The sequence below is a fragment of the Cornus florida genome, unplaced genomic scaffold (genome assembly GCF_030987335.1).
Source record: "Cornus florida cultivar Cherokee Brave unplaced genomic scaffold, ASM3098733v1 CherokeeBrave_3.0.0_Hap2_Chr11, whole genome shotgun sequence".
In the NCBI taxonomy this organism is placed as follows: domain Eukaryota; kingdom Viridiplantae; phylum Streptophyta; class Magnoliopsida; order Cornales; family Cornaceae; genus Cornus; species Cornus florida.
Genome location: NW_026775581.1, coordinates 8,496,200 through 8,568,288, shown reverse-complemented (window position 1 = coordinate 8,568,288; position 72,089 = coordinate 8,496,200). Strand labels below are relative to the sequence as shown.

At 36.4% G+C, this 72,089-nt stretch overlaps 2 protein-coding genes across 2 annotated transcripts; both read right to left on the bottom strand.

Annotated features, from left to right (window-relative positions):
- Positions 1-29,411: 29,411 nt before the first annotated feature.
- On the bottom strand, positions 29,412-30,671 carry LOC132280823 (uncharacterized). Its single transcript, XM_059782579.1, has 3 exons — positions 30,119-30,671; positions 29,939-30,013; positions 29,412-29,857 (listed from the first exon to the last, which is right to left on the bottom strand). Exons 1-3 carry the CDS (start codon positions 30,669-30,671, stop codon positions 29,412-29,414), a joined length of 1,074 nt encoding a protein of 357 aa, XP_059638562.1.
- A 527-nt stretch (positions 30,672-31,198) lies between these two features.
- LOC132280822 (uncharacterized) lies at positions 31,199-32,230 on the bottom strand. The gene is made up of 2 exons (XM_059782577.1): positions 31,853-32,230; positions 31,199-31,765 (listed from the first exon to the last, which is right to left on the bottom strand). Exons 1-2 carry the CDS (start codon positions 32,228-32,230, stop codon positions 31,199-31,201), a joined length of 945 nt encoding a protein of 314 aa, XP_059638560.1.
- Positions 32,231-72,089: the final 39,859 nt, after the last annotated feature.

The window sequence follows — 72,089 nt, the reverse complement described above, 5'->3', positions numbered from 1 at the left end:
GTTTTGGAAAGCTTGTGAGGACATAATTTATGTGATGGCTAGGGTTTGGCTCTAGTACGGAGACAAGAGTCTTCTAAGTCATAAGTGCGCACTAGGTGGTACCTTGTGAGTCGTAATTACCCGAAAATACCTGCTTGGTCTAGCGACCACATGTCTTAGTTTTTCCACTATTTGGTTTCACATTTAATTTCAAATTGTTAATCATGGATTACTTGTAACTTGAGAATTAATGCTTGCTTTGGATATTTGAATTCTATTTAGTATACTTGAACTTGTATACTTGCTTCATGATTTAAACTTCATTTAGTATACTTGTGCTATGTATACTTGTCATGTGCGAAATCCTATTATTTATTATACTTGTGTTTGTATACTTGATTTACGAAATTTTCATACAAAATGTATACTTGTGCACCTATGCTTAGACATTGCATGACTTGTCTTAATATGGTTTAGTATCCTTGGAAATGTATGCTTGTATGTTGTAGAATATGTTTTAACATTACTTAGTATGCTTGAGCATGTATACTTGTATGCCGTTGTTCACTTTAAATCATATGTGTAGCTTAGGATGATTCCTGAGTCTCACTTTAACATAGACATTTGGCATGAGCCCCTTTAACATGTTTCACCTTATGGTGATGTAACTGTAAAATGCTAGGTCGATGCATACTCATCTCCTACGAGTAGCTTTATGTTACTCACCCACGTAGTGGGGACATTTTTCAGGTATAGGGATCTTGATTTGGGATGCACACTATTTCATGGAAGCTTCGTAGACTTGAAGCATCATTTTCATGAAAATGTTGGCATAAAATCTTATTTGTAACTTTGTTGACAAAACTTGTAATTTTGTTCTAAATATGAATGTGTACATAAGTACACATTTTGTAATGTATTTGATATGCATGACATGAACTCAAGGGCCAAGCATGCTTATATTTGCACTTGTACTCATTTGGTGCCATATTTTGTTTAAAAATGTATTTTTATCAACTTTGGAGGTTTGGCATGTCAAATTTTGTAAATGAGATGTTATGAGGCCATAGGCCATTGTAGCATTTTTAAAATGTTATATTAAGTTCACTCGATTTGGAGTCCGGATGAGGGAGAACACTTGCGTGAATGTTCACATCATCACACATTAGCATATAATGTAAATTGATCATGCCATGGGGGATGATGCCACGGGGGATGCAAATGTGACTTAAGCATTCTTTTCATCCTGGTGCATAGCAGAGGTTTCTTTGCACCTTCTTAAGTCATTTCGGCTAACTGAAATGCTATTTCGGTCGACTGAAACCTTTTGGGGTTCATTTGCACAGTAAAACATGCATTCAAGTAGCCAAAATCAAGTTTCAGGTCCATTTCGGTCGACCTAAATGATTTTTCTTCATTTTCAGGAGTTTTGGAAATTTTTTGGTCATTTTGGTCGACCGAAATGGCTATTTCGGTTGACCTAAATAGCTTGCATTCAGCCGCCTTCCAGTTTTGTATCAGCACTATTGTTCCGACTTCAAACGGCCATATCTCCTTCATTTCTAACCCAAATAGGGTGATTCTTGAGCCTAAATTCATGGATTTTAAGTCAGCTTTCCAATGGTACCAATGCAATTCTCAGATTCCAATCATAATAGGAGTTATTCATATTTTAGTGAGAGCTCAAACCGGGAAAGGGCGTTTTGTGGAATTCTTGTCCAAAGTTCTTAGAATCTCTTGGAATGTTGTGAAATGATTAGCATAGGTTGTGTGGACCTTATTTGACTTGGTTGGAGTCAAATTTCCCTTCTTAGTTGCAAATGACCATTTTGCCCTTGATTAACGGGTTTTGCTTGTTTTTCTTCATCTTGTCATTTCTCCTTCGTTCGGACTCCGAATCATGCGATTCTTGAGTCCATCTTGATTAATTTTTCATTTTCTATCCAATGGTGTGCACGATGGCACCCATTTCTGGGTAAAATGATGATTTTACCCTTCGTCCATTTCTTGTAGGGTTTTGAAACCCTTGTTTCCCTCTTGCTTCCGTTGAGTCATGGGATTCTTCAAGAAGCCATTTTTGTGTCTTAGGGGTGATGTACATCTCTAGAGGAGTGGTAGAGTACTGGGTCATCACAGGATACACTGGGTTTGTAAAATCCAGGGTCGTTACATCTGTGTTCACCAGAAAGGCAAATATCCTCTCATAACGTTAATATTGTCTTGTTATTTGGGCTGGTTGTATGTGTATGGATTTGGCCTGGTTAGCTTATGCCAATTCCTTGTTTGGCTATAGCTCCCTTGTAATTACTCATCTTATTTAATACATTTTGCTTGACTTTCCGGGGAAAAAAAGAATAATCATAATAAATTGAGGCATATGATTGATAAAGCTAATTATGTTTCATGCTGATTAATGTTTTGGTGTTTCTAATCAATTCAATTTATAAAATGAAGGAAGGTAGAAGGAAAAAAAGAAAAAGAAAAGAATAAATAAATAGAGAAAAAATATGACATCATATTATGAACATTATATAAAATATATTAAGTAAAAGAATAAAAGAAAAGAAGAAATAAATAGAGAAAAAATATAACATCATATTATGAACATTATATAAAATATATTAAGTAATCGTCGATTTATATTGATAGCTTAATAGCTAAATTGTGTATCATTACTCAAAATGAATTTCATAATAATTTCATTGGATTGATTTATATATATATATATATATATATATATATGTAGTCATAATATTAATCAATTTCATAATAATTTCATTAGATTGATTTAAAAATATATATATATTCTGTAGAGACTGGTTCCTTTTTCATTTTTATGGATTTTTTTTTTTTCCGTTATTTTTCCGAGTTCGGGTTTTGCCAAACCAAGTCAAGTTGAGTGCTCGAGAATAGTTCCCGGCACTTCTTTCATTAGAGTTCTATGTTGTGCTTGTTCTTGTTTCATTTGATATCGTGTCATCTTTTTTCTTTTCCAAGGTTTATTGTCTTTTTCTTTATTTCCTTTTTCCTTATTGCCTTAAGGTTTTGTGAAACCAAGGTAGGGTTGGTGTCCGGGATTGGCTCCTGACACCTCGTGCATCCATATTAGTACATTTCATCCTCATGACATGATTTCCTTTATATAGCAATGCATGCTTGTTCAATTTCATTTTCATGGGGGTATATATGTTAACTTTCTTTGGGGACATTTTCATTTTTGGGATCCTTTCTGTGACTTGAGATATTTTTATTTGGGGCATTAATGCGATTAAATTTTTAGATATTTCTAGAGGGGACTTTTGTGTAATTTTGGGAAAGTTGTGCAAGGTGTCTTGGAATGATTGGGGTAAGTGTTGGCACTTGATTGGGGCATGTGGGGAATTTAGATGATGACAAATGGAGGGCTAAGATGAGAGTGTGTGTGTGAGAGGTAGTGTAAGACAACATAATAGAGATATATCTCATTGTCTTACAACTTTTTAATAGGAACTTCATCTTCTCCAATTCCTTTCTCTCTCTAAACCTCCATGGATACTTAACTTAGAGCTTAGATTTCACCATCTTCCTCTCACCTTTTGCTCATACCAAAGAAGGGAGAAATCTTGCTTGCATCTTGGACTACAAAGCTCTTGTCTTGGATTTCTCATTGCTTATCTTTTCCTTGGATTCTAGAGAGGATTTCTCTAGTGAGGTGGGGGTGTAGTATGATTGTAACTTAGGAATTTCATTGAGTTTTGGGGTTTATCATGAGCTATATGTATGTTATGTGAGTTGTAAAAAGATTCATTGAGATTTTCTTTATGACTTAGGTTATAATATTGATCAAATGCATAGTTATATGTTGTGAAAGCTTTTTATCTATCTAGAAAGATGATGGTTTAATGTTGGCTTCTTTGACATATAAATATTATTACCTTTTTGTTGTTCCTACCATTATAACTTGATAGAGATTGGGGTGATACCCCCGAATTTTTAAGTGCGGGTTGGCCAGGACCACGCTCGAAAATTCGGGGAAATCAGTGATAAGCACTGAAAAGTGCACATTTAAACCCTTGATCTTGAGTATATTAGGACATTATTCTATCTTATTTTCTTGCTTTAGTCTTATTCTACATTTTTCTCTTTTTCAGGTTCTTAATCCCAAAATGAGCTAAATCAGCTGAATTAGAGCATTGGAGAAAGCAATCCAAAGTCTAGTGGAAAGATGGAGCAAAGTGGAAGCAAAAAGATAGAAATTGTCTCTGTTCGATCGATCGAACCTTGCTATGATCATTCCAAACCTGCCATGATGGATCGAGCCTTTGTCCTTATCTTTAAGAAAATTTCCTCTTCAATCGATCCAATCTTTCTTCGATCGATCGAACCTTTTGATCTTATCCACATAACCACTTTTGTCCTTTTCCTTATAAATATCTCAGCCTTTGTCCTTATCCAAATAAATGCGCCGCCATGCTTCGATCGATCGAAGCAACGGCGTGATCGATCGAACTGCCTCAAAAATTGTGTAGAACAAAATTCAAGCCCAATTGAAGGTGTACTCGTGGTGCAATCATTTAGAAGTCCTAGTACACAAGGTATGACCATTTGGGGTGTTATTTGAGCTACTTATACAAGGGAATTAACCATTTTTGGAAAAAGAGGTTGGTTAATTGGACATTCTTAGCAAGATATTAGAAAAGATTAGACACTTTGGGAAAAACTCTCTCTCTCTCTAGGGTTTCTACCAAGAAGAATGAGATGAATTCAACCATGAAGATAGCCCTTGAGGGTTGCAAGACCACATCCATAAGTGGCTAGATTATCTTCTTGGGGCTAGGAGAAGCCCTAGGCTTGCACTCTAAACTCTAGTTCTTTGACCTATTTGGGGATTTTTGTTATAAATAATGAATCGACCTTATAATTAAATAAATCTTGTGATTTTCATGATTTAATTCTTTCAATTAATCTTCCAATTTTAATTACATGTCTATGTGTGATGAAATGGATGGTTATGTCTCTACATTAGATTCTACAAATTTGATGCATGTCTATGTGTGTTGGAATTTGAATCTAGTGATGGTCATTGATAAGCGTCAAATATTGCATATTTAAGCGTCCTTAATTGCATTAGTTAAGTCTATTATTTGATCTTTGTATATAGATTAACTACATTTTTATGTTTTTATAGGTCTTATTGCTAAAAAGGAATAAGAATAAGGTTTTAAGGGTTTTTGGAGCACAAGTCATACCGGGCCTACATATCAAGTGATTTTCAAGGAGAAATGACCCGAATAGATGACGGATGCAATCAGAGCTAAAGAGAGAAGACCAAGTCAAAGAAGCAGCCTCACGTTCGAACGCAAGAATGGAGTCCGGACGCCACCTCTCAGCACCTTACGTCCGGACGCCACACTACCAGGACCTTGCGTTCTGACGTAAGCCTACGGGCCTTCTTTTTAATTAAACCTGATTTTATTCTATCTTGAGGGGAAATTCAAATTTTGAACGTATTATTTTATTTGGAAACTCTTGTAAGGATAAAGGAGGGGAAAAGGCTTGTATCGGGTAGTTAGTTTTGGTTTTGGAAAAGAATATTGTGAGGGAGAAGATTTTTAGGGTTCTTAGAGGCTAAGCTTTGCAATAATAGTGAGAAGAGGGATTTCTTTCTCTTCTTCAATCCTAGAGGTTGCTGCCATATCCATGAGAGGCTAAATCCATTTCTAGGGAGTTGATGTAACCTAAACCAAGTAAACATGTGTTAAGTTGTATATCAATTTGGGGATTTTTTATTGTATATATTCAGTTTTATAAATTAGAAGTATTTACATTGAATTAATGTATCTTGCATTGAATTGATGTATGTGTTTATTAATAAGCGCTGAATATATGCATATTTGAGCCCCTAAATACGTATATGTTAAGGCCTAAAGTGATACTTCTATCCATAGTTAGACTAATTTATGTTTAATGTGTGTTTGTAGGTACTTTCCCAGATAAATGGTTAAAGTCAGGACTTTATGATGATAAGCTTATAGAGTCGTTGCTGGTCATTCAGAGCAAACCGAGAGCTAAAATGGTGAAGTTTGAAGCAATTCAAGCCCCAGAGCTCAAGCCCAAGTGTTAAGGCTCGAGCATCACAACAAAAAAGAGAAGAAAAGTCAACAAGGCCCAAAAGCTTGAACCTTGTACCTTGGTGCTCGAACTGTAACTTAAAATGCTCAAGCCTTACCTAAGGGTGCTCAAGCCTTGACCCTCAAGCTCGAGCATGAGGTGTCAGAAATTAAAGAGTTGATTTTAATTGAAAGGCAATACTCCCAGGTCTCGTGCCTCACCTCCAGGATCGAGCACCATTCACTGATGCTCGAGTCTTGAGCCTTAAATGCTCGAGCCTGGTACATAGTGCTCGAGCTCATGAAGTTTGGATTGAGCAATGCTAAAAGAGTTGAACTCCAAAAATATTCTAAGTGTTGAAGAAAAAGACACTTCAGAAAATAGTTGAAGAAATTTGGCTAAGTGACAAAGTGAAGATTGAGCACCAATTTTTGAAGCTCGAGCCTTCTTCCTAAAGCTCGAGCCTGAACCCTAAAGCTCGAGCCTCTGTTCCTAAAGTTTGAGCCTTCCATGACATGTCAGATTTAAAGTACGGGATTGCTCTCTTTATCAGCCATATCTTATTCCAGATAGGCCAAAAGACCTAAAAGCCCACCAGATCCTTATTTTCTTCTATAAAAGAAGGTGTAAGCCTTGATAGATTGGGTCCAAATTTTCAATTCCTTTTTACGGTGTTATTCAGAAGGCTGGTAGTGTGGTGGCTTTTAGGGTTCCTATAACCTTGAAAGTGAAGATCCTGAGAAGAGAAGTGACATCTGTGACGATGGAGACAACTCCAACACAGATGATATCCAATCTCATCATGAGTAGCTAATTCCTCTCTTAGGGCACTGATGTAACACAATTTGATATCATGGTTTGATTGTTTTAACTCTGGGATTTAATTTTAATATATGATGTTTTCTTGATTATATAACTATGAGCACTTGAGGTAACTCAAGTGGTTTTCATGTTTTAGTAGAATATAAACTATTATTCTCTTGTCTTAGATGTAATAGTTTATGTTCTATTCCCAACCTATCTTGTTGTGCGGTATCTGGCGGAGCCCTGTCGGACACAAGAATAGAGTTCATATAATGGTACTCTAATGTTTTTTGCAAAATAAGGTTTTCATAGTCTATGCTTAGGAAAGGTGGACTGTTTACAAAGTAGTTAGAGTAGTTAGAGTAGGTAGGTTGATAGTCCTCACTAACCACAGATAGATTATAGTTAACTAATTTTGTAAAACATCTTTCTTTCAACTCTTAATTGAACGAATGTTATTTAGTTCAATTCATTTGAAAACATAATTGGTTAAATTCCCAGAGTTAATTCAATTGACCATAGTATGATGATTGTGGTGAAGTCAAAGCCCTAAGATCTCTCTTTCTGATCATTTAATTTAGTTTAATTTGCTCTAGTTAAATATTTTGTTTTAATTTTAGTTTGTTAAATTGTGACAACCAACAAACTTTCCAACCAAGTTACCTATAAACCATTAGGACTAAAATCAAGACTAATGTAAATCTCATCTCCCTGTGGGTTCGACATCCTCTTTACGTAGAGCTATCGTACATGGAATCATTCTATTACGAGTGGTAAAATTAGAGACACAACAATTTTTGGCGCTATTGCCGGGGAGATTAGTTTTTATTTAGTTTTTAATTAGTTTATTTTGGTTTACCAGTCTTCGGACTTTTTGATATCTTACTTTAATTCTTTTTTCTTTTCAGGTACAAATTAGCAGTGGGGATAAAGACGCTTAAGGGATAAAAATCTTCAGTTTATTAAACTTTTTTGTGAGTTTTACTGTTTTTTCTATTACTTGGAATATTTTATTTTTGTTACTGTTAGGATTAGTAGAACCAGTGCAAGTTAACTCACCAAAATAGGTCAAAACCTTTAGTGCATGATCCTGAAATAAAGAGAACTTTGAGTCAGTTAAGAAAACTTAAAAAACATTTGAATAATATAGATAGTTCCTCTGATAATATGGCTGAGCAACGTAAAGCACCGGGTAATAATGGTAATGGTAATGGAGAACAGGATCCACCTGTTCCTCCACCACAACCACAATTGAGGGACCATTTCATTCCTACCACATATACTTCCCCTTCGTGCTTTGTTTTTCCAGATGCTGATGCAACCCATTTTGAGATCAAGCCTGCTATGATCCAAATGCTTCCTACCTTCCATAGGTATGCTACAGAGGATCCCTATAAGCACTTGGATGTGTTTTTGGAATTGTGTTCAACTACCAAGTTGACCACTCTTACCAATGATTAATTCAGAATGCGTCTTTTCCAATTCTCTTTTAAGGACAAAGCAAGAACTTGGTTGCAGTCCCTTCCAACAAATTCCATATCTACATGGGACATGTTGCAACAGGAGTTCTTAAAGAAATACTACACTGTGGCTAAAACCAAACAAATGAGAAGAGAAATCATGGTATTTTCCCAAATCCCGAGAGAATAGCTCCATGATGCATGGGAAAGATATAATAATCTTATAAGAAAGTGTCCATACCATGATATTGCTCAGTGACACTTAATATATATTTTCTATGATAGTCTTACAGATTCTTATAGAAATATAGTTGATGCTTCCAGTAATGGAGCTTTTCTTCGTAAGAATCCGGCTGACGCTTAGGAACTGTTTGAGGCCCTAAGTGAAAACTCAGTGCAACATGCTTCTTCCTTTAGGTCTAGGTCTTCACCTGGAATGCATAAAGTTGAAACACTTTATGAGGTAGAAAAATCTAGTGAGTTAGTCGCTCAAATAGAAGCCTTGAATCGTAGGTTTGATCAAATCTTATCATCTGGCTTCACTCCTATTGCTAATCCACAAACTGCCTTGCTAAAGGAGTTTTGTTCAATCTGTGTTAATCCCAACCATTTTATTGACACTTGCCCTATGTTGGGACAATCATCTGAGATCCCACAGAAGCAAGTGAATGCTGCATTCTCTAGACCAGCTTATAATCCATATTCTTCTACATATAATCTTGGCTGGAGAGATTATCCTAATCTATCATGGTGTAATCAAAATTAAGGAAACACTGCTCCCCAATCTCAGGGGCAGTACCAAAATTCATTTAATCCTATGTCACAAAATAATTCTTTCAACTAATCTGGAATTTACCGTACACCTCAGTTTAGGAATTAACCCACTCAAGCTCCTAATCTTCCACCACCTCCTAGAAATTCTGCTTTTGAGGAACAAGTACTCAATGCTCTTGTTGAAATTAAAGCCAATACCCAACTTCTGAATACTTATTCTCAGGCCATAGCAAAGCTAGAGGCACAAGTTAGGCAAATAGCTAGTACTCTATCTTAAATAGAGGATGGAAAGCTGCCTAGTCAATCAATAGCTAACCCGAAAGGGCAGACTTACATGATTAATGAAATCAATTCCTCATGTATTAATCATGAGCAAGTTCAGGCAATCACTATATTGAGGAGTGGTAGAGTAGTTGATAACCAAGTTGAAAAAGGACAGGAGGAAAAAAAAAAGCTTAGGATTCCCATTGTTCCTATCATTCAGAATCCACATCCCAAGAATGTTTCCTCAAAGCCTATTCCACAATCCATAAGAGGAGTTGAAGGTGGAGTCACTTCTTCATCTACTCCTAACCCTGAGACAGCTTATGAGCCAAAAGCGCCTTATCCTGAATGTCTCGAGGAACCCTCCCACTTTGGTAAACAAGGAGAAAAAATTCAAGATATGATGAAAGTCTTTAAATGGGTCAAAATCAATCTTCCTCTGCTTGATGCTATAAAGCAAATCCCAGCCTACTCCAAATTTCTAAAGGATTTGTGCACCCTTAAGAGAAAATCCAGAAGCTAAGTTCCTAAAAAAGTTTGTCTCACCGAACAGGTCAGTACTATTCTTGAGTATAACACTCCTCTCAAGGTTAAAGATCCTAGTGCTCCTACAATTTCTTGCATCATTGGAAACAATGTGATAGAGCGAACACTTCTTGACCTTAGAGCAAGTGTGAATCTTATTCCTTACTCGGCGTATTAGAAGTTAGGTTTGGGAGAGTTAAAACCTACATCGGTTGTTCTATAGCTTGCTGACCGTTCTGTCAGACAACCACAAGGTATTGTTGAAGATGTACTCATAAAAGTGGATAAGTTCTATTTTCCGGTCGACTTTCTAGTTCTCGATACAGAACCGGTCCACGATTCCAAAAAGTGTATTCCAGTCATTCTTGGGCGACCCCTTTTAGCCACAGCAAATGCTTGCATTAACTGTAGGACTGGAGCCATGGATTTATCTTTTGGAAATATGAAAGTCAAGTTAAACATTTTTAATGCTATTCATCATCCCTATGATGGTAGTGAATGCTTTTTCCTTGATGTTATTGATGAATTGGTTGAGGAATCACTCCCAACTATTTTATCCAATGATCCTTTAGAAGCTTGTCTGAATCACTTTAATTATGAAGATTTTGATATTGATTCTTTAATAGCTGAAGTGAATTTTTGCTCAATTCCACTCTTATCACATATTTTCCTCCATGGAAATCTAGGTTAGAGCCTCTTCCACCACTTTCTAGTACTCTGCCTATTTCTTCTGTAGAGTTTCCACCTAAGCTTGAGCTTAAGCCACTACCGGAAAAGCTCAAGTATGATTTCTTGGGTTTAAATGACACCCTCCCGGTGATCATTGCTTCCAATCTTACAAGTTCCCAAGAAATTAGTCTTTTAGAAGTTCTTGAGAAAAATAAAGAGGTTATTGGGTGGAGTGTGGCTGATTTGAAAGGAATTAGTCCCACCATTTGCATGCATCAGATTCATTTGGAGGAGGATTCCCGAACATCTCGGGAACTCCAACGAAGATTGAATCCTAATATGAAGGAGGTAGTTTTAAAGGAAGTTGTGAAGTTGCTAGATGCGGGAATAATCTACCCCATCTCAGATAACAAGTGGGTGAGTCTTACTCAGGTAGTACCTAAAAAGACAGGTATTGTAATGACCCAAATTTTATTCAACCCGGTGCATTAATGGTGATCCGAATGTAAATCAAATGATGAATTAGACTATGGATGCAAAAGGTAAATCAATGGTCTCTGGAGATACTACATGTCTACAAGACACAAATGTGACCCTCATTAAGGTCACGGAATCTAAAGAAAAACAATTGCGGAAGCGACGTTTTAAAAACGGACATAAATGAGCCTAGGGGTAAAATGGTATTTTCTAATATTGCAGTGGGTACTACCAACCACACCATTGGAAAGACAACAAAAAAATAAATGAAATGGACTCAAGAATCACCTGATTCGGAGTCCGGGCGGAAAATATATTAATTTAGAACGAAGTGCATCCTCCGTTTAAGAGACCTACCTTACTAAAACTGGTATAACTCTCACTACAATTGGAGTTTTTGAGTGTAATTGGTATAATTGGAAAGCTGACTTCAAGATCTTCAGTTTAGGTACAAGAATGACCTAATTTGGATTAGAAATGAGGAAGATACGACCCTCTAAAGTTGACCCAAGAATTCTGTCTGAGATGCTGAAAGTAAACAATGCTTCAGGGAGGATCAGCCAGCTGAACCCCCATCATCAGCCAACCAAAACTCAATGGTCAGCCGGCCGAACCCCAATCATCAGCAGGCTGAAACTCTAATTTTCACAAAAATGGCTACTGGAATGGTGCGAGACAATTATCAGCCGACTGATGATTGCCATCAGCCGACTGATGGGCTTAGCAGCAGCAGAAAAAGCTACTGTAACCTGCTGTGATCCATGGGAAAGATGCTTGGCATGATTCTAAGGCTATGCATGCTTCCCAAATGATCCAAACAAGTTTCAAAACTTCTCTAAACCTTAAATGAACAACTATAGCTTTGAATGATGCTCAATGCATGAATTTTTCATGAAAATTCATATAATCTTCCAAAAATAATTCAAAGTTTGAATTCCATATATTCTTTGAAATGTGATCATGCTTGCAAGTGTAATATGATGAATTAGACGCGCTAAAATGGTCTATGGCCTCATGGCATGTTATATGCAAAATATGACCCTTCAATGCATGAAATCCCATGTATTCCAATAACAAGCTATGAAAATAAAGTTGCATACATGGCATAAAAGTATCTTTGGCCCTTGGCCTCATTACAATACACATCTAAAGAGTAACAAAAGGTGCACTTAAATGCACATTACATAGCTTAGACAACAAATACAAGCTTTTATACAATACACCAAAAAGATCATGATATGCTAACAAGTGCATATTCAATGTCACCAAAAATACTTCAAGATTTCTAACAAGTCTAAGAATGTTGCGCATCCCACAATAAAGCTGCTTTACCTGCAAAACACCCAGTAACTTCGGGGTGAATAAACAAGTTTATTCGTAGGGAATGAGCATGCATATGATTAACTTATTACAAGTTTGCAATTTAATAGTGTTTAGTCCATGCTATTAAAATGACATTGAGACTCTTAACATAGCACATTGAAATGCAATATCATAATATTATCAAGTTTAAGGATTAAGGAGTGAAATCAAACTAAGGTGGATACTTGGATATCGCCCGGACTAAAACCGTACTTTTGAGATCACTTTAGGGCTATTAACCCATGGGTACCTTTCCCCTAGTGCGCACTATAGTTTAGGGAGCTCTTTATCTCCTGTACTAGAACCAAGTCCTAGCCATGTCAAGTTCTTGATGATATCCCAAGTTTCCAAAATCAACAAGTAGAGCAACAAGTCATAATATGTGATAAAACACAATAAGTTCCATGAATTACAAGACTAATCATAAGATCAACATGATAGAAATTGAGTAGATCAACTAGGTAATTTCTCTAGATTTCAAGAGTTGTCCAAATGATTCCAATTAAATATATAGCAAGGAATAAGTCATGGTCATGCTATATTTCAAGTCTAGAATGGAATTAAAACATGGCATAATTAAGTTGTATTTAAATCAATTTATACTAATTAATTCTCTAGATTTAAAAGCTTTTTTCAATCATGTCAAATTAATATACAATAAGGTTCAAGTCATAATTATGCCATATATAAGGTCTAGAGTGAATTATATGCAATCTACAATTAAATCATCAATTTCTCAAATTAGTATTAGACATGCATACAATTTATACATCACTATATGGACAATGATTTACTTGAATAATAAATTAGAACACCGCCTACCTCACAAGAGGATTGTCCTTCTTGAATCCAATGAAAGCAAAGAAATTTCAAGTTTTCCTTCTAGGGTTATGTAGAGGAGAGTGAGAGGAAGCTTTTGTATCCCAAGCTTTATGATCTAAGGTGGATGGAAGGGTACCAAAAATGATGTCAAAGCTACTAGTCAAGCTTTCCTCCAATGGTGGCTAGGTTAGGGTTCTTGAGAGGAAAGAGATGAATGTATAAAATGTAATGAAAACCCTAAGTTAAAGGTGGTGGGATTCTCCACTCACTAGGTGCTCTTGCACTACCTCTCACACACACACTTGTAAGACTTAATCTTGTGCTTACACTTGTCATGAATCTAAGGCTCCTTCCTACACTAAATCCCTAGCCTACACTTGTTGTGAATCTAAGGCAACAAGTGTTTCACTCCTAGGCCAACAAATGGGTGAATCTCCACCCTCCATGTGTCATCAAACCTAGCGTCCAAGTGGTTTCACAACCAAGCCAACAAGTGGCACCATGAGAGTGTGACACTTATCACATTTTCCAGAAATTGCAAAAAGGTCATTTTTGAAAATATCTTCCAAATTAAATTGTAAGATGGTCCCCAAGAAGAAAAATAATTACTTTATTTAATTACACAAAACCCCTCAAGTTTAGAATAATTACCAAAAGTTATGCATTCATGCCCTTTACAAGAAAAGTAAACATTTAACATGCTTGTTTACAAAAGTGAAAATGTAAATATCATGGAAATTAAATATTATAGATGTATGCAAAGCCGGAATCGAATCCGAGTGCAAGAAGCGAGGTTATGCAAGGAAAAATGAAAAACGACTAAAGGACGAAATAGGGAAAAAGACGTAAAAAGAAATTTCTAAAAAATGAAAAGAAGAAAAATAACTAGGTTATCACAACCTACCCTCCTTAAAAGAGATTTCATCCCTGAAATCGAATCGTACCTGAAAGAGAGAACAAATGGGGATACCGAGAGCGAACCTCCTGTTCGAGCTACCAGGTAGCCTTTTCAACGCCGTGGTGTCTCCACAAGACTTTAACCAATGGAATGGTCTTGGTCCGCAAGACCTGTTCCGGTGAATCAAGAATCTGGACCGGACCTTCCTCGTAGGTCACGTCCTCATTAACAACCACATCAGTCCATCGCAAAATATGTGATGGATCCGGCTCGTACTTCCTTAGCATAGAAATATGAAAGACGTCGTGAACCCTATCCAGGTCTGGTGGCAACGCCAAACGATAAACAACTTCACCGACGCGCTCCAATATCTCAAATGGTCCAATGAACCTAGGAGACAACTTGCCAGTCTGTCGAAATCTCAAAAGTCCCTTCCGTAGAGAAATCTTGAGAAAGACATGGTCTCTTACCTCAAAAGACAAGGACAGTCTCCTTCTGTCAGCGTAACTCTTCTGTCTGCTCTGTGCGGTAGCCAACCACTGCCGAATCAACTTGATTTTCTCTATAGTCTCGATGATAATGTCGAGATCCAAGGCAACGGTATCACCGACCTCAGTCCAACAAACTAGAGATTTGCATGGCTACCATATAACGCCTCAAAAGGAGCCATGCCAATACTGGTCTGGTAACTGTTGTTGTAGGCAAACTCAACCAAAGGCAAGTAGTCCTCCCAACTACCACCGAAATCTAAGATACAAGCCCGCAACATATCCTCTAATATCTGAATGGTGCGTTCCGACTGACCATCAGTCTGAGGATAAAATGCCGTGCTAAAATGAAGCCCCGTATCAAGAGCCTCCTAAAAACTCTGCCAAAAGTGAGATGTGAACAGCGGAACCCTATACAAAACAATGGATACAGAACCCCATGAAGCTTGACAATCTGTCTCACATACAGTCCACTCAGTCTCTCTGCACTATTTGTCACTGCTATGGGCAAGAAGTGAACCGTCTTAGTCAACCTATCAACTATGACCCAAACGACATCATTCTCCACCTGAGACCTGGGAAGTCCCATTACAAAGTCCATAGTGATATGCTCCTATTGCCACTCAGTTATTGGTAATGGTTGCAACAATCCTGCCGGTCGCTGATGCTCTGCCTTCACTTGCTGACAAGTAAGGCATCAAGCCACAAACTGTGAAACATCCCATTTCATACCTTGCCACCAAAACTATCACCGCAGATTGTGATACATCTTTATATCACCAGGATGAACTATGAGTCAAGAGTGATGAAAATCCCGAAGAATGTCTTCATGACAAGACAAAGGAACAAACATCATCCCCTTGTACCTGAGACCACCGTCTGAATGTAAGGTCTAACCTTCTACATTCTCACCACCTGAAATTCAAATATAGATGGCCTTCATCTCCCCATCCTCCTTTTATGCCTCAATAACTCTGCTAACAAGAGCCGGTTGGGCCACAAGGCTAAACAAGATAGTCGATGAAACATCCTCATACAACTGTAAACCAAGATCTGCAAGCTCTTCTAGCATCTTCCATCTATGGACGAAAATGCTGGCAAGAGTACCCCATGACTTCATACTCAATGCATCGGCCACCACATTGGCTTTTCCCGGATGGTACTACAACTCAAAGTTATAGTCCTCCATGTACTCAACCCATCTACATTGTCTCAAGTTCAAATCTTTCTAAAAGAAGAGATACTTGAGACTCTTGTGATCGGAGAAAACCTCAAACTTCTCCCCGTACAAATAATGTCTCCACCCTTTCAGGGAAAAGATAACTACTGCCGAATCCGAATCATGTGTCGGATAGTTCAACTCTTGAATCTTCAACTATTGAGACCCATAAGCAACCACCTGCTCTGTCTGCATCAAGACACAACCCAAACCTTCCCGTGAAGCATCATAGAAGATCACATAACCCAAATGACATTCAGGAATGATCAAGACTGGAGCTGATGTCAACCTGACCTTCAACTCCCAAAAAGTAAACTCACATGCCTCGTTCCATACGAACTTGACCCCCTTGCGGGTAAGTCGAGTCATAGGTGCCGCTAAACGAGAGAAATCCAGAACAAATCTCCGGTAATAGCCGGCTAGGCCAAGAAAACTCCAAATCTCAAACACTGTCTTCAGACGTTCCTAATCCATCAGCAATTCAATCTTTGACGAATCCACTGCAACACCGCCCCCTCACACAACATGTCTAAGGAACTTCACTTCTGATAGCCAAAATTCACATTTCTTGAACTTGGCGTACAACTGATTATCCCTAATGATCTGCAATACTGTCCTCAAATAATACTCATGTTCCTCTACCGAAGATGAGTATACAAGAATGTCGTCGACAAAAACCACTATAAACTGATCAAGATGGTCACTGAATACACGGTTTATCAAGTTCATAAAAGCTGCTAGAGCATTAGTTAAACCAAATGGCATCACCAGAAACTCATAATGGCCATACCGTGTATGGAAAGCGGTCTTGGACATATCCTTATCCTTAACCTCAACTGATAGTAACCTGACCTCAAATCAATCTTTGAAAAATAATTGGCTCTTTTCAACTGATCAAACAAGTCATCAATCCTAGGCAAAGGATACCTGTTTTTGATTATAGCATGATTTAACTTGCAATAATCGATGCAAAGTCTCAAGGACCCATCTTCTTCTTCGCAAAAAGAACCGGTGCTCCTCAGGGTGAAGCACTAGGATGAATAAAGCCCTTAGCTTTCAAATCATCCAATTGAGCTTTTAGCTCATCCAATTCTGCCGGTGCCATACGGTATGGTGCTATAGAGATTAGCACAGTACTAGGAATGACGTCAATGGCAAAGATAACTTCTCGAAGAGGAGGAAGCTCTGTCAACTCCTCTAGAAAAATATCTAGAAACTCCACAACAACTGCTGGATAAACATGGCCTGAACTGCTGTCCTCATCGGCTAACAGGCTAGCCAAGTAAGACCTGTGGTTACTCTAGTCACCGATACTGAAAATCATTGTCGAGCGGGAATCATTCCGATCTCCCACGGAGTGAAAATAATCTCCCATGGGAGTGCAAATAGACACTCGCCCGTGGAAGCAATCGATCGTGGCATGAAAGAAAGACAACCAATCCATCCTGAGAATGACGTCAAAGCTTGTCATGTTAAAAACGACAAAATCAAACTCTAAAGTCTTCCCAGCTATCTCAATAGCATAACCCTGACAAACACGGTCCAAGTACACTGGACCCCCAACTGGTGTGTCAACACAAAGGAAACTATCCCGCTGCGTGACCTCCATACCTAAAGAATATGCAAATGATGCAGCTATGAATGAATGTGATGCACCTGTGTCAACAAGAACTCTAGCCTAAGAACTGAAAACTAGAAAGATACCTCGAACTGTAGAAGTCCCAGCGGTGGTATCGGCTTGTGGCAATGCATAAGCTTATCCCTGAGCCCCTGGCTGCTGAGAACTGCCCTGTTGACCCGACTGATGTCCGGAAGCAGTAGGTGTAGAACCTCTACCCGGAGAAGAACCAACTGGCGGTGCCATTGACTGTGGTGCCTGAGGCACCCTAAAACCTGACTGCATAACTACCGACTATGCCGGTGTGGCCTGTGAACCTGTGCCACTCTGTGCCCTACTTTGTGGATGAGAACAATCCTTCCTCATATGACCGGGTTGCTTGTAGTAGTTGTAAGTCCCCTGAAACCCCTTCGCCAAAGCTGTAGGCTTATTAAGCCTGTGATTGACTGGTCTGTGGCTGAAGCTGTGGGCAACGAGGCTTGATATGTCCTGGCTGCTGACAATGGTGACAAATCACTCCTCGGGCTGACATCGAAGATACTGGAACTGCAGATGCAGACCGAGCCTGCTGTGACTGTCCTTGAGTGTGTGAACTGTCCCCGGCCTTAGCCTTTTTCCACTGACTCCCGAAAGACGACGGAGTGTCACCTCGAGGCTGCTTGTGTGAATCCTTGATCCGTAACTGATCCCGTTCCTCTGCCTCAGCTAGCATAGCCCTCTGGACTACCTCTCTGTAAGTCCTCAAGTCAAGAATTGAGACCCGTGGCCTGATGTCAAGATGTAGTCCATCCTGAAATTTCATTGCCCTGGCCTCATCTGTCGCCACCATGTCCTCGGTATAACAAGAGAAAGAAGTAAATTGTGTCTCATACTCAAGACACACATAGTGCCCTGATAAAGACTTGTGAACTGTATCCTTATCTCCCGCCTCATAGCCCTACGAAAGACGCGCTCGAAGAACAAAACTCTGAACTCATTCCAAGTCATCAACTCCACATTGTGGACATTGGTCATAGACCTCCACCAAATATCTGCATCTCCCATGAACATAGAGGCTGTCAAAGAAATCCTCAATCTATCTGTGGGTACAACCATACTATCTAACTTGCGAACCATAAGGTCCAACCAAGCTTCTGAGGCTAGCGGATCTGAACTCCCTACGAATGGATCAATCTTAACCCTCTGTAACTTCATGAAGTAATCCAATGCCTCATTAGCAACTGGTGCCGGTACTGGAATCTGCATCCCTGTAATATGCTGACGAAACATCTGCTGAATGGACTCTGACATTCCCAGAGCCACTCCCTGTGCAATCTGCTCCTCATAAGTCGGAGCTCGTGGTGGATTAGGATCCACGCCATGAACATGAACCCTGGGCCTCCCCGGACCCCTCGTAAACTCGGTGTCATCAACCTGCTCCTTAACGCCCTGACGTGAAGACTCTCCACGCGTGACAACCATGATGCTAAATGTACACAAAGAAAGAGGTCAACAATAACACAAGCTATTATGACCGAGTGTGACTCACACAATGAAAGCATGAAACACGAAGCAAGATAAGGTATGCAACATACTGTCATGCTAAAGTAGTCAAAGAACGCTACTTAAAGGGCTAAGTACTTAAGCAAATAAGCATACATGTTAAACAAGGATGCTTTTTAAACACATAAGCATATAAGCATTGGAGACATGTCATCATAACGAGCATGTTATCAAAAGGCACATAAATATGTTATCAAAAAGCATATGAATACATCAAGGTAGATCAAAAAAAGCATGATATGCATCTGAAACCCATTGTCCTAATGTTTTTGAGCCTAGGAGCTCTGATACCACCTATAACGACCTGAATTTTATTCAACCCGGTGCATTAATGGTGATCCGAATGTAAATCAAATGATGAATCAGACTATGGATGCAAATGTGACCTTCATTGAGGTCACGGAACCCAAAGAAAAACAATTGCGGAAGCGACGTTTTAAAAACGTACATTAATAAGCCTAGGGGTAAAATGGTCTTTTCCAATATAGAAGTGGGTACTACCAACCACAGTATTGGAAATAAAATAAAAAAATAAATGAAATGGACTCAAGAATCACCTGATTCGGAGTCTAGACAGAAAAGATATGAATTTAGAACGAAGTGCATCCTCCGTTTAAGAGACAACATGACCCTACCTTACTAAAACTAGTATAACTCTCACTACAGTTGGTGTTTTTGAGTGTAATTGGTATCATTGGAAATCTGACTTCAAGCTCTTGATTTTAGGCTTAAGAATGACCTAATTTGGATGAGAAATGAAGAAGATATGACCCTTTGAAGTTGACCCAAGAATTCTGTCCGAGATGCTAAAAGTAAACAATGCTTCAGGGAGGATCAGCCGGCTGAACCCCCATCATTAGCTGACCGAAACTCAATGGTTAGCCAGCCGAACCCCAATCATCAGTCAGCTGAAACTCTAATTTTCACAAAAATGGCTACTAGAATAGTGCGAGACAATCATCAGCCGACTGATGATTGCCATTAGCCGACTGATGGGCTTAGCAGCAGTAGAAAAATCTGTTGTAACCTGCTGTGATCCATGAGAAAGATGCTTGGCTTGATTCTAAGGCTATGCATGCTTCCCAAATGATCCAAACAAGTTTCATAACTTCTTTAAACCTTAAATGAACAACTATTACATGCTAAATCGAAGTGAAGTTTTGAATGATGCTCAATGCATGAATTTTTCATGAAAATTCATATAATCTTCCAAAAATATTTCAAAGCTTGAATTCCATGTATTCTTTGAAATGTGATCATGCTCGCAAGTGTAATATGATGAATTAGACGCGCTAGAATGGTCTATGGCCTCATGGCATGTGATATACAAAATATGACCTTTCAATGCATGAAATCCCATGTATTCCAATAACAAGCTATGAAAATTAAGTTGCATACGTGGCATAAAAGTATCTTTGGCCCTTGGCCTCATTACAATACACATCTAAAGAGTAACAAAAGGTGCACTTAAATGCACATTACTTAGCTTAGACAACAAGTACAAGTTTTTATACAATACACCAAAAAGATCATGATATGCTAACAAGTGCATATTCAATGTCACCAAAAATACTTCAAGATTTCTAGCAAGTCTAAGAATGTTGCGCATCCCACAATAAAGCTGCTTTACCTGCAAAACACCCAGTAACTTCGGGGTGAATAAACAAGTTTATTCGTAGGGAATGAGCATGCATATGATTAACTTATTACAAGTTTGCAATTTAATAGTGTTTAGTCCATGCTATTAAAATGACATTAAGACTCTTAACATAGCACATTGAAATGCAATATCATAAGATTATCAAGTTTAAGGATTAAGGAGTGAAATCAAACTAAGGTGGATACTTAGATATCGCCCGGACTAAAACCGTACTCTTGAGATCACTTTAGGGCTATTAACCCATGGGTAACTTTGCCCTAGTGCGCACTATAGTTTAGGGAGCTCTCTATCTCCTGTACTAGAACCAAGTCCTAGCCATGTCAAGTTCTTGATGATATCCCAAGTTTCCAAAATCAACAAGTAGAGCAACAAGTCATAATATGTGATAAAAGATAATAAGTTCCATGAATTACAAGACTAATCAAAGATCAACATGATAGAAATTGAGTAGATCAACTAGGTAATTTCTCTAGATTTCAAGAGTTGTCCAAATGATTCCAATTAAATATATAGCAAGGAATAAGTCATGGTCATGCTATATTTCAAGTCTAGGATGGAATTTAAACATGGCATAACTAAGTTGTATTTAAATCAATTTATACTAATTAATTCCCTAGATTTAAAAGCTTATTTAAATCATGCCAAATTAATATACAATAAGGTTCAAGTCATGATCATGCCATATATAGGGTCTAGAGTGAATTATATGCAAGCTACAATTAAATGATCAATTTCTCAAATTAGTATTAGAAACTTAAACATACAAATAGTTTAAAGTCTGTTACCATGCATCAAAATTCCGTTTTAAAGTTTAATTAACTTCCTGGAGACTATATAGAATGCACAGAACACAAGTTTATAGGAAGGAGATAGAATGAAACTTGCCTTCAGGTTTCGGTTTGAAACCTTACAATGTCGTCTCTAAATTCCGGCAACTGCCGACTGCCGGCCAACCTCCTACCGCTCTGTTTCAACCCAACAAGCCATCCTTTCATTCCTCCTTGGTTCGACCTTCAGTCTATAGCTGAAAGCCTAGTTGATTCTCCCAGTTTTCCCTCAGTGTTTTCCCTTCCAACCCTCTCTGTTTTTTCCTCTCAATACACTATCACGTGAATAGTGTTTTTCCCAACCCTAGCAGACTTATAAGAATATATATATAGCCATCCCAATCTTAAGTCTGCTTTTAACCTTATATCTACTAGTTTTAATTAAACCTAATATAAGTCGGCGACTTAATTATACAAAACAATAAAACCCTACGACACAAATAAATTCTGTAAGCTACCAAATATAAACTACCAAAGACACGTCAATTAAAACATCAATAATCAAATATTTAAACTAACAATATATAAATTAAAACAATTTCAATTAAACAATTAAATTAAAAATAAATTCACCATTAATCAATTAAGAAATCAAAACACATAAGTCACATAATTGACTAACCAAAACAACTAAGTCACATAATTAAATCAATTAATCAATAAAAACAAAATTAAATTCCCAATTTTATCCTTTTGAAAACTAGGGGTATTACATTCTCACCCCTTAACAAAAGGAATTCCATCATCGGAATTCACGAAACTCTGAATTAATGTCTTTTCAAAATTCTTTTTCGTTTTCATGTGGCACAGCCTTTTTATAAGAGCTCCACCAAATTCCAACACATCCAACAATATACCAAGTTTTTATATTTAAGAAATAGCAAAAATATACAACTCCTAGGTTGTATCTATCAACGGTCCAATCTTACCTAATATTTAACAAAGGGTCACGATCCCTATTCCTCTAAGTTCTATAGAACAGATGCATAAAATTCCTTTGCATCCAGCGCTAGCTAAATTGGTAACGCTAAGAAATAGACGACTGCCTAAATCAATAACCAAAATCCGTGAAAAGTCAGTACCATACGTAAAACTAACCTTCCTTCAAAACACAGTGCTTCTTATACGGAAGTCTTCCTACATAACCATTTCCTGATAGAAAACTCCTATGTACGAGTTCAACTATCTACAAAATCCGACCGCTGCCTCCAAACCGCGTGCAATCATTACCATAAGAGAGTTTTTATCTCCGATGTATCCTTAAACAAAGGTAAGGTCATATCATATAACCTCGCTTCCATGCTAGACCAACCAGCGAGATCTGCACAATATACTATCCAAAATTCCAAACATTGTCGCACTAACCTCCTTGTGCTAACAATAGCACCGATAATAACTGAAAAGATAAGTAACACTTTCAATTACCCATGCCAACCTAGGATATACATCCTAAGCATATTTTCCATGATCCGATATTACATTGCGATCAAATTTCCCATCCAGAGATGCGAAGCGTAGTTGTTGCTCCAACATCATCGAAAACTCCGTTGATATAGCAGTGTTTAGCTCCCATAAGAGATAACCACATACTATAATTTTGTGATCAGTGCAATGTAGAACTGGCATGACACGTCAAAACAAACCAGACTAACAATGATGTCCACAATCGAAATTACTTGATCCACGACTCTTAATCCATATGGAATCAAAATTCCAACCAATGTCAGTACTTTCTACTAACCATCCACCTCCTGATTAGTCCTACTTCCCTGTTGATATAGGAAGTGGCTAAAATCTCCAATGATATCCAAGCCTCAATTTTTCACCTTGTTGGCAGGTGATAAGTCCTAATCTAACTGCAATCCATACAGTGACTCGATACGCAGATACACCTTAGATACCCTCAACATATCTATTTAGTCCATAAGTATATATATATCCCCACTAAGGACATTCACTGGACTACAATAGGGGTTTCAACCTGAATAGAAGGTAACATGCGAAAACGCACCCAAAGGTGGGGATGAGTACCTAGACCTAACAGGGTATACCTACCTACTATATCCAGCTACGCATCCACTGTATATACGCACCCTAACCAATGACTCTGTAACTCAAGATCATATCGTGGTACCATAATCATATATCTAAAATCCGTCCGAAACCATAGTATATCATTCAATTATTCATTGAGGAGACATACAAAACACCGTCTAGATAAGCACTCAACTTATTCAGCTGATGTGACTTAACTATAACCAATTAATCCAGGAAGTCACTCAACTTAGTCAGTTGATTTAACTTAAACACATTGATGGATTCAATATTTTACAATCCATTATTTCCATCCGGTAGGTTAGGTTAGCGTTTTTAAGCTAAACCATCCCTAGTATGTCACCGTCCCATACCGGTGCATACAATCCTCCATATCCATGTAAATTACAGCATTTAATTCATAACTGAATAATTTACAGTCCAAACTAATATCCAAATAATTGCATAAAAGGTTTTGTTGTTCTAGCAATTTAAATCCAACATTAATCCATGTATTTGTAGAAAGAATTTACCATTTCAAAAATTAGCATCCCAAAGCATGTATAGAGCAAAATAAATATACAGATGGTAATTTATAGTTCAAACTAACATCCAAATAATTTCAGATATGCTCATTAATATTCTAGCAATTAAAATCCAATGGTAATCCAAGTAATTGCAGAAAAAGTTTAATAATTCGACACTTAACATCCCAATGCATGTATAGGTCAAAATAAATATACAGAGAACCCTACCATGCATTTAAAATAGGTTTTATAAAAATTCCACATCCCATTATATTGCTAAAAAGTTATTCAGCAATTAATCCCTCTTTCATCCGTTAACAGTATACATAATTTCATTAATTTTATACTGTTTGTTCCAAGTGATTAGAACTAAATTCTAATTAATTTTAAGTCTTAATGATACCCAAAACCATATTTCTAATCACTCTGTACAATTCCAGAGTGACCAGAACAGTCTCCATGCTCCAATAGTATCACAGAGTACGTAGAAAACTAAAAAAAAAATGTCAGAATGCAAAATTAAAGATGGAGCTTACTCCAAACTTTGGGAGCAGGCTCTTTCAGCCTAGAGCTGGCTCTAAGAAACCTTGGAGCCAGCTTTACAGGTGTGGGAGCCGTCTCCCACATCTATGGAGCCGGCTCTCACCCCTTTTGAGAGCCTTCGATCTCCTGCTGCTCCGTTTCAGCTCATCCCCTCCCTCTCCGGCCACTTGAACCTTACTATTCTTCCTCTATATTGAACTTACAGACCTTAAACTACCTCAAGTATTAATTTAGACCTTAGTTTGATGCAGTAAGATTTAAAACAAAATTAAAACAGTAGCCCGTTTTATGCCAAAACAGAGACGACACAAAACTATACATATCAGAATGTTTTCAAACTAATTTCACTGATTACAGACATTCAAATATAACATACCACAATCATGCATGGTTCAATTATTGTTCAATTAATTTTCCTAGAGACTATCTAGGTGCACAGAACACAGGAAAAGGGAAGGAGGAAGAAAATAACTTGCTTGTTCAGAATTTGCTTGTTCCGGTAACATAACCCACTGTCCAGCCTCCTCTGGTCCTCCCTATTCTTCCCTTGATAGACCTTATAATACTCTATCTTTACAAAACCCCTCTCTGTTTTCACTCTGTAACCTTGAGACGTGACAGAGCTTTTGTATTCTAAAAACCCTAAATCCACACACTGTTATATATATATATAGCGACGTAAAATAAACCCTATTCCCTGTGCGTGTAGAGACAGAGCCCTAATTATAATCCCTATTGGCCCATAACAAAATCTACGCTTTAAAACAGTGTCGTCTACTCACTCAAATTCCATTGAACAGCTAAAACTATAACCTAATTCAATATAAACATTTAACCTAGGCCAATTAAAATAAACCATGAAATTAAAACAACTAATCAAATAATAATTAACTAAAATAACCAACCAAATTAACACAAAACAAATAACAAATAATTAAACAAAACAAACAAAATACAATAATTAAAATCATTAAATAAAACAAACAAAACAAAACAATTAACAAATAATTCAAATTTTAAATAACATAATTAAGCAAATAATTAAATAAAATGCAGCCAAATAATAAAATATATTCCAGGAATATCCTTTAAAAATTAGGGGTATTACACCAACCATCCTAAAGACTCCTCAAATATCAACAAGCATTGCTTGGAAAAAATTTAAAACCGAACAAAACAGTTTATGCAAGGAACACAATTTCAGTTCACCTAAACATACGAACAATTTAAAGTCTGTTACCATGCATCAAAATTCCGTTTTAAAGTTTAATTAACTTCCTGGAGACTATATAGAATGCACAGAACACAAGTTTACAGGAAGGAGATAGAATGAAACTTGCCTTTAGGTTTCGGTTTGAAACCTTACAACGTCGTCTCTAAATTCTGGCAACTGCCGACTGCCGGCCAACCTCCTACCGCTCTGTTTCAACCCCACAAGCCATCCTTTCATTCCTCCTTGGTCCGACCTTCAGTCCATAGCTGAAAGCTTAGTTGATTCTCCCAGTTTTCCCTCAGTGTTTTCCCTTCCAACCCTCTCTATTTTTTCCTCTCAATACACTATCACGTGAATAGTGTTTTCCCCAACCCTAGCAGACTTATAAGAATATATATATAGTCGTCCCAATCTTAAGTCTGTTTACAATCTTATATCTACCAGTTTTAATTAAACCTAATATAAGTCGGCGACTTAATTATACAAAACAATAAAACCCTATGACACAAATAAATTCTGTAAGCTACCAAAACTAACAAAAACACGTCAATTAAAACATCAACAATCAAATATTTAAACTAACAATATATTAAATTAAAACAATTTCAATTAAATAATTAAATTAAAAATAAATTCACCATTAATCAATTAAGAAATCAAAACACGTAAGTCACATAATTAACTAACCAAAACAACTAAGTCACATAATTAAATCAATTAATCAATAAAAACAAAATTAAATTCCCAATTTTATCCTTTTGAAAACTAGGGGTATTACATTTAGAAAGCTTAATAAACCTGAACATTTCATAGTATTCTTTTTGAAAAATGTATACCCGAGAAAAAAAAAAAAAAAAGTCTTGGGTGTTGGAATTTGAAAAGTCTGCCTGTGAATTAAGGAATAACTAGGAATAAATGCAAGTATGGACAGTAAGCCACACGTTAAATTGTAGGATCACTTCAAAGTATCATTAGAGATTAAAATTGTTGAATGAATGATTAAATTGATATGTGGGGACTATGGTTGCTTAATTGAAATTGGAAGTTGAAAGTTTTTCTAATTCCATGATTGGTATACTTGTTGTATTTGTCTGATTAATGAACTGGGGGGATGATATGATTCGAAAACAAACTTAAATAAGCTTACCATGTAATTAAGGCACTGATTTAAGAAGTTTGTGAGTATCTTCACTGGAACCCTCACGAAACTACAAGTCATCCACTAAGGGTAACCTAGGGGTTTAAAGGCTTGTTACATAAGCTAAATGCAACCGTGATTCCCACGAAAGCGGCTTTTAGTTCTGTATTGCTAAGGGACTAGCAATATATAAGTTTAGGGGTGTGATAAATATATGCATATTCGAGCCCCTAAATACATATATGTTAAGGCCTAAAGTGATACTTCTATCCATAGTTAGATTAATTTATGTTTAATGTGTGTTTATAGGTACTTTCCTAGAGAAATGGTTAAAACCGGGACTTTATGATGATATCGAAGCTTACAGAGTCATTGCTGGTCATTCAGAGCAAGCCTAGAGCTTAAATGGTGAAGTTTAAAGCAATTCAAGCCCTAGAGCTCGAGCCCAAGTGTTGAGGCTTGAGCATCACAACAAATAAGAGAAGAACAGTCAACAAGGCCCAAAAGCTTAAGCCTTGTACTTGGTGCTCGAGCCCTAACTTAGGGTGCTCGAGCCTTACCTAAGAGTGCTCGAGCCTTGACCCTCAAGCTCGAGCATGAGGCGTCAAAAATTAAAGAGTTAATTTTAATTGAAAGGCAATGCTCCCAGGTCTCGTGCCTCACCTCCAGGATCAAGCACCATTCACTGATGCTCGAGCCTGGTACCTAGTGCTCGAGCCTATGAAGTTTGGATCAACCAATGTTAAAAGAGTTAAACTCCAAAAATATTCTAAGTATTGAAGAAAAAGACGCTTCAAAAAATAGTTGAAGAAATTTGGGTAAGTGTCAACGTGAAGATCAAGCACCAATTTTTGAAGCTTGAGCATCAATCCAAAGAAGCTCGAGCCTTGTTCCTAAAGCTTGAGCCTGAACCCTAAAGCTCGAGCCTCTATTCCTGAAGCTCGAGCCTTCCATAACATGTCAGATTTAAAGTACATGATTGCTCTCTTTATCAGCCGTATCTCATCCCGGATGGTCCAGAAGACCTAAAAGCCCACCAGATCCTTAGGGCCCGTTTGGCATGCGTTTTACTTTAGGCGTTTTGTTTTTGGCTAAAACAGAAATAGCGTTTTTACTATTGGAGTGTTTTGGCAAAAATCGGAAGCACGTTTGGGAACGATCTTTTACTGTAGAAATGTCGGAAACAAAAACATGCAAAACATGTTTGGTAAGTCATGCGTTTCAAGAATTTTAAAAACAAAACATGTTTGGTAGCTCCAACTGTTGTAAACAAAATAAAACAGAAACAAAAAACATGTTTGGTTATCATTGTTTTTAATTTATTTTTATAAATTTTAAATTTATTTATAAATTTATTTCTATATAAATAGTCTATATATTTTTAATAAATATATTAAAATTTGAACACACAAACACACACACACACACACACACACACAGAGCATGTTATCTTGATCTGAAACTACACTTTAAGTTATTTGAAATTTCCTGGTATAGTTTGTTCCTTTAGTGATGATTGTCCATAGGTTTGTGTTTCATTCATTTTGCTCATTTTTCGCATTAGCGAAAGAAGAAAAAAAAAATACTACACAGCTCTGATAATAATTTTCGTCTCTTATAAGTCTGCATTGGTGGGACTTTAACTCCAAAATACAGATTCTTGCATTCTCTTTTGTAAAAAAATGTAAACCCCCACCAAATTATATATATATATTAATTTTTGTAATAACCTATTTACAAGTTATTTGTAATAACCTACTTCAATTTTATTATCATTATACATGCATAGTCCAACTCAATATTAAAAATAAATAATCTCTAGTCACATTTTACTATACTACATGAGAGTCAACATTTGTAAAAAAATTTGCAATAACCTATTTACAAGTTCTTTACAATAACCTGCTTCAATTTTATTATGATTATACCTGTATAGTTCAACTCAACATTAAAAATAAATAATCTCTAGTCACATTTTACAATACTACATGAGAGTCAATATTTGTAAAAAATTTTTGCAACAACCTATTTACAAGTTCTTTGCAATAACTGCTTCAATTTATTATCCTGATACCTGTACAGTCCAACACAACATTAAAATACAAACAAACTCAATTGAAAGCATAATTGAAATAGAGTGTATAACATTTACAAGTCCTTAAATATTCAACCAACAAATTAAACAAGTTTAAGTTGTACATAAAATGTTTGGAACAAAGCATTAACAATACATAGTTGTCACTAAAAATTGATAAGAAGTTCATAAAGTGGATGACAATGGCAACGACACATCATCTTCATAACAGCATATGTGGCCTTCAAGAGAGCATCAACACACTTCATATCTGCAATAATAGCATTTAAGTTGAATTATATATCCGTAAAAAAGATTTATATTACATATATATATTGCAAGCTCACAATAGCAACAAATATATTACATATAAAAGAAAAAATATACCATCACTTTCAGAAGGATCAAGAGTGCTGAAGAGAATTCCAAATTTGATCAGCAATAGTATTACGCAACTGATCCATTTCTCGAAGCTGAGCAGAAGGCACATGCTCAACAATCTCATCATCTTCACCATCACTTTGAGGAGGATCATTACCATCAAATATGTCATCAGGCTGATGCTGATTTTTGATGAATTTATGTAATGTGCAACAAGCCATTACAATCAATACTTGTGTTGAAAACTTATAAGGAGGCATTGCCTTCAAAATAGCGAATCTCATCTTCAATAACCCAAAGCATCGCTCAATTATATTTCTCAAAGTTGAATGCCTATGATTGAACACTTCCTCCCGACCACGAGGTTGTCTAGTCCTACGGTATTCCTGAAAGTGGTAAGTATGACCTCGAAATGGGGCCAAATAACCAGGCTTATTGGCATACCCTGAGTCCACCAAATAATACTTACCTGCCATGTTTAGAATACATAAAGATATATACAGTATGATAAACTAACCATATTTTAAGTGAATTTGTAAAATAATATTACCTGCTGGTGGAGCTGGAAAGTTCATTGCCTCATTTTCAGTACATTCATTTAGGATTCTCGAATCATTAGCTGAGCCTTCTCACCCAGCTAGCACATATGTGAACCTCATGTCAAAGTCACATACAGCCATTACATTTTGTGTAGTATAACCCTTTCTACCACGAAATGGAAGTTGTGTACTTGCTGGCAGAGTTGCAGGAATGTGGGTTCCATCTATAGCTCCCACACAATGCCTGAAGTAAGGGTAAAACCTAGAAGACTTTCTAATCTTATTCGGAATCACAGAAAAATTAGGAGGGGCAATTATATGGGTGCCCAACTGACATACTGCATGCAACACAGCATGGAAGTGTCTAGAAATGGTTTCAGTGGAGTGTTGAAATCTCTCTGCTACAACACGATTCCTTTGATTATGAGATAAAGTGAGCAAAAAGATTGCCACTTGTTCATAAACAGTTAAAAATTTAGAATCCTTCAGCCCTATACCTTTCAGGGTACTACACAATGTTCTGAAAACTTCAGGGTACATCCTAAAATTTTCATAACATCTTTCTCTATGGCCGTTTAAAATCTCCATAACATATGTTTCCCCTTGTAAAATGGAATCCCTACAACGCCTCTTTTGATAAAAGTTCTGCTCTTCTAAAAGAGCAGCAAATATTAAGACACTTTCATTGTCCTCCTCATCGTCATATAATTGAATTATTCTTCTTATATTGTTCCACATATCCATTACCCTATTTAAAGATTTAATACAAGCAAAACATTAAAGTTAATAAGCAAATCAATTAAATAATAAACAAAACATTTAAATAATAAAACAAACATTTAAATAATGGTATTAAAGTATTTGAGTACTAACAGGCATCCAAGAAATAAAATTATTTAAGTTATTATAGCCATCCAAATGTGAGATAATAAAAGTATTTAAGTTATTACAGCAATCCAGATGTGAGATAATAAAAATATTTAAGTTATTACAGTAATCCAAATGTGAGATAATAAAAGTATTTAAGTTATTACAGTCATCCAGATGTGAGATAATAAAAATATTTAAGTTATTACAGTCATCCAAATGTGAGATAATAAAAGTATTTAAGTTATTACAGTCATCCAGATGTGAGATAATAAAAATATTTAAGTTATTACAGTCATCCAAATGTGAGATAATAAAAGTATTTAAGTTATTACAGTCATCCAAATGTGAGATAGTAATAAGTTAAACGATGACACAAAACACAATCATCCATAAAGAAAAACTCAAACATTCAATGCCCAACCAATTCTTACATCCTCAGGTGCCGAAAGAAAAAATTTCTGCCACTTCTCAGAATCATGTAATAACTTCGATACCTTAGTGAATTGGGCCATCTCAATTCCAAGTATTTTTTGTAAAAAGAGCATGGAGGCATCAAACATTTCATAATCTCTATCATTTTTTGAGGGAGAGAGAGCTTCATTATCTCCTTTCTCACATGAAGATACACGAGTAGAAGTAGAAGATGCTTTAGCTGCTTTCTCTATTGCAGCTTCCATTCTCTCAGCTCTCCTCTCAGAATTCTCATTCATGTTTGACAAGAGTGCAGCTATACCAGGAGATAAAGCATCTCTTTTGGCTTTCTTACCTTTACGTAAAGGTGGGGGACTGACCTCACAACCCTCTTCCTCATCATCGTCATCATTGGGAGTGGGCAAAATGATTGTGGGTGGTGCTGTAGTGGATGGGTGGGCATGCATCCCTTTTGCATATGTGTCCCCAAATATAGTCGACATCTTGTCAAAATGCTTACATCCATACTTTTTATACTTATTTGCATTCGCAACAACCTACAAATTTTGTTATAATATTAACCACATAACCAATAATATACAAGATTTTATTATTTATTTAGGACTAATAATTAAATTACTAACCTTGCACAACCTGTCCCATCTCTCTTCCTCAACTATAACCATGCCCGTCTCATGGTTATATCCCACGCCAGTCTCCGATAATAATTGCTTAAACTCAGTATAAATTTTTCTCAAACCATTAAACTTATTCCGAAGTTGGGTTAAACCAAATTTTCTCCCCGTTTGAACATTCATTTGTTTGACTAAATTACTCCAACCACTTTTACTAAATGTTGTGCCACTACGATTATTAGCTTTAACTTCTTCCATCATAATATTCATGAATTTTTCAATGAGTGACTCATCCCATAACAATTTTCCATCGTTCGTAACTTCAACCACTTCTTCAATTGTGAGAGAATCACCGCATTGTTCCACATTCTCAACATTCATATCCATCTAACATATTAATAACAACACTATAATTAATAACAAAAAAAAAAAAATAATATTAAACTAGGAAAAACTATTGATGGTATTAAAGTTACTCTCTCACAACTACTGATTCATGAATGTTTATACTATTAGAATATATTTATTCCCCTTTTATACATTTGCTAGAAAGAGCTTATGATTTTAGGTTTTACTTAGTTTCTAGGAAACGTACATATAGTTAATATGGCATAAGTGCTGGAAAGTCCTACGAGAAGTTCACGCATTTAATAAAGAATACTGAATGAAAATATAAAAAATAAAAAACAAGAAGAGAAAGGAGAAATTGGTGATAAATGTTACAATATTAGGTATTTTACTATAGGGAAATATGGTCATTTCATTGTAATAGCAATTGTATATATATGGGACGGATACGAGAGTAGTTGTATTTATCTAGTAATTAATTTAATACACAAAAGTATAAATAATTTATTAATATATATATATATATATATATATATATATATATATATATATATAAATTCAATATAAAAGAATCTTTTATTAACCGCAAATATATTTATTTGGTAACCGCAAATATATTTATTTGGTAATTAATATAATGTATGAAAGCATAATTATTTCACAAATATATATCTATATATATATATATATATATATATATATATATATACGTATAATATAATGAGATACTAACTTCATCTTCTATTGGGGTCTTGAACGACTGTCTTAATTATTTTACGATAAGTCTCATCACATGATATTATGATAATATTATATGATAAAATTCGGTGTCTCACTTAAGTAAATTGAATTGTTAACTTAAAATTCCATTCTTTAATCATTATTCCCCCTACCAAATGATGGAAAAACACTCAACCCCCTTGTACTTTTCTTAACCTTCAATTATCCGGTTCCAAACAAATGAGAAATTGTTCCATTCTTCCCCATTTCCTTTCCCTTTTCCATCCCATCATTCTTCTTTGGTAGGTGCAAGTTAAAAGAAGACATTGACAGTAACCAAACAATCCACAAGTCCAAACTAGGGATGGTGTGAACACTCTCATATCAATTATCGGCTGTCACCGCTATACATGCAAGAATTAATGCTTTCACTTTAGAAGTATTTAAAGGGTTAATTAGAGCTTTGACCACCATACCACATCATCTTTTTATAAGCTTTTTGCACAATTATTTTATTTATTTAAAAAAATTATCTGTTCGCATATAATGTCTTGGTATTTTGGACTTGTGTTAGATTTTTTTCTTTTAAATTTCTAATTCTCATATATTATATGTGATATGAATTTTTATTTATTACACACTTAAATATATAATCTTGTTCATTAATTTAAAAATATTATCTGTTTGCATATTTACTTACATGTATTGTAATTGTCTTGGTATATTGGACTTGTATTAGATTATTACTTTTTAATTTATTTTTTATTTTTAATTCTCATATGTTATATATGGTATGAATTTTAATTTATTACACACTTAAATATATAATCTTGTTCATTAATTTAGTAACACATGTGATTACTAAACATTTTTTTTTTACTAACATCATCACAAAATAAAGAATAAGTCATTACTTATGGTACATGTTTTAATGAAAAATCGTTAAAAATATATTTTTACCAATTCAGTATTGATGTATTTTTAGAATTAATCCATTTCATTACGTAAAATTGAGTATTTTAAGAATTCTCGATTTCAAACCGAGACGTTACCTCATTTCCTTTCCCTATTCCTTCCTTCAACTCTTGTTTGGTAATCAATATAATCCAACCTTTTTCTTACATTGACATACCAACAAAAAAAACCTAATTAGTTGTTCATACATAACCCAAGCCATAAATTACGTTACTCACTTTTTGGGTAAACGCTCACAAGCCGCTGGCCAAACAGTTCACTACTTCTAGATAGAGAGAGAGAGAGAAAAAAAAAAACAAAAAGAGGAGAGAGAAACTGAGAGTCAGCTACACGCACCGAAGCAATGGAGAAAACCCCAAGCGTTTGAACTTTTCAACCACATCAAAAGGTCAGTCCGTCCTTTCCCCTTCCTCCCCCAAACCCTAATTTATACATAAAATCCATAAATACACACACATATACATCTATATACACACATCTATATACACAGAGCTTGGTTATGGCGGCGACTGTAGAAGGTCAGGATAGGGTTATGGCCACTGCTCAGCAGATAGTGAAGAGTCTCAACACATCGAAAGATGTGGCGGAGGACATGATCATGATCTTCCAGAGCTTCGACAATCGGCTGTCGAGCATCACCGATTTGATGTCCGGCACGAAAATCGGTGATTGCGAGACCGATTCGAAATTTTTATACCAGAGAGAGAAAGAGAGAGAGAGTCGAAAGAAATTCGTCTTTGTGACTATAAGAGAGTATACGTATAGATTTTCTTTACAGATTTGGACTTCGTGCTTGCAGATTTGGAAACAACATCAAAGGAAACAACAAAGAAAGGGAAATAAAAGACAGTACTCACAGTATATCGCGATTCCTTTTTGTCGCCTCCCAAATCGCTTCTCTAGGGTTTCAGAGGAGAGAGAAAACATCAGGCCAAAATGTTGTAAATCCGTTTTAAGGCTACTTCATCCGCTACAGTATTAGACCAACTTACTTCATCCACTACAGTGTTTTTTATTGGGCTACAGTACTGAAACAACCAAAAACACCATTTTGGTGTTTCACTTTTGGACCCAAATTCAGCACTGTTTAAAACAATATTTTTGTACTGTTTAAAACAAAATAAGTGTCACCAAACATGTTTTTGGGCCTAAAATGAAGCCCTGCAACAAAAACACCAAAGTAAAACACATAACAAACAGGCCCTTATTTTCTTCTATAAAAGAAGGTGCAAGCCTTGACAGAAGGGGTCCAAAATTTCAATTCCTTTTTACGGTGTTATTCAGAAGGCTGGTAGCGTGGTGCCTTTTAGGATTCCTACAACCTTGAAAGTGAAGATCCTGAGAAGAGAAGTGCCGTACGTGATGATGGAGACAACGCCAACACAGATGATATCCAACCTCGTCATGAGTAGCTAATTCCTCTCTTAGGGCACTGATATAACCCAATCTGATATTATGGTTTGATTGTTTTAACTCTGGGATTTTACTTTAATATATGATGTTTTCTTAATTATATGGCTATGAGCAGTTGAGACAACTCAAGTGGTTTTCATGCTTTAGTAGAATATAAACTGTTATTCCCTTATCTTAGATGTAATAGTTTATATTATATTCCCAACATATCTTGTTGTGCGGTATCTGGCGGAGCCCTGCCGGACACAAGAATAGAGGTCATATAATGGTACTCTAATATTTTTTGCAAAAGAAGGTTTTCATAGTCTATGCTTAGGAAAGGTGGACTATTTACAAAGTAGTTAGAGTAGGTTGGTGGATAGTCTTTGCTAACCGTAGATAGGTTATAGTTAACTAATTTTGTAAAATATCTTTCTTTAAATTCCGAATTGAACGAATGTTATTGAGCTCAATTCATTTGAAAACATAATTAGTGAAATTCCCAGAGTTGATTCAATTGACCATAGTATGATGATTGTGGTGAAGTCAAATCCCTAAGATCTCTCTCTATCTGATCATTTAATTTTAGTTTAATTTGCTCTAGTTAAATATTTTGTTTTAATTTTAGTTTGTTAAATCGTGACAACCAACAAACTTTCCAACCAAATTACCTATAAACCATTAGGACTAAAATAAAGACTAATGTAAATCTCATCTCCCTGTGGGTTCGACATCCTCTTTACATAGAGCTATCCTACACAGAATCGTTCTATTGCGAGTAGTAAAATTAGAGACACAACATTTATCATTTGAATACATATTTGTGTTGATTTGTTATCTTGTCTTAAAAATCATATTGCTACAAATATTACACTTGATTTCCTATAGTGAAAATAGGAAAGAATTTATGGAATGGTTATACTGCCATGCTTATATAGGTTATACTTAAGGAAGATGGACCATGCTACACCCTTAGATTAATGTAGTTAGGTAGATGGTCAATACCAACTGAAGATAATCTATGATGTTTAATTGATTTAATGTGCTGCAATATACTATTGAAGGACTTTAATAGGCCATGCCAAGGGAATATGGTTCATACCACAATCTAGTTTACGTAGATGAACCATGCTAACCAAAGATCGTTTATGTTTAGTCCTGAATGTATGATTGACAATGGTATGGTAGTTTATGCTTCCACACATCGTTTTATATATATAATTGTCTATCCCCAAGTTGAGTGCAAGTTTAACATGTTTATGAGGTTGAAGTGAAGTCAATTCCCTAGCCTTATCTCTATATGTTCCATCCATTTTATTCACATTATTTACTGTTTTATGAAATTTAAATTCATAGGTTAAGTGACAAACCAATTGAATTATCATCTTTGTTATCAAATTAGGAAGTAATTATACAATTTTGCTTGCCATAAACTAGCAATCCTTGTGGTTCGACAACCCCCCTACTATAGCATGAATTTGCAATGATGAATGTGCTATTGTTATAAGTGGTATTTTTAAGTGGTACACACTTGTGCATATCAACTTTTTGGCACCGTTGTCGGGGATTACATATGGTTTTGTAATCATAATTTAAAAATTGCTTCATTGTTTGATTGTATATATATTTTCATGTTTTTTTTTTTTTTTTTATTTTATGTTTTTATGTTGTTAGGGACTAAAGACTTTCTAGGAGATTTAATTTTGAAATTTGAAGTCTTAAGGACTTTGGGTAAGTTTTTGAAGTTCCTAGTTATTCTTTGTTTAACCCTTGTCGAGGCTATTGTAATTTCTTGCTTTATTCAGAGCATAGGTCCTTGTCGTGGCCAATTTAATCTATTTTCATTATTGTTGAATTGAGGAGAAAGGGATCAATGTATATGGATGTATTGGTGAAGGGTTGTTGTGATTGTTGTTTGATAGTTGATGGTAGGTCATAGATCATCATCTTTACCACATCTTGGGGAACCAATTTGCTTTACTTGAAAGAACTCTTAGGTAGCAAAGAAGGAACCTTAGGGATCCTAAAATTGTAAGAGAACTTGAAATTGAAGTAGATAAAATGGCTAATGAACATGATAATCTCAAAAATGTTAATGCTGAAAATGAAAATTTAGCACCAATGACTCTTAGGGACCATTTTGTACCCTCTACATATATATCTCCATCATGCATTGTTATGCCCAATGTTGAGGCTTAGCATTATGAGATCAAATCCACTACAATTCAAATGCTTCCAACATATCATGGGTTTGATAATGAGGATCCTTATAAACATCTTGATGAGTTTTTGGAAATCTACTCCACCATAAAGATGAGGGATTTCCCCCAAGATGCACTTCATATGCTTCTCTTCCCATTCTTTTTGAAAGATAGAGCAAAATATTGGTTAAACTTTCTTGTTGCAAATTCCATCACTTCATGGGTCCAATTGCAACAAGAATTTCTTAAAAAAAAACTATCATGTGAGTAAGACCAATCAAATGCGTTATTCCATTCTTAGTTTTCCCAAATTGATGGGGAAATATTCTATAAGACATGGGAGAGACTTCAAGATTTTTTGAGGAAGTGTCCGCACCACCAAATTCCAAAGTGGTAATTGGTGCAAGCCTTCTATAATGGTTTGACATAACCACATAGACAATTAATCGATTATTCGTGTGGGGCATGTTTATGTCCAAAAATTCAAATGATGCATGGACTTTACTTGAGAACATAAACGAAAATTCTATGCAACATGGTTCTCATAGAGCTTTTACATCTAATGTGGTTAAACCCTCAAATTCGTGTCAACCACGGACTCTTAGGGAAGAATCTTCTCAAGTGGATGCCATAGCTCACAATTTTTTAGCTTGTGGCACCATATCTCTCATCTTCTCAGAATTCTTTATCAAGTGCTGTGTGTGTACATTGCACAAGCACTTTTCATAATGCAGAAGATTGCCCCACACCAGAGCAATTTTCTGAAGGTATGCCAGAACAGATTAATTTCATGTTCTTTCGTCCTGGAAATAATCCTTACTCTAATACATACAATCCGGGTTGGAGAGATCATCCAAATTTTTCATGGAGGCAACAAGCCCCACAAAATTCATCATTTTAAGGTCATAGGCAATCAACTTAATCTAATTCTCAATCCATGAATTGACCATTTCAAGCTTCTTCAAGCTATCGTCCTCCTTCATATACTGCAAATTTTTCCAATCAGAATCATGTTCCTACGCAACAGTCCGAATTGGATGAGCTAGTAAATTCAAACAACCAAATAATGGTTGCCATTAGTGGTATGCAATCAACTGTGCAATTGGTTAGTACTCATTCTTAATCCATAGCTAATATTGAAACTCAACTGGGACAATTGAATAATTCAATAAATCAGCTTCACAAGAAGGACACAGGAAAAATTCCAGCTCAACCAGTGGTGAACACGAAAGGGCAATATATGATTGATGAGATCACTCCTCCGAGTGGATTAAATCTTGAGCAAGTTCAAGCAATCACTACACTTTGGAGTGGAAGAGTTGTGGACAACAAGGTTAATGAAAAAGTTGAAACTCTTGCTCCTGGCATTTTTGGGCTAAAATAGGAAAATCCGAGCCTTTAAGGGTTCATTTCCAAATCGGGTGGTGCAAAGTATGCATGAGCACCTCCATTAGGACTCATTTATTATGCATGAAGTATGGCCAAGGGCCAAATGGCCTTTTGATTGCATATAGGGACGGTTTTCACATTTTTTTGCCTTTGAGGGCATTTTTCCCGCATTGGGGTTTGGGTTGGTCATCTTTTGCATCGACAGTTTTTTTTAGCCATGGATCATTGTAACACGTCCAAATAGGTAAGTTACGTTTGTGTGCATGATCATTTTCATGAAAAATCCTTGGTGAAATGAGCCTCTTAAGGACTCATTTCACATTTTTTTTTGGGGCAAAAACCGAGCATAAGGGCATTTTGGGGTTTTCACATGAAAAATAAAGTTTTCGTTTGTCATGGTTGGATAGAAAACATGATTTTGGGTGGGAGGGGGGGTGTTTCTTCTTTGTGTTTTTTTTCAAAAAGGCCTAGAAAGTCCTCAAAATCACATTTTAAGTTCACATTTCTGCTTTGCTTGTTAGTGGATGAGCGCTTGTCCATGGGGGACGAGTGCTCATAGTTAGGGCAGTGGGCACTGCCTTGGCATGCCCATTTACGATCACTCATCTCCCTTGGATGAGTGCTCGTCCGTCTGTGTGTGTGTGTTGTTTCAGCACTACACCTCCAGCTTCAAGTTGTCGTATCTCCTTCATTTTAACTCCGAATTGGTCTATTCTTGAGTTTAAATTGACCGCGTAGAAATAATCTTTCCAATGGTACCAATTATAGTGTTATATTCCACTTGTAGCTCAAGATATTTAACTTTTAGTAAGGTAGTGTCAGGATTTGGTTCGAACTGCGATGGGGTTTCCCTTCCTTCGACTTCAAGACTTGATATCTTTGCTGTCCGGACTCCGAATCAAGTTATTCTTGAGCCTATCTTTGTTAATTTTTCGTTGTCTTTCCAAAGGTGTGTACGATGGTACCTATTTCAGTTTGAAATGATCATTTTTCCCTTGGTTCATTCCTTGGAGGGTTTTAAAACCCTAACTTTGGTCTTGCTTCTGATGAGTCACGGAACTCCTCGAAAGGCCGTTCTTGTGTCTTAGGAATGACGAACATCTCTATAGACTTGTTCATGTTTAACTTTCGTATTTTGGATCCGTTTCGGGTCATCACAAGACACACTGGATTTGTAAAATCCAGAGTCGTCACAGGTGGTATCAAAGCTCCTAGGTTCAAAAACCTTAGGACGACGGGTTTTGGGTGCATATCATGCTTGTGTTGCCATACTCTATGTTTTTAGTTACTTCTTGATAGCATATTTTCGTTTGATAACATGTTTACGTGCTTATATGGACGTATGTTTAGAAGTTTATTTTAACTGCTTTATCATATTGTATATGATTGTCTGCTTGAGTACATTGTATATGCCTGTTTGCATTAGCATATTGTATGTGCTTGTTTGCCTTACCATACCATATATGCTTATCAGCTTTAGTACATTATATATGATTGGCTGTCATAGCTTATTATTTTACGCTTGCCTGCTTAGCATATTGGATATGCTTGTTTGTTTTAGCATATTATATGAGCTTATTCATCTTAGCATGATTGTATGATGCATACATCGACATGCCTTATGTGATTTTACTACTTGTGTAAGTAAATAGTCCGTTGCTATGTTGCTTAGTAGCTATTTGTTTCTATGTCTTGTTTAGGCATTGCGGGTTATCCTAGTCTATTGGTTGAGACTGATGCTAGGGCATTGTGTCTTAGAGTCTGTTATATCACTTGGATATATTCTTGTCCTGCAGAATTTCTTCCTTGGGTGAGAGAAATTCATTCTATAAGGGCCCATGACAGGAACCTTCTTGTCTATTTTGTTAGTGTGGGTGTTTCGAGACTTTAGTTGATGGGTGATGCGAGTAAGGCTCTTGTGAGCGTAGAATCGTTGTCTTTGTCTGGTGGAATGAGACGTGGGCCAAGGAGGCACCGTTTTATTTCCTTTTTTCTCTGTAGTTCCACGATGTGGTTGGGGAATGTCTGGGGTATTGGTATCGTCTCTTGGGGTTTCATGGTGACCTTGATATGGTGACGTCATTTGGGTCTTATTTTTAGCATTATGGGACGATGAGTTGGATTGACTTGAGTCCTTCCTTGGGGATTTGAGAGTTTTGTTTTCGTGAGCCTCAACGGTGAGGTTCTCGTGTCATTTCTTCTTAGAGTGATGGTTAAGGATTTGATAGGTGCGTTGACCTAGAATTCTTCTTGTCTTGCCTTGGACAGCTCATACGAGCTAAGGTTGGGGTGTGAGTGGTTCCGTGTAATTTATTACATTAGTGCAATTAATTACTCTCCCTCATCATCAAAGACTTGGGGTTGTCTTTAGGGTTCCAATAGGATCTTGTAGAGTTCCCATCGAACTTATCGGTGTCTTGAGTTATGTTCACTTGTTGGTGTCTCGTAATGGCTAATGTTGAAACTATTCATTACATCGTTAGTTTGTTTTGAGTGGCGTTAGGACTCCACCTTGGGTTGAGTCAGTGTTGGGAAAGATTTGTAGGCTCTTTGTTTCAGGAACCTTAGTGTTCATTATGGAGAGATGATTCATTTCCTCACGGTAAGAGATTAGACTCATCTGGGTTTTTGAGATTCCTTTTTGTGAGTTGTCCTTTTGAGAGACATTTCATCCCTACTTGTTTTTGTTCTTGTGGGATTGTTATTTGCATAGCCATTCGTACCTGTTTATATGCCTTGTTGTTTTGAGCATGCCTTAGGAATAAGTTTAGGGGATATGACTATTGGGTAGTTATGTGCCAATATAGATGGGGTGTTTTCCGTTTACTATATCTGTTTAATGCGCTAGCGTTATAGGTGATGTGTAGCGTATCTCTGATGCTGGACTCCTATGTGATAGGTAGCATATTTGATAGCCCTGCTACACTATGTGTTTAGTTGAATGGTACGTGGATTTTCATTTACGTTTAGTATACTTGTACCTAGTATGCTTATGCGTTGTATACTTCATTTCGTTATGGTAAAGTACATTGAGCCCGTATACTTGTATACCTTAGATTTAGTACTATTTAGTATACTTATGGATGTATACTTGTACATATATATATTATGTTTCTGTTTCGATTTTGCTTAGTATACTTGTGTATACTTGTACATATATATGTTCTGTAACTAATTGCCTTAATTAGTTCATTTTGTTTATCATTCCTGTACTGCACTTGAGATTGTCAGTTTTTCTAATATTGATGATTTAGGGCCTTAAGCATAGCGGTGCCTATGGCATTGTTGTTAGAGTTTTGGATTGGCCAGAATGGTCCGACCGGACATTTTGGACCATATCGCAACTCTCACAGAATGCCTGGTTCCCGTGGTACTTTTGGTAATAATCATTTGACATTGATGTCATTTGTATCGCTAGGTTTCATGGGTAAGCTTGTTGGGTGCAGATGATAAATTAGGGCTTTATACTATCATACTATCATACAAGTTGTGTGTGGTGAGTGCTAGTTGCCGTCGATGCTACCTTACATTACTTAGTTAGTAATATGAGTGTGGGTGGGCATTTGATGTTGTGGATGCTACCACACCTTGGGTACATTATGGGCAGGTTCTAGTCACTATTCATGCTGCCATGTTGCTTCTAGTTATGTTCCTTGTTCTGACATCTTGTTGCCTTGGTTTCCTTTGGGGTGGTTGACATTGGGTTAGTATGTCAATTCGTTGGAGAGATGCCTCACGGCTCGTGGTTTCGTGTCTTTTCATTAATCTCAAGACCTTTGGAGTTGTCCTTAGGTACTTTATGATCTATTCCTTGGTGTGATCATGTGTTCAGTTCTTCTGGAATGTTCCTGATTTCGGGGACGAAATCTCTTTAAGGAGGGTAAGTTGTAATGACCTGGTCATTTTCCTTCCTTTCCTTTTCCTCTATTTTTACAGATTAATTTTTTTCATTGAAATTTCCTTTCACATAACCTCACTCTTCATGCTCAAAGTTGATTTTTGACTTCACGTACTTCCATTCTTGTTGGTTTTTTTGAAAGGCGCAACATTACTTTTAGATAAAAGCTCATTGGTTGCTTCTTTTTCCCGCAGGGGCATGGATGAATAGATTCTTCAGAAACATCTTTGTTTCTTGGGGTGTTTTTTATAAATATCTTTTGAAGATATTTTGATTTAGGTGTTCCTAAGAAAATATCTTTTGGAAGATATTTTCATTTGGGGTCACTTGCGCAGTTATCCTTTTGTGTAAGGGCCTTTGTACAATTAATGAAAGTTAATTGCTAAGTGTCTCCTTGGGGCTTGAATCCCCGTACTGGATTCATTTTCACATTTCATCGAGTCGTGTACTCTTAGAATTGTCTTGCGGTCGAACCCTACAATTTTTGGGTTTTCGGCCCTAGTTAGCGCCAAACTTGTTTGGGACATATCTCTCTGCTCGGGACTCAGTTTTTAATGCTATTTCTTTCATTGTCCATTTTTTCTTACTTCAGTTCTTTTTTGTTCATAGAGTTTTGCCGTTTGAGCCTCTCTGGTCAAATTCCACTTTTTCGGACCCGTTCGGGGCACTTTTAAGGTTTTTCTATAAATAGGGGTCTCTAAAATGAAAAATCAGATATTTTCATCTCTTTCCCCTCTCTTGGCCGACCAAAGCTTCTCCCATGGCTGCCACCTTCTCTCTCCTCATTTGGACTTCTTTCCTTTATTAAAAAGTGGTGATGCCTTAGTGTTTAATGTTTGCCTTAACGAGGCATTCGATTCCAACCGATTGGAATCCCGTTTTGGCCATTTTTTGAGTTCGAGTTTGAAGCCAAGGTAGGATTTTGGTGGGACTTCCTTGGGGTTTATGTTCACCGTGTTGTCCCCGACAAAATCCCGAACTATCGTCGAATTCGGAGCGGTTTCATTTTGGTGGCTTTTGAGATTTTCATTTCAAATTGAGGTAGGGGATGTCATAGATTTATATTTGAGTTGTATTGACTGTTTTATAAAGTTACACAACTTGTATGCATGCTTTTGTTCAAATCCTAGAATTTAGTTTAATTATTTTCTTTATATAGGATTTAATTCTAATGATTGTATATAGTTGGAATTAAAATTCTAGCATGCTAGTTATTTAGGCCTTGGTATGTTTATTAACATATATTAAATTGGGATTATTTGAATAAGAATTATAACTTTTTTTTAATAATTATCTTTTGTGAAAGTTTAATTCACATAGTTGTAACAAGCATGAAATTAACTTGTAATGTGATATTTAAATAGGCCTTGGTATGTTTTTTAACCTATGTTAAATTGAGAGCATTTGGATAGGTTTAGAAATCTAGAGATTTTGAATTAAATAAATAAATTAAAGTCTAATTAATGGTTCCATTGACTAGAATGAGTTTTTAAGTTGATAATGGTAATGACTAGGGCTTGTTCACTAGTATATACCAATTTGGGGCCATTTGGAGATACTTTAGAATCTAGAGATTTAATTGCCGTGTTTTGATTAAATTCTATTTTGTTGATTCAATGATCTAATTTAGTTTTTGAGTTGGTTTGTGTAATGACTGATAAACGTTAAATATTGCATATTTAAGCGCCCTTAATTGCATGAGTTAAGACCATTATTTGATTTATGTATATAGATTAACTACATTTTTACGTTTTTGTGTTTTCGCAGGTCTAATTGTGAAAAAGGAATAAAAATAAGATTTTAAGGGTTTTTTAAGAACAAGTCATATCGGGCCTAGATATCAAGTGGTTTTCAAGAAGAGATAGCCTAATATGCGATGAAACTCTCAGCAACACATTTGGATGAAGAAGGACTCAATGGTCCAAGCTAAAGAAATACAAAACAGTTGCATTTGGGCATGCATCAGCACTTCATATCCCGACGTGAATTCTGGCGTCCCAACGCGAGCTCTTGCGTACCGATGCAAGGCCTTGTCTTGCGCGTGCACATGTCATCAGCTCTGCGTACCTTTGGTAAAAAGGCCATAATTTTCTACTATGTACTCCAAATGATGAACAGTTTGATTCTATGGAAAGAGGACTCAGATATCTATGTTTGTCATGTTTTAATGGAAGTCTAATTCCCATGTTTCAGAGGTCAAAAATAAAGAGCAAGAGGACACCAATGTGCTGCCAGGTGGCAGAACCCAACTTTGCACTCCTTTGGTATTTTGACCATATCTCTCTGATTATAAATCCAATTTCAAAGTGGTTTGATTGTTTGGAAAGCTAACTCATAGCACTATATTTTCTATGTTGAGAGGAAAGGCTAATTTGGAGAATTGATAGGTCTAAAATATAGAAGAATAACATGCTAATTCTATTAACATGCTGAGTTGTCATACTTTGATTTAGTCAAAGTTTGTTTCCTTGATTTAAGGGATGTCTCCAACTGTTTTGTAATTCCAAGGCTACAAAATATGATCTATTTAAAGGGCATTTTGAGTTTATATATCAACCACCCATCATTATCTATCTCTAAGTTTGAATTGGGTGAAAGATAGAGAGAGAAGTATTAGGAAAGGGAGAGGAAGAAGAATGGGCAGATTTTTGACCTCATGGAGATGGAGTCTTCATCATCAATGGAGGCTTACACCTTGCACATGAGAGGCTAACTCCATTCCTAGGGATTTGATGTAACCCTTGCTAAGTAATTATGTCTTGATTGTTTCTAAATTTGGGGAACTTTGTATATTTGTGACAAGTTGTATAATCTAAAGATTACACTATGATGTATTTGTGTTTTGTTCTATATATAATCTTGTTGAGACTCTTATCTTGTCTTAGAAATTGTTTCTTCGTGATTATGCTACTTACATTCTTAGAGTGACAATAAGGATGAGATTATGCAATGGTTATATTGGCATGTAATTGAGTATTTATATAAATTATACCTAAGGAAGATGGACCATGCTACACTTTAAGATTAATTTAGTTAGGTAGATGGTCCATACCAACTGAAGATAATCTATGATATTTAACTGATTTCATGTGCTGCAACATACCATTGAAGGACCTTAATAGGCCATGCCTAGGGAAGATGGTTCATATCACAACCTAGTTTAGGTAGATGAGCCATGCCAACCAAAGATGGGTTATGCTTAGTCCTATAATGTATGATTTTCTTGAAGATATTGTAGTTGTCTTGTATTTCTACATATCATGGTTACATGTATAAGTTGTTCCCCAAGTTAATTGCAATTAGGCTTGTTTACAAGGCTTGTGGTAAAGTCATTTCCCAAGCCCTTATCTTTATTATGTCATTTACTTATAATCAAAATTTTGTTTTAGTAATTTTAGTTAATTTCAGTTTATGTATGTGACAAAGAAAATAATCCAAAAACTTTTTTTCACAAATCAAACCGTAAATTAATCTTACAATCTTGATTGCCATAAGCTAGCATATCTTGTGGTTCGACAAACCCTTATAATAGCCTTATTCTACATTGATATATATATGTGCTATTGTTTTAAGTGGTACTTTTAAAGTGGAACACATTTGTGCGCATCAACTTTTCGACTCAACGCTGCTCCTCAAAATTATGATGCGACCGAGCGTGTGCACAAAATAATGTACAACACTTTAGGTTTTGAAATAATGTCAAGTGGACACCATATTTTATAATTTATAAAACCACTAAACACTTATACTATGGAGTATGAAGCGAGCAGGGATCGTCCCAAGAGATCTAAACAATGTTGGTTTTTGGAATTGAATCCTACTTAAGTACTTATGTGATTGCTGAAAAGAGGTTTATTTTGTGATTGAAACTAATTTTAACTTAAGTAATGCAATAAAAGAGTAGAGTTTAAGAGATTGGAAAGAGATTTAGGATGTATGATTCACCACTAAGCACATTTCCTAACTCACTAACTTTCAACTAATTGGGGGAAAAATACTACATAATTCTAATGTAGCTAACATTTGCAAAAAAAAAACATGAATCATCAATTCCAAGCTTGAATTACCACTTAATGACAATTAAACTAGGTGTAGTATAATTCATCAATCCAAAGCATGACTCATCAATTCAAGTTACAATTTTAACATACATCAATCAAGATGGTAATGCATTTGTGACAAAGAGCACGAAATTCAAACACAAGTATGGATGGTCTACTTACCTAAAAATTAAATTGCAATTAAACTAATTAAACATGAAATTAAAACTAATTAGACAATGAATTAACCTAAACATGTATTGCCATCCATCAAGTAAAAGCATTTTCCATCAATTTGAAACACAATTACAACTAATCAATACCATGTATAGTCATCACAAGAATCAATTAACAAAGAATTCAAGTGTAAAATTTGTTTATCAATCAACCACATATAAGACAATATGAGATTAATACAGATAATCAATTGGAAGAATTTAATTCATACTATTCAAGACTATACACTAATTACATAAATTAATCCCCAAAAAGTGAAAAGAGAGAAAGAATAGGTTATATGCTTAGGGTTTGTCCAACCCTAAGTAGAAGAATCAGCTACTCATGGTTAAAGGATTCGAAGACAGAACAAGTTCTATCATCTACTTCATCTTCTCTGAGTTTTTCTTCTTCTCTGTGCTTTTTTCAAGAACCCTAGTTTTTTCCTCTTTTTCGTGTTTTCCAGAAAGAATATCGATATATAATTACAAAAAATAAAAACTTAAAAATAAAATCATAAAGATTCCCCACAAACAAATGGGTTTTGGTTTCCTTAAGTAGAAGCCTTATTGGAGACCAATAAGTTACAAAATAAGCCCAAAACAAGAAAATCTTGTAGCCAAGTAAACATAAATCCCGTAATGCTGCCAGGGGCTGGGGGATTAATCCCCCAGCCTTGGGGATCGATCCCCCAGAGTTGGAATTTTCTTTTACGCCTTATTAACTCCATTTTGGGTCCGGGCTAATTGGTTTGCTTCTTCATCTTTGGGAACATCATCAAAGGCCCGAAAAAGGTAGAATTGACCGCTTTTGAAGCATAAGCACACTATACGAACAATGGGCTACGACCTCTTTTTGTCATTTTCTGAACTTTTTCTGAATGTCTTTGCTTGTCTCCAAAATGGCTTTAATGAACCGAAATTAGTTCGTTTGAACCTTATTGACCTGAAATTGACAAAAACATAAATTAGAACTAAAACGTGAAAATAAGATAGATGTAAGGACTAAAACACCCTAGTTTAGGTGCTGAAATGTGCAACATTTAAGTACTTATCATGCCCCCAAACTTAGATATTGCTAGTCCCTAGCAATTAACTACGGTATGAAAATGAAACAAACATATATACAACTATGAACTAATAAAGTAAATAAAGATAACACCACTTTCGTAGGGATCACGGTTGCATTTAGCATATGTAACAAGCCTTTGAAACCCCTAGGTTACCCCTAGTGGACGAGTGAAGTCTCATGACGGTTTCCAGAAATGGTACCCACAAATATCAACAGCTCTTTCTTACTTGAGAAGCAACGACACATATCAAACAAGTGTTGAAAGTAGACTACTTCAAGTACTCAAATTTCTACCATTTCTAAGCTATTCTCAATATTTCAACATCATATAAGCAAGAATGGTCCTCCACACATCAAGTAATTAATCATGCAAATTGAATCAATTCTATCATTCTTTTTGAGTGAACCGGCATCAAAATATGTTGCTATCCTAGTAAATCAAAGTAATGGCATAACCTTACCCTCAAACTAGCATACAGATATAGTACTAGACATCAAGACATTGAATGAACTTTGTTATTCAATCAAACATTTTTTTTTTTTTTTTGGCTGAATGCTTTTCTTTTATTTTTATTTTTATTTTTATTTTTGTTCCTATTTCTATTTCTCACCTTTGACGAGTGATTTTGCTCACCTTTGGTGAGTGCTTTTATTTCTTTTTTCTTTGCATGGTCATTTTATTAAGAATGAAAGCTTTCAAAGCATATTAGCTCAATTGGGATAAACCAAAACAATAATCAACTAAGCATGTACCCCACAAATTGAATGCTAGTGTGCACAAGTGCAAGTGGAGAATTTTAGAATCAACTCTCAAAGTATTTTCAACCAACAAGATGATGTGTACCACAAAAGCATACATGATGTCAAAAATTAAAATTTACCCCTAAATGGCATTCTAGAGCATACAAGAAGTATTAGACTCTAATAACTTGCTTTTCAAAGGCACTATGCTTCAAAAGTTCGAAATCATTGCCAAACACTTCTCAAATCTCATCATGCATTTAAAGCTCAACTTAAAATAGAATAAATCATGAAGACCTTACCCCCAAACTTAAATTGTACATTGTCCTCAATGTGCAAGGAGAACAATGAAAAATGATAGAAAGAGTATACCGTGATGGCAAAGACAATGAAGTTTGGCAATGATCCAGTAGGAAAAATGTCTCCCCCAAACTAGGATGCAAAAACCTAGCTGTATAACCATACTAGCAAACTCACATCAAATATTACATGGGATAAGCAATGCATACAGTTCAAAACAATATATAACACGATGCAAAGAGATATGAGATGAAACCCTTGATAAAAGATGAAAACATTCATAACCAAGCATAAGGGCATACCGGTAACACATATTTTTGAATTTTTGTGGTATGTTTTTTTGTTTGTTTTTTTATTTTTTATTTTTTATTTTTATTTTAAAGAAACAAAGAAAAAAAACATGTATAAACAACCTACAAAATAAAAAAAATGGGCTAAGTTTAACGTCTCTAGCAAGGCAGAATGCTACTGGGAATTTTTTTTTTTTTTTTGTTATTTATTTAAAATAAATAAAGAAAATAGAAAAAATGTAGACACCCATACGTGTAGAAAGCATCCATAAAACACATGAATATGAGCAACAGAAGCCAAAAGCAATCATACATGTATAAATTTATAGCAAAAGTATCAGTACAAGACATATATGGATGAATATAACCAAAATATATCACTAAAACCCAGAAATACAGGTTCACAAAATAGCGAGCTCTAAATCACAAAAATCTAGCTATAGCCACATGAAATCCCATCCACCCTAAATAGAAAAATCTGAATAGCATAAAATAGACAAAAGAAATCATGCATCAGGCAGCAATGTGGAAGAGCGTGGGACACTCGATGAAATAATCTCAAGAAGATCCCGTAGCATGCGCTAGGTAGTGGTGTGCTGCTGTATAAGCTCAGCATGCTCGACTCGACGTTGCTCCTGAGAGTCAGCCAAAAATTATAAGGCTATCATAAGGGTTTGTCGAACCATAAGGAATGCTAGCTTATGAATCAAGATTGTAAGATTAATTTACAATTTGATTGCTGAAAGAAAGTTTTTGGATTGTTTTGTTTTTCACATACATAAACTGAAATTAAATAAAATTACTAAAATAGAATTTTGATTATAAGTAAATGAGATAATAAAGATAAGGGCTAAGGAAATGACTTCACCACAAGCCTTGTAAACATGCCTAATTACAATTAATTTGGCGAACGACTTATACATGTAACCATGATACGTAGAAAGACAAGACAACTATAATATCTTCAAGAAAATCATATATTTCAGGACTAAGCATAACCTATCTTTGGTTGGCATGGCTCATTTGATGGTCGTCGTCTTACCATAAGCTTGAGAGTATGAATTTTAGGCGAGGGCTAAGAGTTTTACATTTATACAAGCCACTACTACCTTTCACTATAAATATAGCTAGGGCGAGTAGGGATCGTCCCAAGGGATTATGAGGATCGAGCAAGGTTATGGAATCGTTATTAGGGCTAGTAGGTCGAGTGATCAAATAATTGGTTGGTTGGTTGGTTGATTAGATAACAACTAAATTAAATTAAGTGATAACAAAAGAATGCAATTAAGAGTAAGTAAGAGAGAGAGAGATCTTGGGGTTTAGAGATTACCACTAAGCAATGCATTTCCATATCATTGATAAGTGATTAATGAGGGCAAATGGTGTGTTGCAATATTGGTGTGTGTGTGTTTGGTTGATTCAACAAGCAAGGATGACTAGTTAAGCATGCATTGTCTAAACATCATGTGAAAGGCACAATATATCTAAGCAATGAAGTATATATTGTCTAAACAACATGTGAAAGGCACAATAGATCAAAATAAGTCATTAATCCTTTCATTAAGTTCACAATCCAAATACAACACAAGGATAGAGACATATGTTACTTGCATTCAAAAGCTTGGATCATCAAACAACAAGCATAGATTGTCCTTCCATTTAACACTACACTACAACTACACTACATCTACACTACTAGCATGAAAATAAACTAGGGAAGAGGCATAATCTATGAAGGAATAAGTATGAACCATCAAGAGAATCACAAGAGAATTCCTTTAAGCACTATGTTTTGATAATCTCCAAATCTATAGCATCAATACACATAGACATGCATCAATAACACTAAATCTAGAGGTAAGCACATGAACATCTATTCTAGCATACATAGACATATTGATAGAATGAAATGATCAATTGGAAGCATTAAACCACATAAATCATTGAATAAACAAGATATATATATATATATATCAAGGTGTCAAAACATTAATTACAACATTAATTTCTCAATAATACACAAGATTAAGATATAGAAAGCATGCTTGGGGCTAACTCTAGCCCCAAGAGGATGTCTAGCAACTCATGATGATATTGCTCCAACCCTCAAGGGCTAACTCCATGGTTGAAATCTGCTCCTTGTTGATGAAGAACTCCAATGGTGTCTCTAGCCTCCTCCTCCTCTAAGCTTCCTCTCCAAGAGATGATATGAAAATGATATTAGCTCCACCCCCATTGTAAAAAGTAATCCTTATCCTTATACAGGTAGGTCAAAATGACACCCAAAATGAGCTAGGGTCGTGCACACAATATTCCCTAATGATTGGATAAAGGACAACTTTCAATGAGATGGAAATTTAACTTTTTCGCACTGGAGGAAGTTCGATCGATCGAACCTTGGACTTGGATCGATTGAACTGGCTGAGATCTATTGAACTTAGGTTGGATCGATCCAACTGGTTGAGCTTTTTGGGAAAAGACAAATCTGAGATATTTTGAGAGATATTTTTGGGAAAAGGACAAAAGTGGTTAGTGGGTGGTACCGCTGTGGATACGATCAATCATTTGAATAAGGACAAAAGTGTTCGATCAATCGAAGGGTGGTGTTGGATCGATCGAACTTTTGGACTTTATGCCTTTGGGCCAAGGCTTGGATCTATCTTGAAGTGCTGAGATCGATCATTGTTCGACCGATCGAACCTTGAACTTAGATCGATCGAACTTTGCTGCTTCCCACTTTTGGGTTCATTTGCTTTTTTCTTTCTCCACTTTGCTCCTTTCTTTATTTAATTCTAGAATTGCTTCAATTAAGCTCTTATTTGGCTGAGTTAGCTTATTTTCGGGATAAGTACCTGAAAATGGAAATACTACGAAATCAATCTAAAACGGCAAAGTAAGATAGATAAAGGTACTAGAATGCCTAAGCTTAAGGGGTTTAAATACGCACTTTTCAGCGCTCATCATCATCCACCTAAACTAGGTTGTGGTATGAACCATCTTCCCTAGGCATGGCCTATTAAGGTCCTTCAATGGTATGTTACAGCATATGAAATCAGTTAAATATCATAGATTATCTTCAGTTGGTTTGGACCATCTACCTAACTAAATTAATCTAAAGGTGTAGCATAGTCCATCTTCCTTAGGTATAATCTATATAAATACTCAATTACATGCCAATATAACCATTGCATAATTTCATCCTTATTGTCACTCTAAGAATGTAAGTAGCATAATCAGGAAGAAATAATTTCTAAGACAAGATAAGAGTCTTAACAAGATTATATATAGAATGAAACACAAATACATCAAAGTGTAATCTCTAGATTATACAACTTGTCACAAATATACAAAGTTCCCCAAATTTAGATACAATCAAGACATAATTACTTGGCAAGGGTTACATCAAATCCCTAGGAAGGGAGTCACCCTCTCATGTGCAAGGTGTAAGCCTCCATTGATGATGAAGACTCCATCTCCATGAGCTCAAAAATTTGCCCCTTCTTCTTCCTCTCCCTTTCTCAATATTTTTTTCTCTATCTTTCACCCAATTCAAACTTAGAGATAGATAATGATAGGTGGTTGATATATAAACTCAAAATGCCCTCCAAAGAGATCATATTTCATAGCCTTTGAATCACAAAACAGTTGGAGACATCCCTTAAATCAAGGAAACCAACTTTGACTAAATCAAAGTGTGACAACTCAGCATGTTGGTAGAATTAACCTGTATTCTTCTATTTTTTAGACCTATCAATTGTTCAAATTACCCTTTCCTCTTAACATAGAAAATATAGTGCTTTGAGTGAGCTTTCCAGATCATCAAACCATTTAGCAATTGGATTTATAACCAGAGAGATATGGTAATACCAAAGGAGTGCAAAGTTGGGTTTTGCCACCTAGAAGCACATTGGTGTCCTCTTTCTCTCTATTTTTGACCTCTAAAACATAGGAATTAGACTTTCCTTAAAACATAACAAACATAGATCTCTAAGTCCTCTTTTTATAGAATCAAACGGTTTATTATTTGGAGTTTGGAGCAGAAAGTTATGGCCTTTTTACCGAAGATGTGCAAAGCTAACGACATGTGCGCACACGAGACAAGGCCTCGCGTCGAGATGTAAAATCTCGCGTTGGGACGCAAGAGCTCGCGTCAGGATGCCAGAATTCGCGTCGAGATGCGAAGTGCTGATGCATGCCCAAATGCAACTATTTTGCACTTCTTCAGCTTGGACAATTGAGTCTTTCTTCATCCAAATGTGTTGCTGAGAGTTTCATCGCATATTGGGCTATCTGTTATTGAAAACCACTTGATATCTAGGCCCGATATGACTTGTTCTTCAAAAACTCTTAAAACCTTATTTTTATTCATTTTTCGCAATTAGACCTACCAAAACACAAAAACGTAAAAATGTAGTTAATCTATATACATAAATCAAATAATGGGCTTAACTAATGCAATTAACTTATCAGACCCCCAAACTTACATTTTGCTAGTCCCTTAGCAAAACAAAATTGAAACACAGACTTCTCCTCTTTCGTAGAAGTGACGATTGCATTTAGCATATGCAGCAAGCCTTTTAAACCCCTAGGTATCCCTAAAGATTGAGTGAAGTCTCGCGAGGGTTTACCAGAAGTGATACCCACAAACACTAAGCAACAAGGTTCATTCTAGTATAAATTGAAACATATAACTTTGGGGAAAGATTTTTATCATGAAGACTACAACAGGTATGCATACAATGATATCTCAAAGCAATATTCAATTCCCAGCATTCATGCATCAACAAAGTAGTCCACATACATGATCTTCAACATCTCATTTATAATAGAATTTCATCTCAAGTTCCTTAGAAGTGAATCAGATAGTGGTTGCCATCGTGTTGCACCAAAAGTTTGAAAATGTTGCTCTATTGAGTGTGAGTGTACAATGTGGCCAAGTTTTAAATTTATAAAAGCCACTACTACCTCTAACTAAAAATATAGCTAGGGTGAGTAGGGATCGTCCCAAGGGATTGTGGGTGCCTTTGCAATGGAAACAATATATAGGGTTAGAAGGTCGAGTGATCAAAGATTGGTTGGATTGATTGATTAACCTATTATGCAAATGAAATTAAAGTAAATAAAATTCAATGATTAATAAAGTAGAGAAAGATATAGAGGGGAGGACTTGGGGTACTAGAGCTCACCACTAAGCTTGACTTCACTAGACACTAGCAATTGTATATTAATAGGGAAATTGACTTGTAAGTTGTGTGTGTGTGTGTGACATTAATTGAAACTAGGCATGGATGGGAAATAAGCATAGATTGTCAAGCCAAATCAAATGGAAAGCACAACCTATCAAATGAGACCAAAATCCATTCAATGAAAGCAAAATTTATGCACACACAACTATCTAGAAACATATATCTAATGCATTTATAAGTATGGAACACCAAGGAACAAGAGTAGATTGTCCACTTATCTATGAATTTAAAGCAACTACACTACATCTACACTAAAGACATGAAATTAAACTAAGTAAGCTAAAGGTGTGGTACAATCCATCAAGAAACAAGTGTGAACCATCAAATAAATTGCAAGAGTGTTCAATTAAGCTCTATGTTTTGACCATCTCTAGATTAACTTCATCCATGCACATAGACATGCATAAACTCCACTAAATCCAGAAAAAAGCATATTAATCATCCATTCTAGCATACATAGACATATAGCTAGAAGTAGATAATCAATTGAAAGCATTAATCCATACACATCAAGTAGAAACCACAAGATATATATATAAATTCAAGATCAAAACATTGTTACAAATAAATCCCCAAAAATATACAAAGAACTAAGTCTAGGAAACAAACTTAGGGGCTACTCTAGCCCTAAGTAGATGTCTAGCCACTCATTGAAGTAATCATCCAACCCTTAAGGGCTATCTCCATGGTAGGAATGACCTCCTTCTTGATGAAAACCCTAGAAGAATGGAAGAACTCCCAAAATGTGTAAAGCTCTCTAATATCTAGCCTTCTCTCCAAGATATGAGATATTATGAATTATGAATAACATATAACCTACATGAATTATGCTCTAAAAGTGGCTCTCAATCCTTATATATGTAGGTCAAAATGTCACACCAATGGTCTAGATTCGTGCATCAAGGTCCCTCCAATGATTGCACCATGAGCCAACTTTTAATGAGCTGGAATTTGTCTTCTTTTTTAGACTTGACGAAGTTCGATCGATCGAACTGTGTTGAGATCGATCAAAATTGGCTGAAATCCATCGAATGCTGCAGACCTTGGCGGCGCCTTTTTGAATAAAGACAAATCTCTGAGATATTTTGGGATGTTTTTGGGAAAAAGACAAAAGTGGTAGGTGGGTGGTAGGTGTGGATAAGATCGAATCATTTCGATCGATCTGGGAAACGTTGGATCGATCGAACTTGTTAAATTTCCACACTTTGCTTCATTTAGCTTCCACTTTGCTCCTTTCTTCGATTCAGCTTGAGTTAACTTCTTTAATGCGCTTATTTGGCTGAATTGACTTATTTTTGGGATAAGCACCTGAAAAAGACAATAACACGAAATTAGTCTAAAACGGGAAAATAAGATAGATAAAGGTCGTAGAATAATCAAGCTTAAGGGGTTTAAACGCGCACTTTTTAGTGTTCATCACACTCTCAAACTTAAATATTGCTAGTCCCTAGCAGTGAACTACAAAGTAAAGGAATGAAATGAACAATTATACAACTATGAACTAGAAAGCAATAAATGGATTACGCCACTTTCGTAGGGAACACGATTGCATTTAGCATATAGAACAAGCCTTTTAAACCCCTAGGTTACCCCTAGTGGACGAGTGAAGTCTCGTGAGGGTTTTCAGAAATGATACCCACAAACATTAAGCTCATTTTCACAAAAGAGGTACCAATATTGTAAACAAGCATTGGGAGAAAACTACCTCAAGTATGCAATTTTTTAACCATTTCCAAGCAATCTTCCAAAATGTTAACATCAAGCAAACAAGTATGATCATGCAAATCAAAACAACTTTAGAATCCTTTTTTAGTGGATCGACATCAAAAATGTTGCTATCTTAGCCAACTAAAGAAATGATCACATCCTTACCCTCAAACTAGCACACAAATCTAGTACCGATCATCAAGGCAAAGAGTGGACCTTTTATTAAAGCTTTAGTGTTCTAGGTGCGCTTATTCTTTTCACTTGATTTTTTTTATTTTTTAAACTAACCTAAGGATCAAAGATGGAAGCATAGTGCAATGTGTTGATCTATTAAGCTTTCTAGCGATCCATGAGATTGAGCGTTAGGTCAATGACTCATAAACTAGACGGCTTTAGGGCACTAGGTGTTCAAACACCCCTAAGGACTTACAAGCTCAAATAAACTAGGCTACAAATCAAAACAACCTTCATCTAATCATTTCCCACTTCTCACCTTTTGGGAGAAGTCCTCACTTTTTTTTTTTTTTTTTTTTTCCTTTTTTTTTTTTTTTTTGTAACAAATTCAATTATTAACCTAGAGTTTGGGCCCTCCACCTTTCAGCGTGAGAAATTCAGTGCTTGATGAGGTTAGAATCTCGGCTACTCAATGAAAAGGGTTTGTTATCTACTTTTGTCAAAATGAAAGCTTTCAATGCACTACTAGCTCAATTAGAATATAACCAATTTAATAATCAACAAAGCATGTACCCCACAAATGAATGCTAGTGTGCACCTGTGCTAGTGTAGAATCTTAGAGTGAATCTCAAAACAATCACAAAATCAGGATGATGTGGACCACAAATGCAAGCAAGGTATCAATTTTTCAAAAAATTTACTCCTAAATGACATCCACAAGGCATACAAGGAGTATTGGACTCTCAAGTCAGGAAATTTTTAAATTTTAAACAATATAGTCCTCAAAAGATCAAAATCATAGCTAGTCATGGACCACTCATAGAAATTCCTCAAATATACAAGTCATGCTCAAAATTTTGAATTGAACAACAACCATTACCCCCAAACTTAGATGGCATCGTGTCCTCAATATGCAAAGTGAACAAAGGAAAGAGTATACCAGTACTGCTATGGCAAATAATGGCCGGGACAGAAGTATCCAAAGTGGGTGGTATAACCCCCCCAAACTTGGGATTAACTGTGGTCCTGAAAAGATGGCACTGGGAGAAAAGCTGATCAGATAACAAAGGGGACAATAATGGTACACAGTGGACATGCAAGTGTAAATGGGATAATAAATGAATTAATGAGAGAGGAAAAGGGTGGTCCTGAAAATTTGGACAACACTCTCTCTCACTGAAGTCACTGGGATGCACTTGATAATGGAGTCAGTCACAGACAGATATATCAATAGAAGAATATGACATCCAAAAGATCATGCATAAAATAGGAAAATAAAAATAGTATATGGTATATCACAGTAATAGGGCTGATAGATTGGCTGCAAAAATATCACAACAGTATGAAAAGAGCAGTAATGTATCACAGATATAATGGAATAATAAAATAGAAGAATAGAGATCAGGTAGATGAGGTAGGGCGAGTGGGGCGTGATCCCCTGATATCTCTGGATATGCCCTATAGCGCAGCTAAGACATCGGAGCGGAGAGTAGTCACGTCCGTACTGAAAGATGCCATATCTGACCGAAGAGAGACAACTGCATCCTCCAAGGTTTGGATACGCTCTCCTAGGCCAGATGTTTGAACTGGAGCCTCAGGTATGACTGGATCACGAAACTGTGGTACATCCTGAGCCTGCTTCAGAGAATGAACTGGCGACCCTGCCGGAGAATGATGCGGTAACTCCTCTGCTGGAAGCTCTTGCTCTAAGTTTATATCAATATGTACTATAGCCGCCGATGCGTTTAGTAGATCATCTGCTGCTGCTGCCATCTCCTCCTCCTCAAGCTCCTCAGCTGCTAGAATAGCTTCCTCCACTAGACTCTTGATAAGAGCATTATAGTTCTTCTTCCAGTCCCTCTTGCCATAGTGGCAAGCTCCTGTCTCTAGTCGCTCATCTGGATGAAAGGGATAGCGCTGATCTCAGAGGATCTGTGTGATAAGATGGCCAAATAGGAGAAAAGTGGCTCGTCTGGGCTTGTCCTTGCTAATGTAAATCAAATACAATCTCATCATGACACTCCAGTAGAGTGCCGGCATAGATACCTAGTGGCCTGTATAGAATGCATATAAAACAACCAAAAAGTCTAAACGCCTCTGGATCTTATGGCCCACCATAAATACATTTTAGAATAGTACCGAATTGTAGAACCAAAGGTCATTCGGCAGATAAGTTCGGGTGGCGAAAGTCTCGCCATCTGCATAGTGGCCAGTCAGTGCCACGGCTATGACTGCATAAGAAGGCCTCCACTCCAAGATAGGATAATGAACATCAGGAGGGCAGACATGCGGGCATTGAGAAGATCTGGCAAGAATATCAACTGTGATCTGGATGGGGTGGCCATTAATGGTAGTGTGCAGCTCCGCCAGATTACTCGGGGCAGGACGGAGGTTCTGGTATAACAACCGAACAAGCCGCGGGTAAACTGGATAGGTAACTGGGGCTAAAATAGCTGAAATGCCCCTCCAGTCAATATCATCGTAAGCTGGCCGGGTCAAGAGATACTGAGAGATGAAGGTGATATCAAATACTGACTCATGCGCCACCTGAAGGCATGAGTATCTCCTGATAGTTCTGTCGCGGACCTGGCCTAGCTGTGTCGGTGGTGGTGAAGGAGAAAGTACATGCTCAGTCTCAGCTGAAGAAGATGATGCAGAAGCTGAAGACTGTAGTTTAGAGTTGGCTGAAGGGGACTAAGCTAGATCTGCCTCTAGATACTCCTCTAACTGCTCAGGTTGCTCAGGCTCATCAACTTGTTCTAGAGTTGGCTCTGGAATGGGGTCCTGAACATGAGATGGTCCTGCCTGCTCCTCTATTCTCTGCCTCACTCTATGTGTATAATGCTTATAAGCAATAGTCTTTACCCTAGCCCTGGCTGGTAAAACAGAAAGAAAAACACTTACAGAATAATTTAGTACCGGCATAAAGAATTGAAGCACAGTATATAGAAACATGTATGTCAAATAAGATAGATAACTCAGAATAATAATCATAAATCTATGCAAGTGATGACGCAACCAAATAAACAATGATCAAGTGAAACATGCTAAACAATATAAGTATAGAATGCATCCAATATGGAAAATACAGGCATTGGGCATAAATAAGATAGCATGGAACACAAAAGATGGTGTGTGAAGGGTATAGGCAAATCTGTGAGGTTCGATCGATCAGGAAAAGATGAGATCGATCCAAGTTGGATCGATCTGGACTTAAGTGAGATCGATCTTTCTCAAATCGATTTGAGAAAAACAAAGATCTATCGAACTCTGCAAAAAATGCATACAGTCACAGATCTGTGATGTGGATGGCATGGGGGCACCCGAGCAAGCTCGTAGGTCCTACAATTCCTCAACAACATACAAATGGTCACTTGTTTGGGTACGTGACCCCCAAAATCAATTTGGAAATGAAATATATAAAAAAATCTATATATATATATATATATACACATATATACATATGCTTAAAGCTTCATATATGGCAAGAAACAATCATGGCATCTCAAGATCTATCATGGAAAGTTCAAGTACATAAGGATTGAAACTCAAAAATGAAAAATCAAACCCTAAACTTACCTAATCTGAGGAGAGAAGTGGATTGAAGGAGAGATAGATGACATCTGAGATGAGGGAGAGAGATTCGAGGCTCGGGAAGCTCGCCGGAGACACACCGGAGGTTAGGAAGATGGGGTTTGCAGCGGCGAGAGAGATGAGGGTCTAAGATTGATTGTACAAATCGATCAAAATGACCCTAGAGTTTTATTTTAAAAACTGGTCCCGACAAGTTCAATCGATCTAGAAATATCTCAGATCGATTGAACATAAATCAATCAAGAAAAGAACAAAGATCGATCTATGCTTCAAAATGGCAAAGTATTTTTAAAATTTTGGATTTTTGAAAACTGAAAATATTTTATGGATTTTTAGAGAATTTAAAATAAAATGGAATTAAAAAGAAAATATTTTTTTGGATTTTTGGATAATACAATTAATAAAAATCTTTTGGAATTTTTGAAAATATTTTTAAGATAAAAATAAAAACAAAAATAAAAATAAAAAATAAAAAATAAAATAAAAATAAGATAAAATGAAAATATTTTTAGATTTTTGAATAATTTCCTAAAATTTAAAATATTTTTGAAATTTTTGAGAATGAAATGAAATAAACTAAAAATTCAAAATATTTTTGGATTTTTACTAAATTAAAGTTCAAAATTCAAAAGAGTAGTCAAATCAAAGTCAACAAAGGGGGTACAGATTGATCAATCCAAGATCGATCTGGAAGAATCTTCGATCGATCGAATAGGTGAAAACCTGCAGACAAGTTCGAACGATGCACAGAGAAGCCTTTTTCATGGATCTCAAAATTTTTCTAAGTGTGGAGTGAAAATCAATCCAAGAAAAAGTTGGATCGATTTAGGAACTTTCAGATCGATCCAAGGAAATTTTTTATCGATACACAGAGGGCTGATTTATGCAGGAAAATTTTGATCAATGGAACAGAGAAATGATTTGATGCAGGAAGGGATATTCGATCAATCGAACCTCTTTTTAAGATCGATCGTACAGGAACAAAATGCCTAATTTCAGAATGGAAGTGTATGCATTCTCAATCATAGTTCCTATCAATGTGTATAAGCCCCAAAACATATCTAGACGATGCAAGAAATGAAATGCAAAATAGAAATGAGGGAGTAATGGAGTTATAAATCCTACGAAGCATTTACTAGTCTTTAATGTCTCTAGTATGACGTTAGGCTCTTTTAACCCGGATCAAATATCTTGTTATGCAACCACTCCTTGACGGAGAGGATGGATTTTTGAATCCCACCCAACAAATTGCTCCCTAAGGAACTCATTGGATTTGATTCAAATGACATTGACGGTCCTTGGTTAAAACAACTCTTAGGCTTCCATGCCCTTGGAACACTTGAGTTCAATGCAACTTTCTTTGCTTTTAAGTTGATAGATAAGCCATGGGAATGTTTAATATCAAGTAAAGACTTAACTTCATCAAATTCATGGTTTACACACTCCTCTACAACACACACTTTTTCATGTTGGTCCATTGAATTCGGGGTTGGATTAAAAATGTTCAACTCACTTTCATATGCCCAAATGAGATTTTCATTATCCCCGTCCTACAATTGATGTTGGCTTTTAAAGTTGCCAAGAAAGAACGGCCAAGGATAACAGGAATTTGGCTTTTGGGATTCGAAACCGGTTCCGTGTCAATGACAACGAAATCAACCGGGAAGAAGAACTTATCAATTTTAATAAAAACATCCTCAATGATACCCCGGGGCTTTTTGATTGATCGGTCGGCAAGTTGTAAAACTACTGACGTCGGTTTCAAGTCTCCTAATCCCGATTTGACATACACTGAGTATAGAAGAAGGTTAACACTTGCTCCTAAATCTAAGAGATCCCGATTGATGACGTGGTCTCCAATAATGCAAGAAGTAGTAGGTGAATCGGGGTCTTTGAACTTTGGGAGAGTGTTATGTTGCAAAATAAAGCTCACTTGCTCAGTCAAGACCACTTTCCTAGGTGCTTGGCTCTTGTTCTTCCTCTTTTGGGTGCAAAGATCTTTTAAGAACTGGTATTAGCTGGAATTTGCTTAATTGCATCCAAAAGCGGAAGATTAATCTTCACTTGTCTAAACATTTCAATGATTTCATTGGTCTTGGTCTTCTATTTATCAAGATAAATGGATCCTTTCAAGACATCCGGAAATGGAGTTCTTGGCTCAAAAAAATTTTCAAAACTTTTCTTTGAAACATCATCAACACAAGAATTTTAAAAATCCTTTTTCAAAGCTTTGTTCAATTCATCATTCAAATCAATTTTGGACTCACTTTTCAAATCACTTTCTAACACTTTCTCATTTGAATGATCATGCATATGCAATGAAGGAGGAATATGATATGAAACGGGACGGGTGTCAACTTTTGGTTGCACCAGTTCAATCTCTTTATTGGACACACCTACTTTGTTGTCCACAATCTTCCCACTTCTCAAGGTTGTCACCGCATTGACATGCTCAATTGTGTGCCCTTCCGATAAGGAATGAGTCTCCACAACACATTATTGCTTTGGTGGGCATTCAAAGGCATCTTTCCCTTCTCTCTAGCATTTAAGGTACTAGCTATTTGCCCTACTTAGGTTTCTAGCTTAGCAATGGATTGAGAGTGATAATGAAGCAATTAAGTGTTCACCTCTAGAGTGCCTAGGGTGGTTAAAACTTTCTCTTCAAAAGCGGGACTCCTAGAGTTTCCTTGCGAATAAGATGGTTGATTAGAGAAATGAGAATTAGAAAATTGATTGCCATGTGATTGAAATGATGATGATTTAAAACCTTGGGAAACTTGGCCTTGCATTAGTGGTGGAACATACTTCCCTTGAAAACCACCTTGGGGAGGGTTTGAGCCTTCCCCTTGGCTTTTTCAAGAAAAGTTTGGATGGTTCCTCCAACTTGAATTGTAATGAGTGCCATAGGGATTATTCCCTTGATTAACAAATGCAGCATTGACTTGCTCATGGGGCTTACTTTGCACATGTCCATGTGGACAATTAGAAGTAGAATGCAAGACAGTTGAATAAGTCATGTAAGATTCATTAGATGCACGATGATGAATATGAGTAGGGGGGAAGATACTTGATTCGCCAAATTTTGGTTGATCAAAAATTGATCAAACCTTTGAGATAAGGATTTTATCTCGGCGGCTATGTCATTGGAGTTGTCAACTTGATATAAGCCAACATTCTTCCTTCCACCTAGGTTTCTATCATTTTTAAAAGATAAGGACCTATGCATGGAATTTTCACTCATACTTTCATACAATTGCCACACATCATTTTCATGCTTATCAAGATAAGAAGCACCCATAGATGCATCAACCATACCCTTGTGATTATCCGGTAAACTTTCAAAGAAATATTGGACTAGTTGCCACTTAGGTATGTCATGATGAGGGCACTTTCTAAGAAAATCATTAAATTTTTCCTATGCCTCATGAAACACTTCCCTATCCCCTTGAGAAAGTTCACTAATTGAAGTTCTCATGGCATTGGTTTTAGAAACCGAATAGTACTTTTTCAAGAACTTTTGTTGCATTTCCGCCCAAGAGGTTATCGAAAAGGGCCTAAGATTGTTGAACCAATATTTTGCCTTATCTTTAAGGGTGAAAGGAAGAAGTTTAAGTCTTAAAACTTCTTCCGGCATGTCCGTATATTTCACGGTGGAACACACTTCAAGAAACTCATTTAAATGCTTATAAGGTTCTTCACTTGGAAATCCATGATAGTTAGGAAGCATTTGAATGGTTTGTGGTTTGATTTCATAGTGATGTGTTCTAAATGGAGGCAATTGAATGCAAGTGGGTGCATTATATTCATTAGACACATAATGGTCTCTTAATGTAATGGGAGAATTCATAATTGGTGGTGCTAGATGAACACCTTGATTAACTTGAACCATGGGAGGTTGTGGAGCAAAGATTGGTTGAGGCATTCCCAATGGAATTTGGCCTTGTTGTTGTGGTGGAATGAATGGTCTAGGCATGCCTAATGGTACTTGAACATTTTCATGACGCATATTAGGATGGAAGATACCTTGTTGGTCTATGTGACCAAGGTCCTCCACATGGTCGTCATTCAAATTCTCCATTAGTAAAATGGAGTGATGAGAACTACCTCTTCCCCTAGGATTACGAATAACCGATTCAAGATGAAAATTAAGAGGGATAAGAGTAGGATTTAATGACCTACGATCATGCATACACTAGTAAAGACAAATAACAAACAAATAAGCAAGTAACAAATACTTCGCCCCCTCAACAAATCAATCAACAAATGTCCACATACAATGATCACATGCTCCCATGCTTGAACAATATGTAAAGAAAAGCAAATTGCCTCCATGTTGGCTCACAATTTATCTAAGAAATGAAAAACAAACCTCCACGCGGGCCGACAATTTAACTAGAGCTTGAGTTCGAAAGATCTCACAAAGGGTCCTTAAGCAACTTCAATTCATTTTCAACTTCCAAGCTTTGTTATGCTTTGCATTTTTTTAGATTTTAAGCCCTTTTTATGCTTAGCTTAGCTCCTTGCTTCTTAATTCTCCTTTACTTAACCTCCTTGCTCAATTTCACCTAGCCAAACAAGAACAAACACAATAAGTAACCAAAAATAAAAATAAAGTAAATATATGATCAAAAGAGTACTAATCCCTAATTGTTTCCAAAACATGGAGTTGCCAATTCAAAGCCCCGGCAACGGCACCAAAATTTGACGGTGGCCGTTCCTATACGCCAAAATAATGTAGTGAATGTAGGTTCAAGAAAAGCCTTTTGGGTTAAGTTTAAATTTATAAAAACCACTACTACCACTACTATTAACGTAGCAAGAGTGAGTAGGGATCGTCCCAAGGGATTAGAGGGCTATTAGTAATGGAAACAATGCTTCGGGTTAGTAGGTCGAGTGATCAAAGGTAGATTGTTTGGTTGATTAAACTACAATTAAGATTAAGCGAGCTCAATATAAAACAAGTAATTAAAGGATAGAGAAAACCAGAGAGAGAGGTCTTGAGACTTAGAGATCACCACTAAGCATCACCTTTCTATACACTCAATTCATAATTAATGTGGGGGAAAACATATGTTGCAACAATAGTGAGTGTGTGTGGTTGTTTTAACAAGCATGGACGACCAATTAAGTATATATTGTCCAAGTAACACAATGAATAGCATAATACATCAAACTAAGTCATTAATCCTTCTTTAAGCTCACAATCCAAACACATCACATAATTTGAGAAGTACACTGCTTGCATTCATAAGTATGGAACAACAAACAACAAGCATGGATTGTCCTCCCATTTAACAACTAAGGTAGCTATACTACATCTCAGCTAATGACATGGAAATTAAACTAATTAAACTAAGGGAGAGACACAATCCATCAAGAAATGAGTATGAACCATCAAATAAACTACAAGAGCAATCTATTAAGCACTATGTCTTGACAATCTCTAGATTTATAGCATTAACACACATAGACATGCATCAACAACACAAGAGATAAAGATAAATATATGAACATCAATTCTAGCATACATAGACATATGGATAGAACGAAATGATCAATTGGAAGAATTAAACCACACAAATCATTGAATAAACAAGATCTATGTATATAAATTTGTCAAAACATGTATTACAACACAAATCCCCTTAAAAATACATAAATCAAGGTAAAGAAAGCATGCTTTGGCCTAACTTTAGCCCCAAGAGGACGTCTAGCCACTCATGAATGGTGTCTTCCAACCCTCAAGGGCTATTTCCATGGTAGAAATGCTCTTCTTCTTAAAGTAGATGGAAAACCTCCAAAGAAAGTGTCTCTAGTCTCCTTTTCTCTTTTCTTCCTCTCTAAGAATTGTATCTATCCACTTTAAAAAGTATATCTAAGACTATATGTAAAAGTGGCTCATATTTCTTATATATGTAGCTCAAATGTCACACCCAATGCTCTAGGCTCATACACAAGGGCTCCTCCAATAATTGCACAATGAGACAACTTTTAATGAGCTAGAAATTAATTTAATTCGCATTTGAGAGGGTTCGATCGATCGAACCTGTGCTGTGATCGATCGAACATGGCTAAGATCTATCAAACTTTGGCTGGATCAATCCTCCCATGGCGGCACCTTTTTGGATAAGGACAGATCTGAGATATTTTGGGGAAAGAGACAAAAGTGGTAGGTAGGGTGGTACAACAGGATAAGATGGAATCTTTTCGATCGATCTGAGAATTGTTGGATCAATCGAACTTTGTGGGATCTTTGGATAAGGACAAAAGGGCTTGGATCCATCTTGGAGAGTCTAGATCGATGAACTTTCAATCAATCAAAATATAATTGAGATCGATCGAACATGCTGATTTCCACACTTTGCTTCATTTCTGCTTCCACTTTGCTCTTTTCTTCCATCCAGCTTGAGTTAGCTTCTTTTAAGCTCTTATTGGGCTGAATTAGCTTATTTTGGGGATAAGCACCTAAAAAGGGCAATAACACGAAATTAGTCTAAAACGGGAAAGTAAGATAGATAAACGTCCTAAAATACCTAAGCTTAAGGGCTTTAAATGCGCACTTTTCAGCGCTCATTACACCCCCAAACTTAAATATTGATAGTCCCTAGCAATGAACTACGACGTAAAGGAATGAAATGAACAACTTTACAACTATGAACTAGAGAGCAATAAATGGATAATGCCACTTTCGTAGGGAACACGATTGCATTTAACATATGCAACAAGCCTTTTAAACCCCTAGGTTACCCCTAGTAGGCAAGTGAAGTCTCGTGAGGGTTTCCAGAAATGATACCCACAAACATTAAAGCTCATTCCACAAAAGAGGCACCAATATTGCAAACAAGCATTGAGAGAAAACTACCTCAAGTATGTAATTTTTCAACCATTTCCTAGCAATCTCCCAAAATTTCAACATCAAGCAAGCAAGCATGGTCCTCCAGACAATAAGAAAATGATCATGCAAATCAAAACAAAACTAGATTTCTTTTTGAGTGGACCGGCATCAAATGTGTTGCTATCTAAGCCAACTAAAGAAATGATCACATCCTTACCCTTAAACTAGCACACAAATCTAGTACTAATCATCAAGACAAAGAGTAGACCTTTTATTAAAGCTTTATTGTTCTAGGTACGCTTATTCTTTTCACTCGATTTTTTTTTTTTTTTTTTTTTTTTAATCTTAAGGATCAAAGATGGAAGCATAGTGCAATGTATTGATCTATTAAGCTTTCCAAGGATCCATGAGGTCGAGCGTTAGGTCAATGACTCCCAAACCAAACGGCTTTAGGGTACTAGGTGTTCAAACACCTCTAAGGACTTAGAAGCTCAAATCAACTAGGCTACAAATCAAAACAATCTCCATCTAATCATTTCCCACTTCTCACCTTTTGGGAGAAATCCTCACTTTTTTATTGCTTTTGCAACTTTTTTTTTTTTTTTCTTTTTTGAATAATTATTAATCTAGAGTTTGGGCCCTCCATCTTTTAACGCGAGAAATTCAGTGCTTGATGAGGCTAGAATCCCGGCTACTCAATGAAAATGGTTTGTTATCCACTTTTATCAAGATGAAAGCTTTCAATGCACTACTAACCCAATTGGGATATAACCAATTGAATAATCAACAAAGCATGTACCCCACAAATGAATGCTAGTGTGCACATGTGCTAGTGTAGAATCCTAGAGTGAATCTCAAAACAATCACAAAATCAAGATGATATGGACCACAAGTGCAAGCAAGATATCAATCTTTCGAAAAATTTACTCCTAAATAGCATCCACAAGGCATACAAGGAGTATTGGACTCTCAAGTCAAGCAATTTTTAAATTTTAAGCAATATAGTCCTCAAATGATCAAAATCATAGCTAGTTATGGACCAATCATAGACAATCCCTCAAATACAAAAGTCATGCTTAAAATTCGAATTGAAAGCAAATACTGCAATTAACACCATTATTCCCAAACTTAAATGGTATAATGTCCTCAATGTACAAAGAGAACAAAGGAAAGAGTATACCAGTGTAGCTATAACAAAGAATGGCCGGGACACAAGTATCCAAAGTGGGTAGTATAACCCCCAAACTTGGAATTAACTATGGTCCTTAAACAATGGCACTTGGATAAAACTCATTAGATAACAAAAGGGATGATAATAGTGTGCAGTGAACATGCAAGTGTAAATGGGACAAGAATTAAAGTAAAGAGAGAGGAAAAAGGGTAGTCCTGAAAATTTGGGCAGCACTCTCTCTCACTAAAGTCACTGAGATGCACCTGATGGAGTCAATCAAATACAGATATATCAATATAAAGATATGACATCCAAACTATAACATATATAGAAAAATAAAAATAATGTACATCACAATGTCTGGGCCACCAGACTGGCCGTAAAAATAATATAACAGTATCAAAATAGCAGGAATGTATCACAGATATATAACATGATAAAAGAGAGGAATAGAGATAAGGCAGATGAAGTAAGGCGAGTGGGGCATGATCCCCTGATATCTCTGGATATGCTCTGCAGCGCAGCAAATATATTGGAGCGAAGAGATGCCACATCTGACCGAAAAGAGACAACTGCGTCCTCCAAGGCCTGGATACGTTCTCCAAAGCCGGGTGTCGGTGCTGGAGCCTCAGGTATGACTAGATCAGGAAAATGATGTGCATCCTGAGCCTGTTCTGAGAAATGTAATGGTGACCCTGCTGGAGAGTGATGTGGGATCCCCTCTGCTGGAGGCTTGTGCTCTAAATCTATGTCTATATGTATAGCAGCCGGATCGACTGCTGGGTCATCCGCTGCTGCTATTGCTGCTATCTCCTCCTCCTCAGCTGCTATCACTGCGTCTTCTAGAAGACTCTTAATAAGAGCATTGTAGCTTTTATTCCAGTCCTTCTTACCAAAATGGTATGCTCTTGTCTCTGGGCACTGATTTGGATGGAATGAATAGCACTGATCTCTAAGGATCTGAGTGATAAGGTGGCCAAAAGGAAGGTACTTAGCTTGCTTGGGCTTGGCCTTGCTGATGTAGTCTACATAAAGCTTCATCATCACGGTCCAGTATAAGGCTGGAATAGAAACCCAGCATCCTATGTAGAAAGCATATAGGGCTGTCAAATAGTCACCTCGCCTCTGAACCTTATAGCCCGTCATACATATATTTCGGTACAAGACTGAATCAAAGAACCACAGATCATCAGGCAAATAGGTCCGAGTACCAAATGTCTCGCCCTCACTGTAATGGCCTGTAAGTACCACAGCTATGTCTACATAAAAAGGCCTTCTCTCTAGAATGGGATAAACGAGCTCAAGCTCAGGAGGGCAAACATGTGGGCATCGGCAAGATTTGGCCAGAGTGTCCACTGTAATGCTGATATGATGGCCCTTAACGGTAGTGCACAGCTTCGCCAGATTACTCGGGGCAGGTCGGAGGTTCTGGAAGAACATCCGAACAAGCCTCGGGTAAACTGGGGATGTGACAGGGGCTAGAATGGCTGAAATGCCCCTGCGGTCAATATCCTCGTAGGCTGCCCGGGTCAGAATGTACCGGAAGAAGAAAGAGATGTCAAAAATTGACTCATGCGCCACCGTAAGATTTATGTATCTCGGCAGAGGTCTGTCTAAGGTTTGGCCTAGCTGTGCATGAGGCGGAGATGAAGAAGGTGATGGTGTATGCTTAGCCTTATCATGAGATGATGAAGATGCAGAAGCAGAAGACTGTAGTTTGCTATCTGATGAGGACTGAGCTGGAGTTGGTGATGCAAACTGCTCAGACTCAAAAGGCTGCTCTGAATCCTGGACATGAGATGGTTCAGGCTGCTCCTCTAATCTAGGCCTGACTCAGCGATGATAATGTCCACGGGCGACAGTCTTGACCCTAGCCATGGCCTGCAAAATAGAAAGAAAAACACTTGTAATATAAGTTAGTATTGCCATAAAGAAGTGAAACACAGTATATAGAAACATGTATGTCAAATAAGATAGACAACACAAAGCATGAACCTATGCAGGTGATGATGGGCTAAATAAGTAGTGACATTTAGTGAAACATGCTAAACAATAAAAGTATGGAATGCATCCAATGTGGAAAACACATGCATTGGGCATGTATGAGATAGCATAAAATCACAAAAGAGAGTGTGTGAAGTGTGGGATGCAAATCTGTGAAGTTCGATAGATCTTTTAGTGATCGATCGAAGAAAACTTCGATGATCGAACTGGTACGGGAAATTTGAAAAGTCACAGATCTGTGACGTGGAAGGCACGGGGGCTCCCAAGTAAGCTTGTGGGGCCCTCTCACACAACAACACATCAAGATTGGTCACTTGTTTGGCTCGTGACCCCCAAAATCAAGTCAAAATCGAAATATATACATAAACCTATATATATATATATACATATATATACACAAGCTTCAAAACTTCATATATGGAAAGGATTAAGCATGGAAACTCTAGATCTAACATGTAAACTTCACAAATATGTAGATTGAAACTCGAAATCAAAAGAAAAACACTCGGGAGTTACCAAATCCGAGAGAGAGAGAAGTGGAAATCGCGAGATGGACGAGATCTGAGATGAGGGAGATGATGTGGAGGCTTGGGATGGTCACCAGAGGGTTCACCAGAGATGGGAGAGGTAGGCTTTGCAGCGGTGAGGGCTATGAGGGCTTAGATCGATCTTGAAATTGATCTAATGACCCTAGGGTTTTATTTTTAAAAACTGGTTCCGACAAGGTCGATCGATCGGGGAAAATTTCCAATCGATCGAATATAGATTGATCTGAAAAATCTTGAGATCGATCTCACCTTAATAAACGACAATATTTTTTTTTTATTGAATTTTTGAAATTAAAAATTAAAATTAAAATTAAAAATATATTTTTTTTTGAATTTTTGGAAATAAAACAAAAGAAAATTGTTTTTGGGATTTTTAAAAATTTTAAGATGAAAATAAAATAAGTAATTGAAAATAAAAGTGAAAAATAAAATAAAATGAAATTTTTTTTTAGAGTTTTTGAAGGTAAAATAAAATAAAATAAGCACTAAAATTTAAAATAAAAATAAAATTGCAGCCAAAGTCAAAGTCAAGGTCAATAAAGGGTACAGATTGATCAAGTTGAGATCGATCGAGAAAATTGTTCAATCGATCTAACAGGTAAAAACCTGTAGAAAAGCTCAAACGATGCACAGAGAGGCCTTTTTTCATAGATCTCAAAAATTTTCTAAGTGCGGAGTGAAGATCAATCCAAGAAAAAGTTGGATCGATCTAGGAACTTTCAGATCGATCCAAAGAAATTCTCGAATGATACACAGAGGGTTGATTTATGCAGGAAATTTCAGATCGATGGAACAGAGCAATGATTGGATGCAGCGATGGGTGTTCGATCGATTGAACCTCTTTTGAGATTGATTAAACAGGGACAAAATGCCTATTTTCCAAAGGAAAGTGCATACATACTCAATCAAAATCCCTAGCCATGTGTATGAATTCCAAAACATATCTAGACGACGCAAGAAATGAAAGATAAAATAGAAATGAGAGAGGAATAGGGTTGTAAACCCTACGAAGCCTTTACTAGTCTTTAACGTCTCTAGCAAGACGTTGGGCTCTTTTAGCCCGGATCAAACATCTTGTAGTGCATCCCCTCCTTAATGGGGTGTTAAGTACTTTGAATTCCACCCAACAAACTGTTCCCTAAAGAACTTGTTGGATTAGGTTCAAAGGAATTTGTTGGTCCTTTGTCAATGTGAGCTTTGGGCTTCTATGCCCTCTTAAAGCAAGATTTTGAAACATTATTCTTTAGTTTCAAGGTCGAAGATGAACTTTTTGAAGTTTTGGTTTCAAGCAAAGATTCCATTCTTTCACATTCATGGTCTAGACATTTTTCTACAACATTTACTTCTTCATGCTTGTCAAATGAATTTGGGGTTGGATTGAAGATA

What these genes read in the sequence shown, in the direction of transcription:
- LOC132280823 (XM_059782579.1), bottom strand. Translation starts at nt 30,671, where the DNA reads ATGGATATGTGGAACAATATAAGAAGAATAATTCAATTATATGACGAT. An exon ending in TCCTGCAACTCTGCCAGCAA is followed by an intron (nt 30,014 to 30,118) that starts GTACACAACTTC and finishes CTGGGTGAGAAG; the next exon opens with GCTCAGCTAATGATTCGAGA. An exon ending in CTTTCCAGCTCCACCAGCAG is followed by an intron (nt 29,858 to 29,938) that starts GTAATATTATTT and finishes TAAACATGGCAG; the next exon opens with GTAAGTATTATTTGGTGGAC.
- LOC132280822 (XM_059782577.1), bottom strand. Translation starts at nt 32,230, where the DNA reads ATGGATATGAATGTTGAGAATGTGGAACAATGCGGTGATTCTCTCACA. An exon ending in GATGGGACAGGTTGTGCAAG is followed by an intron (nt 31,766 to 31,852) that starts GTTAGTAATTTA and finishes CAAAATTTGTAG; the next exon opens with GTTGTTGCGAATGCAAATAA.